The 72,089-nt window shown below is 36.7% G+C and overlaps 4 protein-coding genes, 2 long non-coding RNA genes and 1 other non-coding gene across 12 annotated transcripts in view; 5 read left to right on the top strand and 2 right to left on the bottom strand.

Moving 5' to 3' along the window:
* LOC18013738 (subtilisin-like protease SBT1.8) overlaps positions 1-2,233 on the bottom strand; it is a 2,770-nt gene extending 537 nt beyond the window's left edge. The window contains exons 1-2 of the mRNA XM_006396066.2: positions 546-2,233; positions 1-352 (exon numbers count right to left, since the gene is read on the bottom strand). The exon at positions 1-352 is cut by the window's left edge and continues 537 nt beyond it. Coding sequence (XP_006396129.1) covers positions 1-352; positions 546-2,169 — 1,976 coding nt within the window. The 5' untranslated portion in view covers positions 2,170-2,233. The remainder of the gene's footprint in view (positions 353-545) is intronic.
* An 11,868-nt stretch (positions 2,234-14,101) lies between these two features.
* On the top strand, positions 14,102-19,002 carry LOC112084582. The gene is made up of 3 exons (XR_002898253.1): positions 14,102-14,260; positions 14,363-14,535; positions 15,782-19,002. It is a non-coding gene; the product is annotated as an uncharacterized LOC112084582 (long non-coding RNA).
* A 1,305-nt stretch (positions 19,003-20,307) lies between these two features.
* LOC112084581 lies at positions 20,308-22,912 on the top strand. 6 transcript variants are annotated; one of them, XR_002898251.1, is made up of 10 exons: positions 20,308-20,463; positions 20,549-20,816; positions 20,898-21,000; positions 21,081-21,193; positions 21,293-21,377; positions 21,450-21,591; positions 21,668-21,867; positions 22,117-22,240; positions 22,325-22,492; positions 22,694-22,912. XR_002898251.1 is itself a non-coding variant. In XM_024153749.1 (10 exons), exons 1-10 carry the CDS (start codon positions 20,443-20,445, stop codon positions 22,415-22,417), a joined length of 1,065 nt encoding a protein of 354 aa, XP_024009517.1. In that variant the 5' UTR covers positions 20,308-20,442; the 3' UTR covers positions 22,418-22,701. The 6 variants fall into 6 exon arrangements, 3 of the variants coding, with proteins under 3 accessions (XP_024009517.1, XP_024009516.1, XP_024009518.1); XR_002898250.1 differs by having other exon boundaries at positions 22,610-22,912; XM_024153749.1 differs by having other exon boundaries at positions 20,549-20,660; positions 20,745-20,816; positions 22,325-22,701.
* A 2,981-nt stretch (positions 22,913-25,893) lies between these two features.
* LOC112084355 lies at positions 25,894-29,458 on the top strand (the record flags this gene model as incomplete). The annotated part of the gene is made up of 2 exons (XM_024153475.1): positions 25,894-26,271; positions 28,922-29,458. Coding segments are annotated over exons 1-2 (915 nt in total), but the record flags the coding sequence as incomplete, so codon positions are not given.
* Positions 29,459-43,252: 13,794 nt separating this feature from the next.
* Positions 43,253-44,365, top strand: LOC112084674. Its single transcript, XR_002898338.1, has 3 exons — positions 43,253-43,402; positions 43,698-43,888; positions 44,276-44,365. It is a non-coding gene; the product is annotated as an uncharacterized LOC112084674 (long non-coding RNA).
* Positions 44,366-49,342: 4,977 nt separating this feature from the next.
* Positions 49,343-50,397, top strand: LOC112084354. Its single transcript, XM_024153474.1, has 4 exons — positions 49,343-49,386; positions 49,454-49,516; positions 49,623-49,836; positions 50,218-50,397. Exons 1-4 carry the CDS (start codon positions 49,343-49,345, stop codon positions 50,395-50,397), a joined length of 501 nt encoding a protein of 166 aa, XP_024009242.1.
* Positions 50,398-68,113: 17,716 nt separating this feature from the next.
* Positions 68,114-68,219, bottom strand: LOC112084810. Its single transcript, XR_002898470.1, has one exon. It is a non-coding gene; the product is annotated as a small nucleolar RNA R71 (small nucleolar RNA).
* Positions 68,220-72,089: the final 3,870 nt, after the last annotated feature.

The following is a 72,089-nucleotide window of genomic DNA, read 5'->3' as shown; positions in this document are numbered from 1 at the left end:
TGGCCAGGATTAGAGAACTTCTTCAAGCAGTTAACGCTAGGTCGTTTCACGATCGCCACGATATGATCTACTGTGTAGTCTAGAGAGCACAAGAACTTGATGTATTCCTCGGTCGAGATGTCGTAGACAAGACCCGGCGTGAGAGCCTTAAGAGGATCTACATGGCCCGAGCCGTGAACATGTGGGTTAGAGAGACTGTTGTCTGCAGCATCACGAAGAGGAGAGTTTGTGTTGTCAAGTGTGTAAGCTGTGGTCATTAGCGCTGATTTGATAGCACTTGGGCTCCACTCAGGATGAGCTGCTTTCAAAAGACCGGCTAAACCACTGATGTGTGGGCATGACATTGACGTACCTAACAAGAACCAAAACCCATAAATAATCAATAACTGAATATGTAATCAAAATCATCAAATTTGTATGATCTCTTTTGCAATGGGAACTTAATAAATGAGAATCTCCCAAACTTCATGACCATAGATAATCAATCATTGAATATGCCAACAAAACAAAGTTCCAAAAATTGAATCTTTAAACCCGTGAAGTACCTGACATGATGTTGAATTGGGTCCTCCTCGAGTCCTTCTCAAGACCTGTGGGACCAATAGCATCGGACCAACCAGCCAAAATGTTAACTCCGGGACCAATGACGTCAGGTTTCAAGATCTCCGGTGTAACAGTGTTTGGACCTCTCGAGCTAAACGCAGCAACCACAGGAGAAGGGCGAACATCAAGAATCGTTCCTTTGAAAACAAGAACAGCCATTGGATTCGTCTCCGATTTGACGTATTCTCTAAGGAGATCACCTGTCTTCTTCCCAACAGCAATTGCCGGGAGCAAATGACTATCCGCCACAAGCTCCTCACCACTCGCCGCCGTGTTCGCCATTATCATCCCTAAACCTCCTGCGTCTCTCACCACAGCTCCTTTCTCCACACGAGCGTTCACGCCTCTGTCGCAAACCACGATCTTGCCTCGAACCGTCGTGGGATCGAGCGAGCCAGGGAGACAGAGATTGCTCGAGCTGCTGTTTCCTTTGTTGTAAACCAATTCGAGCGGTTTCGTCCCCATTCCTTCGCCGCTGTAAAGCGAGACTCCGACGAGACGTTTCCCGTTTCCGAGATTCGCGAAAGCCGGGAAATCTCGATCTAGGGTTCCGGCTCCAACTGTCATAACCCACGGCGCGACGTTCGCGACGGAGGATCTAGTCGGACCGCTGTTTCCGGCTGAGCAGGAGACGAAAACGCCTTTCTCCATAGCGGAAAACGCTCCGATCGCGATCGTATCACGGTAATACGGAGCTGATCCGCCGCCGAGAGAGAGAGAAAGCACATCCACGCCGTCTAGAATCGCTCGATCCATGGCGGCGAGAATATCAGATCCGAAACATCCGGTACTCCAACAGACCTTGTAAGTAGCGATACGAGCACGCGTCGCCATCCCTCTCGCCGTACCCGCGGCGTAACCGAGGAAACTCGCGTTTCTCACGGCGGATCCAGCGGCGGTGCTCGAGGTGTGGGTCCCATGTCCGTCGACGTCACGAGGTGAAACAGACTCACGCTTGCTCGAGAAACCACCGCCTGAAGCCATTTGAAACCCTTTAGAGAAGCTCCTCGCTCCGATCAGCTTCTTGTTACACAATTTCGAATCGAAATCAGTTCCAGATTCACACTCTCCTTTCCACTTAGACGGAATCTCCGGCATACCGGAATCGTCGAAACTCTTGGACTCAGGCCAAACACCAGTATCCAAAACTCCGATAATCACACTATTAGAGGCTTGGCCTAGATCCTGACCACTGTACCCAGCAGCGACACCGAATTCGGAGTTGAGACCGAGAAATTCGGGAGTACGAGTCGTGTGAAGAGTGTAAACAGGATCCTCGAAGACATCGAGGATTGAATCGGAGCGGAGGAGTGATTCGGCTTCGTTAGAGTCGAGGAAAGCGGAGAAACCATTGAAGGAGGTTGTGTAAGTGTAGAGAAGAGAAGATTCCGATTCCGATTGTTGTTGGGTTGAGAGAGATTGGAGCTGTGAAGTGTACCAATCGTGGTGAGTTGGGAACGAGTCCGGTTTATCGGAGTGTTTAACTCGGACGATGTAAGTTTTTTTTGCTTCTGTTGAGTAGAGGAGGAAGATGAGGAGGAAGGATATGGTAATGGAGGAAGCCATGACTCTTGTGGAAGCAGAGAAGAGAGTGAAGAAGAAGAAGAAGAAGAAGAAGAAGAAGAAGAGAGAATAAAGGAGTGTTTGGGGATTTTTAAAAGTTAGAAAAAAGCGGCCACGTTAGGGTCGTGTTACCGTTATTAATTAAATAACGGAAATGCCATCGTCGGTGCGTTTTTCGAAAGAAGTGTGTGTGGGGGAACAGCTGGAGACACGATACGTGTAAAAGGGGACTCAATGGCTCTGTTTTAGTTTGGGCCCATTCTTTCTTTTATTGGTTTTCTCAACGTTCTTTTGTTCTTTTTCCTAATTATATTTTTTCTTCTCGACGCTCTTTTGTTTCCTTGTTTTTTTCGTATAAAGAAAAAATTAACATAGTTTTAATAATATCATAGGTGATAAGCGGATTAAATTAAACGAGATTGACGGAGTTGATATGGCCATTTCTCCAAAGTCTTCCATGTCGTCATCCAACCCAAACATTGATTCGAACTCTGGTAGGAGTTGAAAAAATCTGGATTAATCTGAACCGAATTCAAAGGAACAAAATCAGATTCGTATAATCACAAATATCCAAATCGTTTTAGAAAAAAAAAATATTTTGGATATTTGAACTGAACCAGAAGCCAATTGATATCTGAATGAATATCAAAATATCAGAAATTCAATTATATAAGCAAAATATTAATATATATTTAGATTTATGCAATGTTAGCTATAAGATCATTTCTAAACTACTCTTTCTAAACTACTCTATCAAAGACCGAAATATCTATTACTAGGTTTGATCTTGGAAACCTAATTGACTTTTGTGGTTGGACGGTTGATTTCAGATAGTATTCTCATCGTTCAAGAGATGTTCCATGGATTGCGGACAAATTCATCATACAAAAATAAATACATAGCAATTAAAACGGATATGAGTAAAGCTTATGATAGAGTTGAATTGTCTTTCATTAAACACTTATTATGGAGATTTGGTTTTGCGGAGAAATGGATAACATGGATGATGCGGTGCATTACTTCTGTAAGATACAAAGTTCTTTTAAATGGACAACCTTGAGGGCACATAACTCTAGGGTAGGGACTCTGTCAAGGAGATCCGTTTTCGCCATATTTGTTTATCATATGTACGGAAGTTTTAATTGCCAACATAAGAAAAGCTGAGAATGAGAAGTTGTTAACGGGTCTTAAGATAGCAAGAGCAAGTCCATGAGTATCACATTTACTTTCTGCGGATTATAGTGTATTCTTTTGCAAAGCAAACAAGGAAGAATGCCAGAAGATACTAAGCATTCTCAGACAGTATGAGGGAGTTTTGGGCCAACAAATCAATTTTTAAAAATCATCAGTTCAAGTTGGACATATGGTTCCGGAGGAAATACAACAGGAATTGAAATAAATTCTTGGAATTACAAAAGATGGAAGCACATGGACATATCTTGGCATTCCAGAGAGTATGGGGGAGCCAAGACCAAGATTTTTACTTTTGCCGTAGACAGACAACAAGATATGATTAACAGTTGGACATCGAGGTTATTATCAAAAGGGGGAAAAGAAGTTCTAATCAAATCGGTAGCGTCTGCAATGCCCACCTTTGTTATGTCCTGCTTTCGGTTACCAAAGTCAACAACAACAAAACTTTCAAGTGCAGCAGCACGGTACTGGTTGTGCTCTGATGGACAACACCGAGGAATGTATTGGTTAGCATAGACAAAGATGTGCAGAGATAAGGCGGAGGGGGGAATGGGATTTCGTGATGTGGAAAACTTTAATACAGCTTTATTGACAAAACAATTATGGCATTTGATAGATAGACCTAATTTATTTTTTGCGCGAGTCAAGGGACGATACTTTCGGAAAACAAGTCCTTTATATCCGGTACATTCCTATTCACCGTCCTATGGATGGCGGAGCATAATATCAGCTAGATCTCTAGTTAATAAAGGGCTAATCAAAAGAGTCAGTTCGGGTTGCTCTATCTCTGTATGGAATGATCCGTGGATACCGTCTTCTCGCCCAAGATCAGCAACTTGTAAGGGTTTTAACTATTACCCGAATCTCATGGTTAATCATCTGATTGACCCACAAATATATGGAATATGAGATTGATAACAACCATTATTGATCCAATGGATATCGAGATTATTTGTGGAATTCCCATTAGTAGATCTTACAGGCCAGATTCATGGGGATGGCATTTCACAAAATCAGGGAAGTATACGGTTAAATCGGGGGTACAAAACTGAATATCAAATACCCGATGAATCCCTAGAGGTTGTATATGGACCAAATATAACAGCATTACAAGCTCATGCTTGGACTTTAAAATGCCCTCCAAAATTATGATACTTTATATGGCAATCAATATCCGGATGTCTCTCGGTAGCATCTAGGTTACAATCCTGCAGAATACAATGTGATACTCAATGTGCACAGTGTAGAACTAAAGACGAAACAATTAATCATGTTCTGTTTGAACTCCAGCTCTCCAAACTTGGGCTTTATCCCGGATCCCAACACCCTCTGGTGTTTTCTCTATAACATCGGCTTACAAAAATTTTGATCATCTCTTTTGGAGACTACCAAAGGATTTGGAAAATACCCAATTTTCATGGATTGCATGGTATATTTGGAAGGCACGGAATGAGAAGTTGTTTTCGAATATAGATGTAGACCCACAAACTACATTAATGATAGCGGAGACAGAAGCGGCTTTATGGGAAGAGGCTCAAAAATCAGAACAGGAATTTATCCTCAGCAATACTGCCAATCCATCGATCCACCCAATGGCACTCACATACGAAGGCTGGAGGTGTTATATTGATGGTTTTTGGAAAGAAATGGATACAACAGGATTAGGATGGTACTATTTCAACGAAGGTGCTACTGATAAAATTGTTGGTGCACAAAAAATACGGAGAAGTCTTACATCACTACATGCAGAGGTGGAAGCCCTTATTTGAGCCATGCATTGCATGATAGAGAATCAGAAGACCGAAGTAGCTTTTACAGCGGACTGTTCGGTTTTGGTGAAGGTGGTGTCTTTCTCCGACGAATGGCCAGCTTTTGCTCTACACCTGGAGGAAATTGGGAAGATGAAGGAGAAGTTCACTTCTTTTACTCTTTCGCATATCGCACGTGCAAAGAATTCGAAGGCAGATAAACTAGCTAGAAGTGCTCGTGTCTACCCTCACGACGTCATTTATGTAAACTCGGTACATCTGGTTTGGTTAGTTGAACCATTCTAGGTACTTAGGCTGTCGAAAAAAATAAATTAAATTATACAAAGGTTGCTTTACGACTTTGAGATTTAAATTTCTAAATCCTAGTGATCAACAGGTGCACAAAGAGTTTGGTAGCACAAAAGAATAATAATGAGACAAAAATCACATCGTCTAGAGTTCCTAAAGACATATATTTATAGTGCTTTATGTTTTTTATGGTCGGACTTAGGATTTCCTTGAAGATAAAATCAGACACAAATCAAATGGTTTTAAAGGTTTTTATGATGATTTTAGCTTGGCTGTGGGTCAGGCTTCTCTAAAACCACTTAGAGTAACTTTGGCTGCGCATCGGAGGTTCCTCAGGCTGCTTGACAAGACTTATTGAAGCTGATCTGAAAATCTAGTTTTTCTCCAATTTGTAATGCATTTATCTAAGTAATCTGAAAAAAGTATTGAAACTATAAATATACGAAATTATAATAAAACATTTAAAACTGAATAAAACACTTAAAAAAGCATAAAAAACCTTATGCCATCTCTAATAGGACTGCATAACACCAAATCAGTTTCAATGGAATTGCAAAATTAACATTATTTTACTGTTTTGGTGTTTTTTCTACAGTATCACACCAAATTTGATGTGGTACTGCAGCAACACCAAATTTTTTTTTTTTTTGTTTTTAGTAAAATATGTATTGATATAATATATTTAACTATACTAAATTAAGTATGTTCTGTACTATAACATGCAATGTGATTAAATTCTGTATTTATAAAAGAAAATATATCTTTTTTTTTGTATCAACAGTCTAAGCACCTAAAACGATTCGATAATCCAAACTAATGGTACTGAGTTTACATACATAACGTTTTGAGGGTAGATTCGAGCACTTCTTGCTAGATTATATGCCTTCGTGTTCTTCTCGCACTGGATATGTGATATTGAAAAATCTGAACTTTTTTTTAATCTTTACAAACTCCTCCAAGTGTAAAAGAAAAGTTGGTCATTTGTTGGGTGTAGACACTATTTTCAACAAATTCGAACAGTCTGTTGCAAAAGCTACTGGAATCTTCTGATTCTCTCATATCAAAGCATAGCCCAAATAAGGGCTTCCATCTCGGCATGTAGAGGCGTTAGACTCCTTATATTTGGTGCTCCCGTAATTTTATCCATAACATATTCCTGAAAATAATACCAGCATAGCCCGGATGTCAAATCCGTATCTTTCTAAAAACCATCAATATAACACCATCATCCTTTGTATGTGTATATTGAAAATTCCGAAGAATTGATATTTTTAGGTGGAGTTGATTCTTGTTTAGACCTTTATGCCTTCTCTCATATTGTTGCTTCTGTTTCCATTATCTTTAGGATAACGGATAACTTGGGGATACACTTTTTTTTTATTCCTTGTCTTCCAAATATACTATGTTATTCATGAAAATTGTGTATTTTAGTCTCCTTAGAAAGTCTCCAAAAAAATGATCAAAGTCATTGGAGGTATTGGTATATGAGAGAAAGCCCAAGTTTGCAGAGCAAATGCACCTTAAAAAAGATATGATTAATAATTTCTTCATCTGCTCTACACCGTGTACATTGTATATCACATTGTATTACACGGATTCGTAGTCTAGCCGACGCTGATAAACACCCAGATATTGATTGCCAAATAATTTGTTTTAACTTTGGTGGACATTTTAGTTGCCAAATATATCTGAATTATTCTGTGTCTTTAAATCTTTTAGTTTCTATTAATATGAAATGTTCGTTTATAAAAAATATTACACAAAGTTGATTAAAATACGTGATAAAAAATTTAATTAAAATATTGGAAAAATAAAACTGAAAAATTAAAACCAAACATATAAAAAGAATATTATTTATCCAAAAAAAAATTTAAAAAATTTAATTTAATAATACTAGGTCTCGAGCCTCTGCAAAATCGCGGAGGAAATAAAATATATTAAACTCTTAATTATTTTAAATATTTATATGTATACAAAAAGTGATGATATTTAGACGTACATATCCAATATTTTGAAAAATAACTACTGTTGTAAAAATTATATAGACATGACTTTCAAAAATATAAAAATATAAAGATGAATGAAGTCATATAAAGCAATTTATACACAGTTTTATATTTACGTTTATAGTTTATAATTAATGTAACAATGAAGAACTCAACATATACATCCATATAAAAGACAACTATACAACTGACATAATAAACATGATCAATTTTATTGATATAACTCAATTGTTGATATATATATATATATATATCTTTACATTGAGAAGTTTTTAAAAACATTATTATGATATAAAATGTTAAAATCTTTAAACAAAGACAATAATTTTTAGTGCAAAATTATGTAGGAAAAAAATTCAAATTTGTCATGATGTGTAAAAAATTTGGATTTCAAACTATTAGAAATATTTTTGATACATTTGGACATATTATATTAGCTTAATAAATTCTTAATTGTGTGACATTAATAGTATATTTTAGAGACTTTAAATCTGTGCCAAATATAATTAATATTCATGAAGAAATAATGTATAAATATAAATGAAAATACATATGAGTTTAAAAATACAACTTTTAATAAAATGAGCGATTGTAAGTATAAATATACATATTTAATAACAAAAAAGCACAATCTTATTAACAATTATAAACTGATAGGTACCATCGAATGAGTTATGATGCAAAGAGATAATCATAAGATGACATATGGGTTAAGAAATACAACTTTTAATAAAATGAACGATTATAAGTATAAATTTACATATTTAATAACAGAATAGCACAATAGTATCAAAAATTATAAACTGAAAGGTACAATCAAATAAGTTATGATGCAAAAAGACAATCATAAGATTCTTTATTGAGTTACTCCAATACCCACAGATTTTGGTATGTATGAATGATCATCATAAAAAAAGATTAACATGATTTTATACCTTCACATATTCGTTCTAACGACTAAATAGGTTTGTAACTTCATAGGGATCTAATCAAATTATAAATAAATTACACAACTGATTTAGTGTAGCCTAAATGAATTCTTCTTTCATTATCTTATACAGTTCTTTATCTCCTTCTAATAATAAAATGCTACAAATGCATTTTCAGGAAAACAATAAAATGCATCTTTAATGTTTAATTAATTAACTTTTTTTCTTTTACTATTTTAACATCCAAATTTATTATTTTTTAATCTTTTTTATAAAAACATTTATAAGCCTATAATAGTTTGGTACAACATGTTATCTATGGCAAAAAATATATAATTGATTAAATATAACCAAAAGTAATATGTTTTCTTAATTTCTACACGTGCATCTTTATGATAAAATTAATTTAAAATTAATTGTAATAATATAACTAAATAACTCATAAATCATAAGACAAAAAAAGTATGTTGGCTTTTTAAGAGTAATGATATATTTACCAAAGAATTACCAGTTTTTTTATCCTGACCAAATTATAAGGTTTTTGTTCCAAACATATTTACTAGGAAACTAACTCAGGTTCCATCTTTCGCTTCAGGTTCTTCTTTATTAATAGTTAACCATCTAGTAAAAATATTTCCTATAACACTATCTTATATATTAAATGAGAATGTAGTTAAATAAAAAATTTGATTTGTTTTAATTTGATTGGTTTAAAACAAGGATAGAGAAAATCCTTGCCCACATCAATGATAATGTTTATTCCACGTCAAATGTGACATGGTAAAGACGCTTTTATGATTAGTTTTTGTTTAATGAGAGATTCCACATCAAATGTGACATGTCAATCTCAATAATTTTTGGGGTCAAAAATAAATCTGATAATCTATATTCTTATTAGGCCAAAATGATTAATTATTTTTTGGGCCAAAATGAATTTTTGGGCGAAAATGAATATTTGAGCCAAAACATATTTAAAATCATATGAATTATTAATAACAAAAGAAAGTTTTTAATTAATTATTTTGTTTAGATATTATTTTAATTCGTAATTTTAAAAATTCAGATTTTTATTTTGTATTTTTCTGGAATTTATTAATTCAAAATATAATTTTTCTCTTTCGTAATGTTTATATATTTTCCTATATAAATTGATTTAATAATAAATTATTAAGCAACATATATTTACACATTTTGAAAGCATATTATGTAAAATATTTTGACATAATTATGCAAAATATAAATCTAACTTCGGAATTTATAACTTAAAATTTCATAAATAACAAATAAAATTTTAATAAAATAAATCTTAATATTAAATCTAAACAATAAATGCAGTTTTTCGTGATTGCATCAATGATCAATAATTTAGGATCACATAATTTTAGGATATTGCCTTAAATTCTAAAGTTTTTTTAAAAAATTTCCTTTAATTTTGCTGCCTATAATTTAAAGAAATATGATCATGCATGTAGACAACATTTTTTTTACTGATACATATTTCATATGTTTCTGTTTTCAAATTTGAATTAGTAAATATCATTGAATGCATCTTTTATTATTTACTTGTTGAAATACTCTGATATATTTTTATTTCCTTAAATTCGAAATTGTGATATTATTTTCATCAATTTGAAACTTGCAAAGCACAATTTATATATTGTTTAAATATTATAAATTAAATATTTTCTAGGTAGTTGTAAAGATTGCAAGCTTCCTAACATATGTTTAGCAAATATTTTTAATATATGCTTCACGAATGTACCAAATAATTAGCCCAATTAAAAATAAAGATTTGGAAAGAATTATTCTTCTTTACTCTAACAAATCCTCCCATATTTTCACCTTATATAAATAGAGAGTCCAGTTGCCTGATCTGATGTTCAATAATGATTTGAACTGATGTTCTTTCTTCTTTCTTTTTTTTTTCTTTGCAGGATTTCAATGGTATGAAGCTCATATGTAAGTCAAAGATTCGTTCTACTTTTCAATATTTTTGGTTAGTATTAAACCTGACAATACTATCAGCATATTATGTTATATATTTTTGCATTAAAACGTGTTTTTCCATGATATTCAGGCTGATCTCTCAAAGAGGGACTGAAAAATGACACCATGGCTCATTGTTATCTTCTATGTACCATGGTATAATAGTAATGCAGATTCATAACATGAATTATTTTAAAGTTTCTGATGCCATATATTTTTTTGTTATCAGTTTGCCATATAGAGTCTTGAAACTACAAACATACAAAAACCATAATAAAAACACTTAAAACCAAATAAAACATTTGAAAAAGAAAAAAAACTTAATCAAAATGGGCAAAAACACCGTGTTATCATTCACCTATAACACTTGTGATGAAACTCAATCTTTTACATGAGAACATATTCATTGGAACTTTCTTGAGATGCACCCACATATGGATCATTTTAACTATGGGAATATCCTATTTGGTGGATGGTGACCACTGTGAAACTACCATAGGATTTTCTGAAATATTCCATATTCCCCGTCTGAGAATTCTTGCTCGAACTTGAGGATTCTGGATTTTGAACTTCATTGTTGTGGGGTTAACTATGTGAACATATTTTTTCGATTTATCTCCCTGCGACCAAATCATGTTAACAATCACATGAACTTTTGTGACGTGAAGAGCTGCTGAAAGAAACCTACCAACCATGAAATCCTCCCATAGAGGCGAGGTATTAATTCTCAAAATTTTCATGAACTTCGATATATCGATAAATCTCTGAATTTGAGACTTCAAACTCATACTTTTTCGTTAACTTTTTTTATTTTGAAACACCGAAGTAAACACTGCCATCAATTTAATAGGTGACTGAGTAATAGGAGGATCTCCAAGAACCTCTAGTGTCACCATTGCGGCTGAAGCAGGACCAACGAGTTAGTTTGATTGAAACAAAACTCCATAAAACCTAATCGCCTCCAAAATCGTCTCAAAAGGAAAACCCACTGCTTCTCTTGTTTATTTTGACGTATAATTATTTTGGTAACTCGTTTGTTGGAGAACTGCCATAAAAGATTTCCGGCTGAATTCAAAAAGCATTGCCATTATCAGTTATGATATATGTCGTTAGAAACCTGTCAAAAATGGTCGTAAAAAAATCAGTTAAAAGTTTCTGACATATTTCCGACAAATTTCCGACAAATTCAGCTATCTGATGATCTAAAACACAAAGTCTGAAATTCATTGGAAATTAGCATTTCTTTTTTTCTTGTAATTGGGTAACATATTTGGTCATAAGTCAGATCATGTCACTAAATGTCGAGGATACGGAAAAGATACCACGTTGTTTATAGATTTAAACAGTGGATCTATTAAAATTCTAAGTGTGTTCCCATGTTGCCAAATTCTCATATAGCGTGTTTGTCAACCCGTCGTTTAACGCATTAACAATACCAAGTGACTGATTGGAAAAGATAGGAAAGGAAAAGAAATAAAATGAGTTAAGTTCTTAATCGGATTAAAAATCAGTATGTGGGTCAGCTAAAAATTTTCTGAGAGTATGAGCGTGAAAATTTGTATAAAACGAAGGATTTGATTTTGTTTTTTTTTTTTTGAGCTGGACCGAAGACAAGTGTTTAAACTAAAAAAAAGCAATAGAAATATTTTAAAACTATATCCAAGTTTAGGTTTTGAAGATTATGGACTTTCTAACTGTCTAAAGTCTTATGAAACTGTATATTTTAAAACTTGCTTGAATATATATATATATATATATATATATATATATTATAAATTTCTAAAGACACTTAAAAAATATTTGTCCCATGTATTATTTAGATGACTGCCATGCTGAGGTTTTAATTTTAGAGAGTTTCTCAGAAATTTTTTTAAAGTATGCTCAACTTACTAAATTAATAATATTGTGTCATTTACATACTCTTATCTTATTTGTATTAATTAATTCAGATGTTTAGAATAAATATTTACTATGTTACATACTGGACTTTAATAAATGAAAGCTCATAATATCACAGCTGCGAAATATATACCAGAAATAGTATAACCGGAATATGTTATTTGATTCATGATTTTTTTGTTGATAAAAATAATCCTGATTTTAGAGTCAACCATTATTATATCACAAGAAATATTGTTATTATTTTTTTTTCATTTAATCTTATTGTGGTATGTCTACTTTATCACTAAAATAATATAACGACTTATAGTAAAATTACCGATTATGGTTTTTTGATGATATTGTGTATTGTTTTTTACAATGAACCGAGTTTATATCACTGTTAATTAATTTAAATGACATATGAATATATAATATGACTATATGATTTGATAATTTATGGAGAAGGAAAAAGTGGAATAAATATATGTCACACAATGATTTAATAAATTGTTATCACAACTATATTTCTTACAACTATTATATAATTTACACTAAAACCAAATTAATATATTTTTAAAAATTTTATAATTTAAAAAAATATATCTCTCAAAAAAATTTAGATAAATCTCACCTTGCGCAAAAAACAGATTAGGTAATAACCTAATGTTTGTAAAGATCGAGTGTTGATTACTTATATGCACTAATTAGACATATTATCTTACCAAATCGTATCTTATAATGGTGTTAAGTCTAGTCTGGACGAAGTAACCAATGATTATGAATACCAACTAAGGATTAGCCTACGTTGTAGCGCGGGAGACATTTTTTTTGTCTTCAATTAAGTTAAATAATTTTATAAACAGTTATTTTGTAAAAATAGTTATTTTTATAAAGTTTATGATAATATAATGCATATTTTTGTGAATTTAAAAAATGAATTGATCTGTATATAGAGTAATTTCTTTTTTGGTTTAAATTATTAAAAATGAGGTTATCTTATAAGGGGGTAAAGGAAAATAAACTGTTTATTTAACTCATTGGCATTAGACTATATTATTCAGACTAATACACAAATATTATAATATTGTAATCACCAACTCTAATTTACATCACTTAATAACTGTTTTTTATAATCTGTCCACAAATTATAAAAAATTAATTTTATTTTCTTTAACTATAAATGAAAATAGTAATATACTTTATTAAATGAGAAGCAAAGAATTTCTATATGTTTTACAATAGATTTGAAAGACAACTATATCTTTTTTTATTTTAATTATTCTTTATTATTTTTAATGACATATTATGTAATATTTTTTAAAATAAAGGTTTATTTTTTAAAATGTCTGCTTAAATAATAATATAGAAATAAATATAAACATTGAGGCAACCTTTATCAAATGGATCTTACGAATCTGTACATGTCTAGATGACTCAATTTTTAATCAAATCTCAAAACAAAATAAAACTCTTCTAAATAGGTTCTATAAGGAAATCTAAAACCTTAAAAACCGATAAAATTAATTAGGCTAAACGTTATTAAATTATAATAATATGAGCATAAAAAAAATTATTAGAAATCTATGCTGCATATGGTATCGGGACTAATGGAAATGTATGGAGCGAAGCTCGGATATGTAAATGGCCCCAACAAAAAAAAATTCTACTCATTTTACACTAGTGTAAGTGTAACATCCCTATCCCGAGATATCAAAAATCGGTTTGTTTTAATTCCGGTTCTCTCTAAAATATGAGTCTATTTGTTGTTTTAGTCCAAAAGCTCAACCCGAAAGCCTGCTAAGCTAATAGAAAATCGTAACCCTATAGTTGTTTCACCTATATAAATAGAAGGAGGACGTGGCAGAGAAGAGACAGAGTGTTCCTTGCGGCAAAGCCTGTCGAATTCACCTTTGTGAGCAGCCACCATTGAATCACCTTGAAGGAGAAGACATTGTAACCAAGAGAAGAAAGATCAGACCCGTTCTGGTAGAATGAAGGAACGATCGGGCAAAACAAATCCAATCGATCTGAAACTTAGTGAGTATGTTCTTAACTATTTAATCTAACTAACGCCGAAAATGGATTGTTATTCGGAGTTGTGAGATGAAAGTTATGGATGTTTTCTCATGCTTGATTTGTACAGTACGGATCTGCGACCAGTGTGAGGAGTTGGATTATTTGGATAGGCAAATCAATCTGGATCGACCTGAAACTTTGCAGAGATCTTAAGGATACGTGTATCTAGCTCTCAGTTAAAGGAGAACTGATTTGAGTCTCAGAATCATTTGGAATCGCGTTGTCAATCTAGTGGAAAAGGTGAGGATTAGATCTTAGCTTTTCTCTATGTTCTCTTATGTTCTTCTAGTGTGTTGAGTCTAGGTATACGCAAGTATGCCGCATGATAGTAACGTATTTCCAATCCTAGCAGGAAAAGGAGGGAAACGGATACTGCATAATGTTAGATCTACATCTTATGAACGAATATAGATTAGGAATAATTAGATGAAGAACCAGCATCCTTGTTTTATAACCCTGTTGTGTGATATACTGTGTAAAGCAGTTAGTAGTATGAAAACACTATTAGGTGTCCGTCACAAAGATTGACAGACCATTGTGGTCCGGAATTGTGTGTTTGGGGCTGGACTTGGAGTGCAAGTCAGTTCTCACTGCCGGGAGGGTTTAGGCGAGCCCTTGTGAAGTGTCTTTGGGACATAGATCACCTTCAGGTGTTGAATAAGTGTTTTGGGACATAGATTACCTTCGGGTATAGATTAATGAAATGTCTTCGGGACATAGATTACCTTCAGGTATGGAATGAGAAGTGTCTTCGGGACATAGATTACCTTCGGGTATGGTTGAGTTGTGGTTGGTGTGGTTGTGGATCGGTCTCTCTTGTTTGTGTAGTTGTGTGAGCGCTTCTAGAGCGTGATGTGTGATTACTTGTTTATATCTATACTTGGCATGTTGGTGGAATATGAGCGGGTGTGGTGAAGAGTTCTAGGTTTAGTTCTCACTGAGGAATCCCAATTGCTCACCTTCTCTCTCTCTCTCTCTCTCTCTCTCTCTCTCTCTGAGGTGAATTTAAGGAACTGGAATAGTGATCCTGGTGTTGTGCGCGGATTTGGAACAAGGATGTTTTTATTTAGATTTTTGTTATTTCTTTTAAAGATAATTATTTTGTAATTTGCTTCGTATTTATTTTAAAATTTAAGAGTCGGATTTAGATTAGTCACACTTTGAGAATTTTAATGGAATAAAGAAGTTTTAATCAGGAAATATGGTTAGTTTTATTAGTAGACACAACCGTTTGACTGTTTCATTTTGGAAGGCCGGATTGGGGTATTACAAAGTGGTATCAGAGCCGAGGTTCGAGGTGAGGGTGAATCTAGGTTAGTTGGTTAAGGTAATCGGATTTAAAAGTTCTCAAATGGGGATTTTTCAAATATTATAAAACCACCACCTAGGTGAGCCACTCTAGTCAATAGTTGTACTATTTGCAGGAAGATCAGTTTTTACGGGACTAGACTGACTTACTTACCTCTACTTTATTCTGAATTTGTAGATGGCTCCGCAAACCAGAAAGCCTGAGCCAGAGTTGTCTGTCACCCTGAGGTTCATGGAGAGAATGACCCCACCATTGGGAGTGTGAATGGGAATGGAATCCATATTGAGCAGCCACATGTGAGTGTGAATGGGAATGGAAACCAGAATGGAAATAACCCTGCTCCAATGCCACATGTTGACTATGCTGCCAGGATGGAAGGGTTGAGGCAGTATCAGGAGAGGTATGGATACCTCCAGAACGGACTGAACTCTCGTGTTAATGGACACAACCAACACCATCAGGTGCCACCCCCAGTGAACCCCCAATATCAGTATCCCCAGTGCCACCGCAGGTGAATCCCCAACACCAGCAGTTTGTGCCGCCACCTGTGTATGTTCAACCGCCAGTGCCACCTCCAGCCCCCACCACCGCTTGCGCTAGTCTGTGCTCCAGGATTGAGTTACTATGAGGCCATGAGGCATTTGAAGGACATGGGAATAGAATCATTTGGAGATCTTGTCTTTGCTGATAACTGGAGGAAGAGGTTGGAGAGGAACTTTGAAGCCATGAGGTGCCCAGAAGATTATCGGAAAGATTTAGCTGTACAGTACCTTAAGGACGAGGCTTTGATATGGTGGGAAGGTGTGGTAGAAGGAACTCAAGCACGTTATGAGTTCCAATGGGATGATTTTAAGACCGAGTTTGCTAATAAGTTCTTTCCACCGGAAGCTTTTTTATCAGATGGAGAGTGCTTTTGAGGATCTTCGCCAAGGAAGCCTTACTGTGAGAGAATACAATGAAGAGTTCAACAGGTTGAGGAGGTTTTCCAGGAGACATCTCACCCAAGCTGATTTGGTTCACCAGTTTATGAAAGGTTTGAAGATGGAACTAAAAATCCGGTTTTCTATCCGGAAGTATCCCAGTTTGGTGGAGCTAGTGGAGACAGCTGCCATCCAGAAAGCTTTAATTCAGGAGCATATGAGGACCAAAAATGCTCTAGCTCATCATGCATCACATGCTCAAAGGGTATTAAAACGGATTTGGGATGACATGACAGCGGTTAAGACTACCAAAAATGCTCCAATGTGCAGCCGCTGCAGAAAGAAACATAATGGACCATGTGGGTGGGCCAAGTGTTATGGATGTGGGAAAACAGGTCATCTCAAACGAGACTGCCCTTTGCAAGGGAAGTTTCCAAGATGTCTCCATTGTGGGCAAATGGGTCACTTTGCAAGGGAATGTAGAGCAGCACTTTCAATGCCACAACAAGGAAGCATGGTGCAAGGAGGATTGCCTAAGCCACCGCCAGCCAAGAGACCTTGATGAAGGAGCATTGATCGAGTAAGTAAATCTCCTTAGGACGTCCATCCATGTTCTTTGTGAAATTTGTGTGTGATAATGGAAGTTGCCTACTTAACCATTAGTATAAATCGTGAAAATTCGGTTTCAATAGGGTCAGATAGCTTTCACTTTGTTCCTTAGAAGCAGAATGAATGCAACTTGGATAGTTGCAGAGTGGATTGAGTTCCAAAAAATAGCATATATGTATCAAAGAGCGGAATAACCCATATAGTCAAGTGTAACTTTAAAATAAGTCTTAGATAATGGTTGTGCTGATCGCAAGCTGGAAATTAAAGGCAAGGATAAATTCTCACTGTCAAATGTACGATGGAATTAGAGCACCACCCACCCTTCCCCGATTGAGATGAGAGGCAAGAACATATGGGCATCATCTAGGAGAAGGACACTCAAAATTTTGGTTTAAAAACTACCTAGAACTCTTTAAGGACAAGGGTGAAACCGGAAGAGTAGATTCGGAGACAAATTCTTTGGAAATAGGGGAGAGTTGTAACATCCCTACCCCAGAATACCAAAAATCGGTTTGTTTTAATTCTGGGTCTCTCTAAAATATGGGTCTAAAAGTCCAACCCAAAAACCTGCTAAACTAATAGAAAAACCTAACCCTAGAGTTGTCTCACCTATATAAATAGAGGGAGGACGTGGCAGAGAAGAGGCATAGTGTTCCTCGCGATGAAGCCCTGTCGAATTCATCTTTGAGCAGCCACCATTGAATCACCTTGAAGGAGAAGCCATTGAAACCAAGAGAAGACAGATCAGACCCGTTCTGGTAGAAAGAAAGAATGATTAGGCAAAACGGATCCAATCGATCAAAAACTTGGTGAATATGTTCTTAACTTTTAAATCTAACCAATGCCGAAAATTGTTATTCGGAGTTCTGAGATGAAAGTTATGGATGTTTTCCTATGCTTAATTTGTACAGTATGGATCTGCGACCAGTGTGAGGAGTTAGATTATTTGGATAGACAAATCAATCTGGACTGACTTGAAACTTTGCAGAGATCTTAAGGACACGTGGATCTAGCTCTCATTTGAAGGAGAACTGATTTGAGTTTGAGAATCATTTGGAATCGCGTTGTCAATCCAGTGGCAAAGGTGAGGATTAGATCTTAGCTTTTTTCTATGTTCTCTTATCTTCTTCTAGTGTGTTGAGTCTAGGTATACGCAAGTATGCCGCGTGACGGTATGCTTCTATGTTGGATAATGTTAGAACTACATCTTATGAACGAATATGGATTAGGAAACCATTAGATGAAGAACCAGCATCCTTGTTTTATAACCATGTTGTGTGATATAATGCGTGTAAAGTAGTTAGTAGTGTGAAAGCACTGTCTGTCACAAAGATTGAGAGACCATTGTGGTACATAATTGTGTGTTTGGGGCTGGACTTGGAGTGCAAGTCAATTCTCACCGCCGGGAGGGTTTTAGCGAGCCCTTGTGAAGTGTCTTTGGAACATAGATCACTTTCAGGTGTGGAATAAGTGTCTTTGGGACATAGATTACCTTCAGGTATGGATTAATGAAGTGTCTTTGGAACATAGATTACTTTCGGATATGGAATCAGAAGTGTCTTCGGGACATAGATTACCTTAAGGTATGGTTGAGTTGTGGTTGGTGTGGTTGTGGATCGGTCTCTCTTGTTTGTGTAGTTGTGTGGACGCTTCTAGAACATGATGTAGAATTACTTGTTTATTTCTATACTTGGCATGTTGGTGGAATATGAGCGGGTATGGTGAGGAGTTTTAGGTTTAGTTCTCACTGAACAATCCCAATTGCTCTCTCTCTCTCTCTCTCTCTCTCTCTCTCTCTGATGAGTTTAAGGAACTGGAATAGTAATTCTGGTGTCGTGCACGGATTCAGGACAAGGATGTTTTTATTTGGGTTTTTGTAATTTTTTTTAAAGAAAATTATTTGTTATTTGCTTTGTATTTATTTTAAACTTTAAGAATTGAATTTAGATTTGTCAAACTTTGAGAATTTTAATGGAATAAAGAAATTTTAATTGAGAATTATGTTAGTTTTATTAGTTGACATAAGCTATTCGACTGTTTCATTTTCGGAGGCCGGATTGGGATGTTACAGAAAGATTCAAGAAATGGGATATGAGAGATACGAGTAATTCAAATCTGAATTGAGATTATTTTAGATTTTTTAAAAAATATAGATTAGAATATCTACCAAAAATCAAAAAGTCAGTTATTATCCTAATATATCTAATAAATCAAATATTGATTTAGATTTGATTTAAATATTTTAATTTAAATAATATCTACAATATTCAAATTTTATCAAAAATAACAATAATTAAAAAAAAAATTAATTCACATATGAAAAATAGTTATGATAATGTAAATGATATGATATAAATGATATGATATTTATGTTGATTATATAAAATATTTACGTTTATGCTTTAATTGCAAATTAATAATAAAAATAGATAAGAGTCAGATATATAATTTTTAATATTAAAAATATATTACTAAGGCGATATAGAACTGAAAATATATATTAAAAACTGGTTTAGAAATATTTTGGTAGCTAAAATCACTAATTTTGAATCATACAGGTATAGCAAAGTCGCTAGCTCTGCGCAATTTTATTGGATGATGATGCTGATGTGTAATTTCTGTCCAAATTTTTCTTATTTAAAAAAAACAAAAAATAGAAAATCATAAACGGATAAACACGCAGATCTTTATACCCGACCCACCCCAATTATCTGTATTTTAAAAACACTCTTCTGCCCTATATGTCATAGAAGCCTATTTATAAATTTATTGAAATTATGGATTTTAAAACCTTTTCCGCGTAAGAAAATAGAAATTATTCCCAAAATAGAAGATTACATTAACTATTAGCAGGATTTACCGGAGTTAATGTAACAAAATATACAGAAATATTTATTTATTTTTTAAAAAAACAGGAATTTATGTTACAGTTTAATCCTAGACATCAATTTTGGCAATTAAATCAATTTGAATATATTGATGCTCAAATATTCCCGCAACGATACCTACTTCTACGCACATTCCGAATATCCATATTCTTCATTTCATTCTCTTTCTCAAAATAATTGAAATCCCGCCTAACATCATTTTTAAAATGTTTTCATTAACTTTCTCTCCCTATATATACCACCTATCGTAAACCCTAAAACTCTACCATTCTCATTCACTAAAATGGCTTTAGTCCGCAGACGTTCAGCTGCTATTGTTCCATTTGCCAAATTAGATCAATCAAGTGAAATTCAAAAAGTTAGAGCTACTATATTTTCACTTTGGAAAGTCAAGAATAGGCAGTCTGGCTTTGTTATAGAAATGGTATTGGTTGACGAAGAGGTTTGTATGCGATGTTATGTATTCTTATTGTTATTTTAAGTAATCTATAGATTATATAGTAATACTATTTACGTGTGATTCACAGGGCACTAGGATTCACGCTACTGTTGATGAAGAATTGATCGCAAAACGTAAAGGGATCCTTATAGAAGGAAAACCACTTTCTATTAATTGCTTCATAATTAAAGAATACTATGGTGATTTTAGGACGACTCTATTACCATACAAGATCGCTTTGTGTAAGACAACCCGTGCTAAGGAGATTAATGATTTTCCATCAGATTTGCCAGAGAAATATTTGTCTGATTTCAAGTCAATCAAAGAAGACAAACTCGACAAAAACGTCCTCATCGGTATGTCATCATCTTGATTATGAAATTTATATTATAATAATGTACATATTTATCATTGTATACAAATATTTTTTCTTGAAGATGTCATTGGACAAATTGTCACCATTGGGAGTATGGAAGTTATAAAAACTAAAGGAAAAAGTGGGATCAGCGAGAAATTGATGATAACATTCCGGGATACCAAGTAAGTAGTTATGATATCATACCAAAATAAACATAATAATATTTTTTAAAAATTTAACGCTAATATGTTTACTGATGAAGCGATGTCCAACTGAAATGTACACTATGGGGACAATATGCTAAATCAATTGTTGAGTACACTATTGCTATTGTTGTGTGTGTAATGCGATTTGTCTGTATAAAAGAGTACAAAGGTTAGATCACTATATCCCCTATTCATATATATACAGTTTGTAGAAATTGGGTTTGGATCAGTTTGTTAATTATTCTTATTTTATGTTTTCTGAGTATAGGTGACATTTCAATATCAAACGCTTTCAACTCCACCAAAATTTTGTTTGATCCTGACATCAAGATCGTGAAAGACTTCAGAGAAAAGTATGTTATGTGACAATTTAATATCATTTTAAAATTGTAGAGTTTATATAATTATTGTTTACGTTGTTGTAGGTTGCCAAAAAACAATCAAATGATTGTGCATGCTGAACAGAGTTATTCGACTTCTTGGGGTGGTGCTATTGACTACCGTGAAGAATTTTTAGGTGTGAAAAATAGGAGGCGGACAATAGCTGGAATTCGTGATACAAAAGTGGTATAAGCTATATATTTTGAAAATGGTATAAATATATTTATATTTAACTATATACATATTAATGGTTTTGTTATAGCCTGGCAAGATTGTAACATGCGTTACGGTCAAAGACGTTGATACTTCAAAGCTGTGGTATTATTGGGCATGCAAACCTTGCAACATCAAAGTTTTAAAGCATGGAATTATGTCTGATGATGAAGATTACGATAAGAGGATTCCTCTTTTCAGTTGCAAAAATTGTGGTGATATTTATTCATATGATATCATCGTCGCAAGGTAATAAAATGATTTGTCCCATAAAGTCAAGAAAACATTATTTATTTCATTAAGTATTTCTTAGGTAATATATCTAGCACATATAGCAGAATTATTTCATGTAGACTTTCTCTGATTGACTGGCTAAATGTTCGCCTTATTTTATTACATTGATTCGTCTCATCATACATTTATTCTGGCACTACATTACATGTTTATGATTGTAACGTTTAAATAACTCATTCTTCTATTATCTTTCAAACAATGTAGGTACTACATTGTATTATTTGTAACTGATGATTCAGATGTTGATGTCCGCTTCCTGATGTTTGATGACACAGCTCAAAGATTGTTAGGTCATTTAGCTGAGTCTATAATAGAACAATATGATGAGGTTATTTGTGTAATAATTGTATACATTATGCAATATTTACATTTTCTGAAATAATATTAACCCATTATATATAATGATGCGCAGGATTTACCAAGAGGGCTCCCTGATGGCTTGAAAAATCTCCTAACTATGAGGATGCTTTTCAAAATAACAATTTCAGAAGAACATACAAAATGAAGCCAGTCTCCGTATGTAGTAGAACTATAGTCTCAAGATGTCGACATTATGACTGAGTGGAATTCTCGATCAGAGGTAATATATGATAAATTTTTACAGACTTCTAAAGCTTGCTTATCTGATCGTTTAGTTAAATTAAGACATCAACAATGTACCTATGTCTTCATCAACCGTTGATGCTTACGAGTTCAGACGAACTTGAGAATCCATCGTCTGGATCTTCACTCACTCCTTCTTCTAAGAAGGTAATTAAGAGTCCCGACTATTTGGATGAAGGTGAAAGATCTGTTAAGAAAAAGCGACCGAAGCAAGAGATCCCAATGAAGTTATGAAGAAGCAAGAAATCGTAATGAACTTATTGCAGAAATGCATTGCTGGTGATTGATTATTGCTTTTGATATTTGTAACCAATTTGTCCAATGGGTGGATAACGTTTAAACTCTATTCGTTATTTTGTTTGCGGTATTTGTGGAACTTCGTGGAACATTAATGTTGCCCTAGATTGTTTTTCCCTAATTATATTTTTTTTTGAAACTTTAATTTGTGATTTTCTTTTTCCAACCAACTTTCATAAATTTACACAAGAGTTTCAATTAAGACGACATTAAAACAGTAACCGTTTTACTCCATCACATAGAAAACTATTCATTTCCTTATTCTCTTTCATCTTCAATCTTCACAAAAATATTAAAACAAAGAATGTCTCCTTGTGAAAGACTTACCGATCTTCAGATTTCAAACGGCGAATATCGTATTTGTGTACAGACACTAAGAGATTATTATGATTATACTCTCTTCGATCGACCTAATCGTATGTTAGTTCTTGCGGATGAATTTGTAAGTTTTTCAAGTTTGAAAAGATTTACCGTATATTTCCTAAATTATTTATTTTATAAACCGTGTAGGGCAATCGCATCCTGTATACTATTCAATATGATATTATGGACAAATTCGAGTATGAATTGGTTGAAGGAGATTGGGTTTTTCTTGGTAATTTTGAAGTTACTGACAGAGTGATTCGTCCAAGTATATCATCAAACAACTATCATATACATTTCCTCGAGGATACCATTGTTGAGAAAACCGATCCGAAGTCTTCAAGAGGAATATACTCTTTTTGTGCATTCATGAATATTTTATATAGATTTATTCATACAGATAGATATCTTGGTATGTTTCTTACAGCTTTTTTTTTTTTAAATCGTTTATCTAAGGAACTCCAACATGTATTTAAAGGCAGTCCTTTATTGTTGCAGTTGATCTTCTCGGCGTTGTCACATTTGTTCAGAAACTTCAGTTAGGAGTTCCTATGTCTGATACATCAGACATACCCACGGAACGTCCACTTATTCGTTTTAAAATTCAAGATTTCAGGTCTGTACAACTTATTTCTCAGAACATCTGTTATTTGTATATTTTTTATAAAGTTTAAAATATAATAATAATGTTCTAAATGATTTAAATATACAGTGGAGAAACTTTGAAATGTATTGCTTGGAATAACTTGGCAAGGAAATTTGAAGATCTTTGGACGAATCGTGAAAGGTCTTCTAGGCATATTATTGTATTGCGATTTTTCTCTTTCACTAGATGGAGAGGTAACTATCTACCTCATTATTTGATATTTTTAATTAATTACAAGTTTTACATATATATTTTTTTTTCCAAATAGTGAGTATGTCTATGTATTTAGATGAATGGATAGTTGAATCGGAAAGATTCATATCTGATATTCTCGAGGATCCTCCTACCCCAGAAGTGGAAAGTGCAAGGTTGAGGTATGTTTATTCCATCGTTGATATTGTATCCTATATTATAATCTTTCTAAATATATGATAGTTATATTTCTTATTTTGACATAACGCTGATAATGATAAAAAAATTCTAATATTATTTCAAGCTTGCATTTTCAAATGATTTTCCTCCAGTCCACGATGAATATGAAGACCAGCCTCAGTAAAAGAAGTTGGTGTTTCTTATTTCTTATTTTTATAGTGTTAAACCATACTTCTAAATTATTCTGATCGTGACCAGCTCAGAGGAGGAGGAACCAGAGGTAGCTGGCAGGATTACTCGTTCCAGAGCTAGAGAGATGGCTAAGGAGGCTCACGCACTCATAGCTGCAGAGGACATCGATCAACTGGAGGCTGGAGCTCACATCTTCAATATCTCTATCTTGAAGAATGAAGAACCCAGTAACAATGACTAGGTAACTTAGGTGATGATTCTGTATTCTTTTCCTTGGTGAGGATTTTGGAAGGCAAGGAGGTTCTTCTCCAAGGTTTTTAACGAGGCAGAAATCATTGCTACGTCGAGTTACTTAGAAGTTGTTACTAATGGGTAATAATGTGAAAAGTCACAATGACTTGTGCACTAGTTGTTTTAGGCGCACCACTTAGGATTTAGAAGGGACGCCTCGCTGTTTTATTTTTTTAATCAAACTTCGTGTTGTTTTTATTTCAGACTTCATGTAGTTTTGTATTAGGGCTGCGATTTCTCTCTAACTCTATTTAAGAGAGAAAATCGCCTAAGTATTATTCAGTGAAGAATTTTGATCAAACTTTTAACGTGTTCTTCTCTCTTTGATTTCTGAGAACTAAAAACTCTGAAATTCGAATCTCTTAAAAACTAACTTGTTTACAAGAGATTCTTCTATCCCTCCATTTCATCGATATCATCTCATCATCAACCACAACCGATCATCACACCACGTCCACCCTCTCATCGCACTTGATCCGCTGAACCACCATCACCATCTTCGACTCGATTCTCAAGCCATCGCCACCATCGAATTGATCATCACCACCCATCACCTCATCGCTATAGTCTGTCCACAAATCGCAGCATCTGTTGCCTTTTCTTCAGAGTTGATCACCTAGGATCGTATCACGTGGTATCAGAGCCAACTCTGAACTAAAGGCTGAGCGAAACTCTAACCCTAATCTCTGTACTTTGAATTTTCGTTTCTGTGTTATTAGGGTTAGCGAATTCGATAGTTTGTGTGCATCGATCTGTTTCCTTTAATCGCTGTATCATTCGTTTTTTTGTTTTTGTTATTTGTTAGATCGTGTTTGTTTTAGTTTGTTTCGCTGCATCACTTCTATATCGTCGTTAGGTTGCATCGATCTGGTCTTTGCTGCTTATTCATTGTGTCGTGTGGTGTCCGAAATTTTGTTAGTTTTAGTTTCATTGCTTCGTATCGTGTCTAGGGTTTTGATAGTCTTCGTGTTTCGCAGTCGTTAGGAGTCTTCGAGTTGTCGTTTGCGTTTAGACCTTTAAGAATCTTGTATTTTCGTTCCTTACGTTAAAAAAAAAAAAAAAAATTTCGTTAAATTTCATTAGTTTCGTTAAGTTTGTTTTTAGATTTCGTGGGGATCTTTTAATTTTTTTTTATGATGCGTTTAGTTTTGCTGTTTTTGTGATTTCTTCTAGAACAAGTTACTGCGAGTTTTTTTTTAAATTTTTTTTCAGGTACCATGGAGCTTTCGGCTGAGGCAATGGAAGCTCTGAACCGAGCAATGTCTCAGCAAATCAAAGAAGCGAATCAAGCCATAGCAACTCAGCTCACCCAACAAATCGAACAACTCAACGACAAGTTCGAGACCAAGATGAGTGATCTGCTCAAAGATCTCAGTGCAAGTGGAGAAGAGTCGTCTCAAACTCCAACTCCGTCAGAAGCAATGCGCTTAGCTAAGGGTAAAGGGCATATAGGATCTTCCCGGAAACTTCCACGCCACCCAACACCTTCCGAAGCCAGGACTAAAGCTAAGTCCAGTCGAAGCCAGATTGGGGGCAGAGAGACTACGTTTAATCCGAGGAGGAATCCTACTGGTGCAGAACGAGATGGCCCAAGGGTAGATCGTCAGCACCGCCGAGAGGAATATATTGCTGGGCATCGAGTTACCCTGGAATCAGACCCAGAATACTATGAGGAGGACGAAGCTTCTGATCATAGCCGAGAAACTGTGAGACGAGATCGAGGCCGAGGACATGGTCGAGATTATGATCCTCTACGTCAGCAGCTGCGTCACATCAAAATCCAGTATCCTCCTTTCCATGGAACTAATGATCCCTAAGCTTATCTAGATTGGGAAAGGAAGATGGAGTCTAATTTTCTGGTCCAAGGAACTTACGAGCTCAACAAGGTGAAGATTGCAGTTTCGGAATTTCATGGGTATGCGCTTCTATGGTGGGAGCAGTTGGGAGTCACCAGAAACCGCCTTAGAGAACTTCCGATTACTACTTGGGATCAGCTTGTTATCCAGATGAGGAGGAGATTCGTTCCAGCCCATCATCAGCGCGAAATACTCAACAAGCTCAGGCCTCGTCCAAGGTACGAAGTTTGTTCGAGATTATTATCAAGAATTAGAAACTTTGCTCATTCGTGCAGATTTACGAGAAGGCGAAGATATGGTAATGTCGAGATTTCTTGGAGGACTTAACCGAGAAATTCAAGACAAGGTGGAACTTCAGGATTTCGCAGATATACAAGGGATGGTGCATAAGGCTGAATTGGTGGAATCTCAAGTCAAGAGGCGAATCATCAAGTCCACATTCACGCCTAGTGTACCTAAGCCTAAGGAGATCAGCAAGCCAGCTTACTCCAGAGACATCAAACCGCCCTCTAGTGGAGTTAGAGAAGAAGCTAAAGCTGAGTTCAAGCCTCGAGGTGGCACTTCTATCAGCAATGTGAGGTGTTTCAAATGTCAAGGAATGGGACATTACTCTCGAGATTGCCCAAACAAGAAGGTTTTCTTGTTACATGAGGGAGGAGAGATAGTTCCTCAAGAGGATTCAGAGGCCGAATATGAATTAGAGGAAGAGGAAGAAGCTGCTGCTGTGGGCGAGATGCTGGTTGCCAGAAGGACTTTGAGTGTTCAGAGTCAACCTGAAGAGACTTGTCAGCGAGAGAACCTGTTCCATACGAGATGCTTCATTCAAGGAAAAGTTTGTAGCCTGATCATAGATGGAGGAAGTTGTACTAATGCTGCAAGCGAAGAGATGGTTAAGAAGCTCCAGCTCAAGACTATTCCTCATCCAAGGCCGTATAAGCTTCAGTGGTTGAATGACAGTGGAGCCTTGACCGTATCTCAGCAAGTGATGGTTTCTCTATCCATTGGGAAGTATGAAGATGAGATTCTATGTGACGTCATTCCCATGGGTTCGAGTCATGTGTTGCTAGGCAGACCGTGGCAATCAGATCGTAGGGTGATACACGACAGTTACACCAACAAGCACTCATTCGAGTTCAAAGGTCGCAAAATTACCCTCCTACCTCTCACGCCTACCGAGATTTATCAAGATCAAATTCAAATGACGCTCAAGGAGAAGGAGAAAGTCGCCAACAGCCTCTACATAAACCACAATGAATTTTCTAAACTCTTTGATCCTGAAATGACTACTTTTATGTTTGTGTACAAGGAATCCCTTGTTAGTACTAACCCTTCACAGGAGCTTCCTAGTGCTATGTTTGAGATTTTTCAGGAATACAAGGACGTTTTTCCAGTCGAAATTCCACCAGGGCTACCTCCAATTCGCGGGATAGAGCATCAGATTGACTTGGTACCAGGATCAGCCTTACCTAACAGGCCAGCATACCGAACCAATCCTGTAGAGACTAAGGAGCTGCAGAAGCAAGTGGAAGAGCTGATGAGCAAGGGACATATTCGAGAAAGTTTGAGTCCATGTGCGGTTCCAGTCCTGTTGGTGCCAAAGAAAGATGGTTCCTGGAGGATGTGTGTAGACTGCCGAGCTATCAACAACATCACTGTGAAGTATCGGCATCCGATTCCAAGACTAGATGATATGCTGGATGAGCTCTGTGGATCGACATTCTTTTCGAAGATAGATTTGAAGAGTGGGTATCATCAGATCAGAATGAAGGAAGGGGACGAATGGAAGAAGGCGTTCAAGACAAAGCAAGGACTCTACGAGTGGCTAGTTATGCCGTTTGGTCTCACCAATGCTCCCAGCACCTTCATGAGATTAATGAACCATGCCCTGAGACCATTCATTGGCGTGTTCGTAGTGGTTTATTTCGACGATATCCTCATCTACAGTAAAGGTTTGGAAGAACATCTAGATCACATCAGATTGGTTCTTGATGTTCTTCGCTCTCAATCTCTCTTTGCTAATTTATTTAAATGTTCATTCTGCACTAATGAAATTGTTTTCTTAGGCTTTGTAGTAAGTGCAGGAGGAGTTAAAGTAGATGAAGAGAAGATAAAAGCTATCAAGGAGTGGCCAACCCCCAAGAATATTGGAGAAGTCCGAAGTTTCCATGGCTTAGCAGGATTCTACAGGCGTTTTGTTCGTGATTTCAGCACCATAGCCGCGCCCTTAACAGAAGTGATCAAGAAAGACGTGGGGTTCAAGTGGGGAGAAGCGCAAGAACAGGCTTTTACAGCCCTTAAAGAGAAGCTTATCAATTCGCCCTTACTAGTACTTCCTGATTTTACTAAGACTTTTGAGATTGAATGCGATGCTTCTGGTGTAGGTATTGGAGCAGTTCTTATGCAGGACAAGAAGCCCGTCGCTTACTTCAGCGAAAAGTTAGGAGGATCAACGCTGAATTATCCCACGTATGACAAAGAGTTATACGCATTGGTTCGAGCTCTCCAGACGTGGCAGCATTACCTATGGCCTAAGGAATTCGTCATTCATACCGATCACGAGTCTCTAAAGCACCTCAAGGGTCAGCAGAAGCTTAACAAAAGACATGGGCGATGGATGGAGTTCATTGAGACATTCCCCTACATTGTTAAGTACAAAAAAGGTAAAGATAATGTGGTCGCAGACGCATTATCCCGGAGGTACACTCTTATTTCGACTTTAACATCAAAGTTGATTGGATTTGAACACATTATAGATCTTTATGAATCTGATACTGACTTTTCTGAGAGCTATGCCAAATGTCATAAGTTTGCCTGTGAGAAATTTTATAGACAGGACGGATACTTGTTCTTCAGTAACCGATTGTGCATACCACGAGGATCTATTCGAGAGTTACTGGTACGAGAAGCTCATGGAGGTGGATTAGCTGGACATTTCGGTGTCACAAAGACACTTCTTGGGCTACAAGAGCACTTCTACTGGCCGAACATGAAGAAGGACGTTGAGAAAATCTGCTCTAGATGTGTCATATGTAAGATGGCTAAGAGTAAAGTTCAACCTCACGGTTTGTATACTCCTTTGCCTATTCCTTCTCAACCTTGGACTAATATCTCTATGGATTTTGTAGTTGGCTTACCTCGCACCAGAAATGGTAGAGATTCTATTTTTGTAGTTGTTGACAGGTTTAGCAAGATGGCTCACTTCATCGCTAGCCACAAGACAGATGATGCTGTGAATGTAGCTAACTTGTTTTTCAGGGAAGTAGTACGACTGCATGGAATGCCACAGGTTATCGTTTCAGATCGAAACACGAAGTTCTTAGGACACTTTTGGCGAACGCTTTGGGCTAAGCTGGGAACAAAGCTCTCATTCTCAACTACGTGTCATCCTCAGACCGATGGACAGACCGAGGTGGTGAATAGAACATTGTCCACACTTCTAAGGACATTGGTGAAAAGTAACCTCAAGACATGGGAAGAGTGCCTGCCTCATGTCAAGTTTGCTTACAATCACGCTAAGCATTCTGCTACTCTCTTTTCTCCTTTTGAAATTGTATATGGGTTTAATCCACAATCACCTCTAGACTTGATCCCTTTTCCTTTAAGTGGAAAATGCAGCTTGAATGGCAAGGAGAAAGCTGAACAGGTCCGAAGAATACATGCTAAGGCTAAGGAGAACATCGAGAAGAAGACAAAGCAGTATGAGAAGCATGCCAACAAAGGACGAAAGGAGCTGATTTTCGAAGAAGGAGATCTGGTGTGGATCCATCTGAGGAAGGAGCGATTTCCAGCTGAGCGAAAGAACAAGCTAATGCCCAGAGTTGATGGACCATTCGCAGTCATCAAAAGAATCAACAACAACGCCTATCAGATTGATCTTCAAGGTAAGTATGATGTTTCTGATGCTTTCAATGTTTCTGACTTGCTTCCTTATGTTGCAGATTCAGATTTGAGGACAAATCCTTTTCAAGAGGGAGAGGATGATATGATCGTGACCAGCTCAGAGGAGGAGGAACCAGAGGTAGCTGGCAGGATTACTCGTTCCAGAGCTAGAGAGATGGCTAAGGAGGCTCACGCACTCATAGCTGCAGAGGACATCGATCAACTGGAGGCTGGAGCTCACATCTTCAATATCTCTATCTTGAAGAATGAAGAACCCAGTAACAATGACTAGGTAACTTAGGTGATGATTCTGTACTCTTTTCCTTGGTGAGGATTTTGGAAGGCAAGGAGGTTCTTCTCCAAGGTTTTTAACGAGGCAGAAATCATTGCTACGTCGAGTTACTTAGAAGTTGTTACTAATGGGTAATAATGTGCAAAGTCACAATGACTTGTGCACTAGTTGTTTTAGGCGCACCACTTAGGATTTAGAAGGGACGCCTCACTGTTTTATTTTTTTAATCAAACTTCGTGTTGTTTTTATTTCAGACTTCATGTAGTTTTGTATTAGGGCTGCGATTTCTCTCTAACTCTATTTAAGAGAGAAAATCGCCTAAGTATTATTCAGTGAAGAATTTTGATCAAACTTTTAACGTGTTCTTCTCTCTTTGATTTCTGAGAACTAAAAACTCTGAAATTCGAATCTCTTAAAAACTAACTTGTTTACAAGAGATTCTTCTATCCCTCCATTTCATCGATATCATCTCATCATCAACCACAACCGATCATCACACCACGTCCACCCTCTCATCGCACTTGATCCGCTGAACCACCATCACCATCTTCGACTCGATTCTCAAGCCATCGCCACCATCGAATTGATCATCACCACCCATCACCTCATCGCTATAGTCTGTCCACAAATCGCAGCATCTGTTGCCTTTTCTTCAGAGTTGATCACCTAGGATCGTATCAAAACTGGGATGTATTTGAACATACTTTCGTATATTTGTAATAAAATATTTAGTATTTATTTATGGTAATCTTTAATTGCCATTTTACTTATGTCCTTTAATATTATTGTATTTATCGTTTATATATTTTACATGTATATAGTTATAGTTTTGGATATAACATATACCATCTATATATAGAATTCATTTGAATTTAGAAATGTTACTTCCTTTATAGACATTTTCTTCCATCCAATATTTTACATTGCCATAATAATAAGATATTGCCAAATTATACAACTACAATATTTTAACGGCCATTTTTCATATTATCCCAAATTTAGTACCATACCAATTTATTACGGTAGATTTGGAAATTATATTTATTACGAGCCTTTATGAGTTTCCTTATTTATAATTATGCCACATGATGCAACTATAACGTTTCTTACGCAATTGACAACGTTTTCTCAATATTGATCTTTTTTTTGGGTCCAATGCTCACTATTGATCTATTAACAACTTTACGTGTAAGAGTAATTTTAAATTAATTCCGATTGACGTTTTCATTTTAGTGCTGACAACTACTGTTAAGCTTTTCTCATTACCTTTGGAGTTGAATGTAAAATATTATATAAATTATCGATGTTTTAATGTTTGTGGATTATAATCAATGTAGCAGATGAGCTTATAATCTTACGAATCAATACACATATATGAGAAAGTGAATTAGGAGAATAATTATTTTTTATTTTATTCAAGATAATTAAGGTACAAAAAAAACAAAAAAAAAACAGAGATAATTTTAGCTAAACTTCGAAGTTTCTCCTTCCACATTTATTCTTATGTGCCTATAATATTCAAAAATATATTATGTAGTTAACTTCAAATATATTAGTTAAACAAATCAATGTATTAATGGAATATTAACAGCTTACCCACGGAGATGTATCTAGGTAGCGGGTTTATGTCTTAATGAAGCCGCATTCTATACATTTCAAACCTATCTCCAGATCGAGATGGAGATCGTGTTTTCCGTTCTTGAAACGTTCCTTTGGATCATCAGTCAATTTTTCTTCATCAAGCTGCAGATATTACATATTGATATGAACATCCAATAATACAGAAATCGTCAATAAAACGGGATAATTTAAAGTTTAAATTACCTCAGAAGGAACCTCGATGGCCTTCGCAGTTGATTTGCTCAGAAAGTCATTCATCTCTTCCCACATATTATTTTGCTCCATCTCTGATTCAGAAATTGGAGGAGGTGATGGTGTTTCTTCCACACCAAATCTCATGTTCAATAGTGGTTGATTAATTTTTAGTAATCTGTTTTCATCATAACGTTTTTCTTGGTGATTCTCCATTTTTTTCTAATCTCTTATCAGGCGTTTAGGATTGCAGAGTAAATTTTATAAGTATTTTTATAATAGAAGCTACCTCATATTTTATATAGGATATGGTAGTTAAAAAATATTCAATGTCAACAAATTTCTATGTTTTCTTGGGAATACTGTTTCAACCAACCAGTTTGACTTTTTCACTTTCGCTTTTGATAAATGGACATAATATTTACACAAGTTTTCTTCGTCCAGTTCACATAACTTGTCTCATACAAAAATGTTTAAAATTTTGAATTTTCCTTTTTACAGTTTGATTTAAACCGCAATATATGATAACATAATATTGTGCTCCGATAATTTCGAACTAATATTCTTATGAAGCAATTATGTATATTGAATTTTCTAACCATATATTATGGATTTTTAAAAATATAATATGAAGGATATTGATATATTGTTGTTACTTTCTATAACGAGATGCATATTGCAATCTTTAACTTATTCGTATATTCGTGTATGCCCTATTTAATCCATCTATATATTCACATCATACTTTTGTGAACTGCAACTTCATTTGTTATCTTGAAAAAAAATCTCAATATTCTCTATTTCTACTGCTATGAACAGGATAGGTAAGCCTTCTGCGTCCAACTTTATTCTATTAAGAATCCTTGGTATAGAACTATATATAGAGACTTACCCTTTATAACTTCTTATCATACATTATTTGTTTCCTTTTAACTGTTTTAACAAGTTCTTATAATTGTTTTCAGAAATTATTCAATTTCATCTACCAAGAACAAATTCTCCCAAGCAAAACAAGATGGACAAACTAATGAAAAATACAAAATTTATTGCTTGGATGAAGTGTAACAAGATATACCCAACTGCCAGATTCCTGCTCTACACTGAATTATCACATCAATTTTTCTTGAATGCCACATTGCATGAGTGGAGGCCACGGGTGAAGGGTTCAGGAAATCCAACTATTCTTCAACAATATTCAATTTATGATGGGAAAATTTTTTATTTGGGTTGTCTGTTGAATATCATTAGAGGTCCTCGCAGGTATGAAGATATCCGAACAGTTAATAGTGTTGTATACGACACCTTCAGAGAAGCTTGCTATGCAATGGGGTTATTCCCGGTCAATTAAATTTATATGTCTTTCTTAAGATTAATTTTAAAGTTGCATGCTGAATCTTTATTTTACTTTCATTTTGCTGTTTTTCATCGTCTTAATTTTTTAAATTACTTTTTTATACTGAATATATGAAATAGTAAGGTAAATCATCTACTAAATACTACATTTGCAATCGTTACATATTACATAATTAATACAACAGTCAACCAATTAACATTTCATTAAATATACCGTAACTTATAATTTATAATTTAGTTAATAAACTGTTATCATTGTAAGTTTAAAGTATTGTTGATACGGATTAATCGTAACTTAGTTGTTAATAAGATAAAATATATCTCGAATTTTGGAAATCTCTAATAAAATTGATCAACTTTTTAAATTTCAAATTTAAATGAAATACATAATATAGAAAAATGCGATTTGTTGTTATTTTATATAATTGCTGCGATGAGAAATAATAAATCTAACATTTCTACAAATTTGGAAAATCGTAATATTTCAAATTAAAAAATACCAATTAAAAGGTTTGTATGTCTTACACAATATTGGATACCATTCGATGTAAATAACAATTTTTTACATAAGCACGGACAGTTTTTTTTTTAAATTCCAGTGAATAATAAAAATATCAACAATAGCAAAAACTTATGGAAAACGGTATACATTTCTCATTACCTACTGATCAAAATAACTTGTATCTCTACTCTATCCAGAATTTGGTATAAAGTACTAACAATATACTTCCTGTCGAAAGTGAGATTTCAGAAGTAATATAATTACAATAACTCTATGGCGACACAATGAATAAAATTACTTATTCTGATGTGTTTCTCCACAGATGCACAAGAAATATTATGTAGGAAAACGTGTTTTTTCTTTCATATAAACATATTTTTTGTACGTCTGTGTGAGGATCACATGAGAAGAATAATTGTAGTATGGGTTGTGTCTGAGTGAGTAATTGTTTGCTTAGTTAGTTGATCAAAATTCTCTTATGGTGTGTATTTATAGAATTCATACAGAGTAACTCCTCATTTTTTTTCGCTGTGTTTCATATTTCCCAAAAGTCCTTTATAATTAAAACATATTAAATAACATTTGACTGATTTATCACAATTTCCAAATGAAGATACAATTCGAAATAAATGAATACATCTTCACATATAATCTATAAAATATGTTCATATATGTCACATTTCGATGAATAACTTACGAATATTAAATTAATGTATGTATTCCTAATTACATGTATTCTTCATCTGCACTTTCTTCATTATACATACCTAATTATAATTACTTAGAATTTATAACTGCAAACATGAGCCAATTGTAAGACACAATCCAATTCTTCTACTAATAACATACCATTCGGCCCAAAATTAGTAACATTCTACCCACACACACTGTCAAATATCAATATTATAAAATTCGACCTAAAAAACTTAACAATATACCCAATAAAAGTAAAATTTTAAATAACATTCAAGCCTGAACATGTGTGCGGGCCAGTATCCTAGTATTTATATTATATGATAATAAAACGAACGAGTTAGAATTATGATTTTATAATCATAATTTATTTTGGATTAATATAAACAAGCGGATTCAAATTATATTTATATAATCATGATCTTCTTTAGTATTATAAAAAATTAAATCCACAAAAAATTATATCTAAACATAAAAGTAAATATTATTCACTTATTAGAAACATATATCTATAAAAGTATTTATATCTAAACTCAAAAACCACAATTATATTACAAAATTCAATAAACAAGAAAAAGAATTTTCATGTGGGCACATGGGATAAAATCTAGTTAACAATTGTTTTTGAATTGAAAATCTATAAACATTAACATAGTATCAAAAATCCAAACATACAACTGCCGAACAGAAAAAAAATCATCCAACCAAAAATTTATCCACAATATAATTGATCTAAAGTGAATTGTGTCGATTCGAGATGGAAATTGTAACATCCCACACCCAGCCCAATTAGAGGAGGCCCAGCAAATCTAGGCCCACTCCAGAAACCCTAATATAAATAGGGAATTAGGAGTTAATGAGCCTCATTCTACCTCTAATTACCCTAGCCCCCAAAGAAAAGAAAGTGAGAGAGAGAAGGAGAAGCTGCACGCCGCGGCCGCCGAGGAGGGAAGCCCGCCGCCGGAGAAGGGTGCCGCCTCCGCCGCTTGCCGAGAGAAGAAGGAGCACTCGCCTGCCTCCACCTTCTCAGAAGTTGCTTGATTCTTTTGCCTCTTCTAGTTCTCCTTAATCTCAGATCTGCTTTTAGGCCAAGGTGAGGATTAGATCTAGGTCTTTCTTCTTATCCCTTTATTTTCTTCTGGTGTGTTGAGTCTAGATCTGGTGGGACAGGTCTGTCTTCTTGTGCATCTAGGCAGATCCATATATATATATATATATAACTAATAAGATCTAGGATCTCATTAGAGGAAGAACCAGCATGATTGATTGACAACCCTGTTGATTGGTTAGTGATTGGTAGAAGTCCTAAAGGTCATAGTCTGTTTCTGGTATAGTGATGTGCCGAATGCAGACATGTTTGCTGGGTTATGTGCCGTCTGTGTGACCGTGGCAATAATCCATTCATCCGGTGGAGTGATGACCCACGGGGCTGTCCATGTGGCATGCCGGGATTGGACTGTCTGTGTGACAGGGTCTCTGTCTGTGTGACAGGGCGTCTGTCTGTGTGACAGGGTGAGATGTCGACCTGTGTCCGAGTGACAAGGTGGTTTGGCCTATTGAGAGGCGGGATCGGAGACATCACTGCTTGTTAGTTGCTTGTGCACTTGTAGAGTGCTTGTTTGGTTTCATTAGATTTATTCTTAATATGTTGGTGGAAATAAATGAATAAGGCGGGAGCCTGGTTTGGTTCTCACTGAGTAATTCTCCCAAATTACTCACCCTCTCTCTCTCTAAATTCCGATGTGCAGGTGATTGTGATTGTGATTGTGATTGTGATTCTGATTGTGATGATGTCTGGGAAGAACTAGACGAGTAATTCTAGTGTGGTGTGCCTTCAGAAATGGAGGAAGTTTTATTGTTTTTAAGAACTATTTCACCTATCTTTTTAAGACAATGTTTCTCTTTTATTTTGGATTAATAAGTTATTTCATTTCTATTGTAAGACTTGGATTTGGGTTTGGATTTGAATAAAAAACAATAAGTTATTTGGAATTGGTTTGGTTTAGGTTAGTTAATATCCTGGTTTATTCTGGTTTCCTCCGGAACCAGAAATCGGGGTGTTACAGAAATGATCTTATAATATGATTATGTTGATACAAATGGATAGAAAACTCATTATTTCAAAAAGAGTTTCCACAAAAATATATATACAAAACATGGATCAGCTTACTTATTTATTTTATCTTACTTTTCGTGGGAGTTGTTTTAGATATTTATTTTAAAAGCATACCAAATTCTCCACAAAGAGATAAAACCAAGGCACAAAAAGAAAATTCTATTTATAAAATTTATGCTACCACTAAGCCACAACACCTTTTGAGTCCTTTTACTTATTGCCGGTTAATATTAAATTTTAAGGTTATAAACCCTATAACATTTTCATTCTTGGAAATCTAACTGTCTAAGGAAAGTAGCTGTGCACATGTATATAGTATAATAGTGAGTATGTCACGTTGCACCAATCTATAAAATCCCTTAATTTCCTCATATTCATATCCATGAAACAGTACATTTTGAGTGGCATCATAATACTAAATAGAATAAGAAAAGAAGGAATTATGGATCGACATGTTAATTGGAAGACAGACTGGAGAATGTCAATTTCATTTATCTTCCAACCATCACTACTCCCTGTCTCACACCATAGCTTTTTATACAATAATATATCCACTTAATTTAATATTATGAATATTTTTTTTTATGAAATTTGGTTGGTTTGTAATTTTTATTTTTAAAATTAAGATAGGGAAAAATACCATTTAAATCCCCAACTTTCAAATTTCAGCCAAATTAAGCATTAATTATCGACTGAACACTTTAAAACATGAAGTTATGTTGACTTTCGTTTTAAATCTCAAACTTTGTTTGATTCGGCCAAATTAAGCATGCTGTGAACTCGATTAACAGACTTTTTAACGGGGTTATCTAAACATCTGTTAAACTAAAAAAGACACCGCTTCCACACACAAAAAAAACTCCAAATCGATTCAAGTCTCAAATCGATTTCAAACCCTAATTCCCAAAATCGATTTCTCTCTATTTCTCTTGATTCTTCATTGAAATCCCACTCCCACTTGGCTTGTTCTTGTTTGATTTTTATATGGCTCTATCTCACCATGACAAGACGGAAACGTAAGAAGAATACAACATCTCGAGATAATGACAGGTTTAATTTGGAAGAGAATCGAAGAGGGCAAGTGGGATCTCGATGAGAATGGAGAGAAATAGAGAGATGAATTTCGATTTTGAGAGAAATCTAATTTGGGAATTAGGGTTTGCAATCAATTTGAGGGTTTTTGTTTAAGAAACTGTGTCGTTTTATAATTTAACAGATGTTTAGAAGAGGATTTAACCCCGTTAAAAAAGTCTGTTAATCGAGTTCACGGCATGCCTAATTTGGCCGAGTCAAACAAAGTTTGAGATTTAAAACGAAAGTCAACATAATTTCATGCTTTAAAGTGTTCAGTCGATAGTTAGTGCTTAATTTGGCTGAAATTTAAAAGTTGGGGATTTAAATGGCATTTTTCCCAATTAAGATATCAACTGCAAAATAAATATATTAAAGAAGCATAGAGAGAGTTGTGTGTTTCTCTATTGATATCAGTTTTAAGAGGAAGGATAAATCATGAACTAGAAAAATAAACTACAATACGTTTATTGAATACCTTTGGCGAAGAGATGTGATTCATGGGCACATCAGTTTGGGCTGACCACGGCTCCTTCCATGCACACCAAGCCTTAAAGTACGAGATATAAAGGTTTACATAATGATCTTCTAGGAGGTGTTTCGTTTAACCTCTTGGTGCGAGCCAGGACGCATGCTATTCCATAAAATTTGTTTCATCATTGTGAGACCCTGTTCTTGTCTTCCCTTCCGAGAACCAGACGGATCGGGTATAACCTACAGTGAAACCCTGATCCCGTTTTCATTTAGATTGGCTATCAACTCTTAATGCCCCAACCGCCCCTTTCAGTGAGCTCAACGCTCTCTCTAGGCACGTGGCCATAACGTCTTCTCTTTAGGTCCGTTGGTCCAACGTCCTCTTTTCTAGGTCCGTTGGTCCACTACTGTCTGACGGTCGGTGTGTTAGTTTAGGAGGCTCGTAAGACTTGTATATCACCCATCCTAAAATTTTTCTCACCTTAAGCACGCTTAACTCTGGAGTTCTCTTAAGACCAGTGCCTGAAAAGATAAGTGCACTTTTGATGACATAGATATCCAAATCAATTCTTATAAGCCTCCACATATACCAAAAATCGGGATGTTACAATTCTCCCCAAATTCCAAGGAATTTGTCCTCGAATTCTCTCTAACTCAACTAGTCCCAAGACGCCACCCGGGTCAGAGCCGGTTGGCTAACCTTGGCTCTTATATTAATTGTGAGTCCCTGTTCCCGTCTTTCCTTCTGTGAACTAGACGGACCGGCTATTACCTACACTGAGACCCCGATCATGTCTTTCATCTGGATTGGATATCAACTCTTAACGCCCCAAGCGCCCCTCCCAGTGAGTCCAACAACCTCTCTCTAGGTCCGTGGGCCCAACATCCTCTCTTTAGCTGTTGGCCCAACATCCTCTTTTTTCCTGTTGGCCCACCACTGTCCGACGATCAGTGAGTTAGTACGGAAGGCTCGTAAGACTTGTCTACTGTCCCTGCAATCACCACATGATCTTTTTCCGTGCTTTTGTCCTCACTCATATGGTACCGTGGACCAAACTTAAGCACGCTTAACTCTGGAGTTCTCTTAAGACCATTTCCCGAATATGATAATGACAGAAGTAACCAAATCAATTCTTATAAGCCTCTCCACATATACCAAAAATTGGGATGTTACAATCATATTGCTGATAATTGTAATACTTGATTATGTTGTGAAAGTCATGGCTCTCTTGTAAAATTTGGAAAGGAACTTGATTTATTACATAAGGAAGCAGTGATTAGCTCAGATCACTATTGTTCATGTGTTTGCTTGTGAAACTCTTCCTCTTCATGCATCTACTGACTCTTCCCAAAAGAAGGATGCTACTCTTGACCTTGCCATCTTATCTTCTCCCGCGGCTTATTCCTCAGTCTCTATTTTTCAATGAATCTAAAAAAATTTGGTTTTCAGAATATTTTTAGAATCAACAAATCACAAACCTAGTCCTATAAGATTCCGCTACGTCACATGTGGATGTGGTGCTACATATCCCTAAGAATTTGACCATCTCTTCTTGAACTAAAGGCAACAGTTTTTGACAATTGCTCAATTATATGGACCATTAATATTCTCGTCAATATTTAAACATTACAGAACTTTGGTTTTGAGCCCGGATCGAGTATTTGGTATTATGACGTCAAACCCATTAGACTACGAGGCCGGCCAATTACTTTGTTACTTATACCGAAGACTCATATATAAGTTCTTTCGTAAGTATTTTTGGTAATATAAATTGTGTTTTGGCACCCAAATTTAACATGTACTACGACAAATGTTATTGAAATACGATCCAATCATGTATGTTTTGTTTCCAATTTTAACTAGAATCCAATAAGTTCTAATAACTTGGAACTTATCATTAGAACTATGATTGAACCTATGTTATAGCGGGAGATAATTTCGTAAAATTTATTTTGATACTTTTAAAAATTTTCAAATATATGAACTAATTATTATAAATAAAATTATCAAAGTAAACTAACCTGTTTACTTAACATATTTTGTAATAGACTAAAAGATAAACTTAAACTTAATCCGTTTTAACTTTTAATTTGAGATATATTCAAATAAAATATTACAAATTATAGTAAAAAATATTCTAAGATTTTTAATAGATGTTTTTCTTTCAATATATATATATTAATTATTATTTAATAATAATAAATGTTATAATATTGTAATAATTAAAAATAATTGACATCTTATTTAAAGAAAACTTTTTGTATTTTTCAATATTTTGAAGAGAATATATCATTTTTTATTTTAAATATATTTTGTTATTTGTATAGCATTTCATATAATAACTTAAAAAATAAAATTAATTTTTTCGAATGACTTCTTTAATAATAGTATAGAGTCATAGAGATCTAGAAAAAAAAATTATAAGAAAATACATATCTCCATATAATCATAATTAATGAACTGTTCAAAGATATAAAATAATTCATAGCAAATTTCAGATGGATTAAATCGGAATCGCAGTAATAAAAAAAGTCTCTCTCTTTCCTCCTTTTTTCTCTCTTGCGATCTCTAGAGTTTTCCCACCGTTTCACCGCTTCTGATCAGATCGATGATTTTCACTTTGCTGAACGCGGTTTTCACTTCCAGTACACCAGATTCCTCTGTTCTTTATCAATTTGGATAAAAATCTGTGGTTGGATCTCCAAAAACTCAGTCTGGATTCGGACAGAGCTCCCTTGAAGCTGGCTGTGGAAGCAAAAAACAAGAGAAAAGCAGATCATCGACTAAGCTTAATTGTCAAAGCTCTCAATCCAAAACACCAAAATCCAGCAGGAATCAGAGTTATGATGCCAAAAGCCTGGAAGCTCGATGGAAGAATCACCAGCAGAACCAATGAAGATAACATGGTTCAGTTCTTCTTCAGGCATGAGCATCAACTCAATCAACCCTGGAACTATAGAGACTGGATGCTTGTGGTAGATTGATGGACCAGAAGATTTTATCCAGACTTCTCCAAATAATTAAATTGGATAAATCCTCAACATACCAGATGACTCCAGGGAAGATCGAGCAATTAGAGAAATTGGAGGCGTTTTTGAGCATATCAGAGAGGTATTCATTATCCAACCAACCTTTGATCAAGAAGGAGAGGTTTAGGTAAGAGTTCTCATGGATGCTTATGGTCATTTGATTTTTACTCGCTTTATTCATTTTGATGACCAATGGGAACCAATCCTTATTCGGTTCCGATTTGAGAAATTTCGTAAATTCTGTTCTACCTGTGGAGCACTTACTCATGAGAAAACAGGCTGTAACTTCCGACTTCAACCTCGGAACCCTATACAAGCAATTCCTCAACTGCCTCCAATCCAACAAGAGCAGTAAGTGAATCAGAAACAAAACGATAATCCTATGGAACCACAACATGATTCTCCAGAACAAACAGCAGATGATACCATGGGTGAAAACGTTGAATCAAACCTATGAATAGATATGTCTGGAGCTCTAATGCTTACATGTTCAATGGATGACTTGATGAATTTTCTCAACCCCAATGATATCCAGATGAACTCAAAACAGTCTAACACTATCAGAGAAATCGGCTCAACATCAGCAGCAGTTCCTGTTAGAGGAAATCAGAAGACGCTGCAGATGAAAATTCTACAAACAGGAAGAAGACCAAAGGAAGCTTCACAGAAAAGGAAAAAAGGGAGGTGGTAACCCCAAAACCACCACTTCCAGAATGAGGCTTCTGCACTGGAATTGTCAAGGTTTGAGGAACCCCTTGACAATTCCTTATCTCGAGGATATCAACCGTAAATAGAAATCTGATATCTTGTTCCTCGTAGAAACGAAGAATAAAGATAGTTATGTAAATCATATTGGCGATGAACTTCACTTCAATCATTAAATTTTGGTCTCACCTGATGTTTTAAGTAGAGACTTAGCTATCTTTTGGCAGAATACAATAGAGTGAAATTTCCTCTCTCCACCAGTACTCTATTACACGGATATGGTTGTAACAGAAGGTTCAGTTATGTTTTACCTCATGTATGTTTATGGACATCCTGAAAGAAAGCCGTGACAACAACTATGGAACAAGATGATTGAATGGGTACAAAGAGGATTCTATTGAAGCAAACCAAAAATAGTATTGGGAGACTTTAATGAGATAAAAGACAACTCAGAGAAACAAGGAGGGTCTAGTAAACCTGAATGGCAGTTTGCTACCTTTAGAAGAATTCTAAATGTCTTGGATCTTCATGAAATTAAAACGTATGGAGGAAAATACACATGTATTGGAAATCACCAAAAAGGTTCTATCAAAACAAAACTAGATCAAGTGGTTGCAACTTCAGAATGGAAAGACTCGTTTTCAAAATCTTAAGCACAGCTCCTGAATTGGCAAGGATCAGACCACCAACCCCTCCTTTTGCATACCGAAAATACCAAATGGAAAAGAGGCAAACAATTCAGGTATGATAACAGATTGAGAACAAATAACGATTTTTATAATGTTGTGCAAAATATTTGGAAGGAGAGATGTATACATTTACCACCATACAAGTTCTCTGAGGCTTTAAAGCGTTGTAAGAATGCTATATCTTGCTGGCAATCTACTCAAGACTACTACTCTCACAAGAAGATTGTGCAGTTTCAAGAAGCCCTTCAAAAAGAGTATGATTCTATCTCTATTTGATTACAATAGTTTAGTTTCCATTAAATTAGAACTGAAGAAAGAATACAAGTTTAAAGAAGAACACTGGCGCACAAAAAGCAGAATACACGGGTTACAGTCGAGTGATAAAAACACTTCTTTCTTTCATGCCAAAACAAAGCAAAGAACGAGCTACAATCGCATAACTTCTTTAAAAAATGCTGAAGGCAATCTCACAAATGATGAGAAAGACATCCAAGCTATAATCCAATCTTACTTTACTGATCTGTATTCTTCTTCTTCTTCTCCCTGTAGAAACCAAATGGAAGCAATTATTCAGAACATACAACCAAAAGTCTCATCTGAAATGAACCAAAGACTCACAAAACCATTCACTGAAGAAGATATCTGTCAAGCGCTTTCACAGATAAATGAGAACAAAGCGCCAGGCCCTGATGGTTTCAGTGCAGGCTTCTACAAATTTCATTGGAAAACAATAAAATCAGGTGTGTTCAAATATATTAAACTCTTCTTCGACACTGGTTACTTGGATGAGGATATGAATCATACTTATATTTTTCTAGTGCCTAAGATAGAATCCCCTACTCAGGTTAAAGATTTTAGACTCATTAGTTTGTGAAATTTATCGTACAAATTCATCTCTAAAATCTTGGCAGAAAGACTTACATTGTCTAATATCTGAATATCAATCTGCATTTATTCCTGAAAGCTTAATTACAGACAATGTACTAATTACTCATGAGCTCCTCCGCTCCTTAAGGATTAAGAAGATCGTTAATCCTTATATGGCATTAAAGTTAGACATAGCCAAAGCTTCTGATAAGTTGAATGGGGCTATATCGAAGCAGTTTTGAACAGATTTGGTTTTGCAGATAAATGGTGCCTTTGGGTAAAGCAATGCATTGAATCGGTAACATATTCGGTTCTCATTAACGGATCTCCCACGGAAACGATATATCCACAGAGAGGACTTAGGCAAGATGACCCTCTTTCACCTTATCTTTACTTGATTTATACAGAGGGCTTATCAGCTTTACTTACTAAAGCTTTAAGCAAAAAAGAAATACATAGATTCAAAGCTAGTCGAAATGGTCAAGAGATATCTCATATGCTCTTTGCTGATGATTCTCTTTTATTTTGTAAAGCTGAAGAAAAAGAATGCGAGCATTTGTTATCCCTTCTTCAAATTTATGCCCAAGCCTCAGGATAGCATATCAATTTCCAGAAGTCATCGATTATGTTTGGTAAGAATGTTCAATCTCAAGTTCAACAAAAAATTATCGAAAAAGCACAGTAAGGTGGATAATTTTGGCAAATATCTTGGCCTACCAGAAGCAATTGGAAGAAATAAATCTAATGCCTTTTCATTCATAACCCAAAGAGTTCAAAGCAAGATTGAAAGCTGGTATTCAAAGCTATTGTCACCAGCTAGAAAATAAATCTTAATTAAAACTGTGGCAACTGCTTTACCTACTTATAGTATATCCTGTTTTCTTCTTCTTAAAAAGCTCATCTCAAAAATTACAGGGCTTATAAGACATTTCTGGTGATCTACTTCAAAGGAAAAACATCACATTCACTGGTTAGCATGGGAAAAGCTAACCCAACTAAAAAAATATGGAGGTTTGGGTTTCAGAAATTTGCAGAAGTTCAACATTAAACTACTAGCCAAACAAGGATGGAGAATATTAAAAGAGTCTTCATCATTGCTGGCTCAAGTTTACAAAGCTAAATATTTTAACAAGAAAACATTCATGGAAGCTACGTTAGGGCATAGACCAAGTCACGCATGGAGAAGCATTTATCAAGGTATGGATCTGTTAAAGCAAGGCTTGAAATGGAAAGTGGGAGATGGGAAAACAATTAGATTATGGAAAGATACATGGATTGATAATCCTCTGAGACCTCCCAGAGCTATCCATAACTTAATTAATGACCAATTTACAGTTTCAGATCTCATGGAATCAAATATTCAAACATGGAATGAGCAGAAGCTCAGAAGCCTAATACAACCTGATGATATACTTCTTATAAGGAAGATAAGGCCTAGACTCTCAGCAACTCCGGATATTCAAACCTGGATACATACAAAGGAAGGTCAGTACTCAGTGAGATCTGGATGATATCAACTTACTTAGCCTACTTTGCTTGTTAATGATATTATTGCTAAGAAAAATTAGCATTAGCAATGCCATTTGGAAAGTAAATGCTCCACTAAAAGTTAAACATTTATGGTGGAAAGCTTTACATGATGCTTTACCCTGTTGCAACAGAATTCACTAGAAGGCACTTCAGGACATCCCCAAAGTGTCTTTTATGTGGAGAAGGGGACGAAACTATTACCTATATACTCTTTCACTGTCGTATTACTAAAGAAGTATGGGAACTCTCCCCACTCAATATGCCAAAAGGTCAGTTTATTTTTACTCACTCCTCCATTGACTTCATTCAAGCTCTGCTCGATATCAAGTCTACCTCTAATAGAAAGGAACATTTATTTTCTTTCATTGGCTGGCATATATGGAAAGCTCGGAATGATCTAATTTTCAATAATAAAAGCTGGGCTATTCCTGATGTTATACACCAAGCTGTAGTAGATTATCGTTTATGGAATGATGCTTGTTCTAGTAAAAATCCGGGAGTGCAAAGACAGAAATTCCAAAAAAGAATACACCAACAAATTCCAAGAAGTCATATCACACGCATCTATTAGCCAAATATGTAAAGCATATATATAGGCGTGATTGTAATTAGTTCTTTCCTTCTCATCTCTGTATACATTCTTGTACTATTCCACTAATGAAAATCAATACATCAAACCTTTTATATGGTATTAGAGCATACACTCCAAATGACGTAATTTTTGTGTGTGTTCATCTAAACACCTAACCGCCGTCAATGGCTCAAAACACAAACACCACTGAAACCCTTAACCTCAACTCCGACACTATCCTAAACGTCAATATGTCCCATGTCACTAAACTGACCAGTACAAACTACCTAATGTGGAGCCTTCAAATACGCTCTTTCCTTGATGGTTATAGCCTTGCTGGTCATATCAACGGATCCACTGAAGTCCCTGCTGCCACTTTCACTACTGTCGGTACCACCAGCACCAATCCTGCATACACCAAATGGTATCATCAGGATAAACTCATATATAGTGCTCTCATTGGTGCTATAACAATGCCACTTCAACCAATTATCTCACGAACGACAATCTCCTTTCAGATCTGGGAGAAACTTTCCTCAACATATGCTAAGCCCAACCGTAATCATGTCAACACACTGCGGCTACAACTCCAAGCCTCTGCCAAATGAACAAAGACAATCGATGAATACATCCAAGGCATCACCTCATGTCTTGATCAACTTGCTCTCCTCGGAAAACCGTATAACCATGCTGATGCTATTGACCCTATTCTCCAAGTTTTGCCTGAAGAGTACAAACCAGTTGTTGACCAGATTGAAGCCAAAGACGCATCACCGACAATAACTGAGGTGCACGAACATTTCTTGAATCACGAAGCAAAACTTCCCTGCCAATCTCATGACGCGACCAACAACTCTGTTTTTTCGGTCACTGCCAATAATGTTCAACAACGCAACAACAACAAATCCTACACCAAACCAATTTTCAAATCCCTTCTCAAACTCTTCCATTATTTCCACCTGTCCCCTTGAGTACATCTTCACCGATGTATAGACCTCACCAATACTGTCCATTGATAACTTCAAATACTATCTCATTCTTGTTTACCATTTTACGATATACACCTGGTTCTATCCCTTAAAACGAAAATCTGATGTCAAAAGCACTTTCATTGACTTTGAAGCACTGGTTGAAAATCGGTTTCAGCGTCGAACTGGAACCCTCTTCTCGGACAATGGTGGTGAGTTCATTGCTCTCTGTGACTTCCTTGCTTCCACTGCTATATAGCATCTCACCTACCCACCACACACACCAGAACACAATGGTATGTCTAAGCGTAAACACAGACACATTGTCGAAACTCGGCTCACTCTGTTATCAACGGCATCGGTACCAAAGACGTATTGGACATATGATTTTGCTACATCGGTATATCTCCTTAACCGAATGACAATACTGGTTCTGTCAATGATTTCTCCATACTATAAACTCTTTGCCCAGTCTCCAAACTATGAAAAGCTGCGAATTTTTGGCTGTTTTAATTTTTCTTGGTTGAGACCATACATCAATCACAAACTTGATGACATATTGGAATGTATTTTTCTTGGATATTCCAGTACGCAGAGTGCATATTACTGTCTTCACAGAGCCACACGACGCATCTATACATCCAGACATGTGCAGTTTGATGTATCGCTATTTCCTTTTCGTCATAATTCAGCGTTACCGACTACAGATACAGATGAGGATCAAAGCACTCACTTACCTTCGATAGTGACTCCAATACTAATCCGACGAGCAAATCCGGCCACTCCACAAGGAACCCCTGCACTCAGACCTTCACGCTGCTCTGTCCTCGTCTGACTTATCCGCCACCATCGTCCCAACACAGGTATCGACTTCTTTCTCTCTAACTCCGACTTCTTCTTCTTCCCCAATTTCTGAGCCCACTGCTCCAATACATAATGGACCGACACCCACAACCCAGTCAAGCCCAACAATACTTGAGCCCACTGCTCCCACACAAAATCAGTTGTAACCGACAACTGAGCCTGAACCAGTCATAAATAGCCCAACTCCTCACCAAACCAGTCTTCCAAACCAAAGCCAAAACCGCCAGACCCAAATAACCAACAACCCAAATCAACAACTCAACCAAATTATATCCATAAAATGTAAACCCGAGCCAAAAGCAATATCCACAAAAACCAAAACAGAAATTTACTCTCACGGTTGCAGGTCCATCAACATTTGCTCCTAAACCATCAACGATTGCTCAAGCACTAAAGGATGAGAAATGAAAACGAGCATGTTCCACATAGTTTGATGCTCACAACACCAACCACACATGGGATCTCGTGCCACCGATTCCTCATCAGAACCTTGTTGGGTGTCGCTGGATTTTTACAACAAAAATATCTCCCGAATGGTGATCTTGACAGATACAAAGTTCGTCTCGTTGCCAGAGGATACACTCAGCAGTATGTCCTTGATTATGCAGAGACTTTCAGCCCAATTATCAAAACGACAACAACCTGATTGGTGGTCAGTGTTGGTACTACTAAGTCATGGTCCATGAAACAGCTCGACGTCAATTCCTGCAAGGAGAACTTACTGAAGAGATTTACATGTTCCAACCTCCGGGGTTTGTTGATCGTGACCGTCCTTCCTGTGTCTGTCGCCTCTGCAAACCGATTTATGGCCTTAAACAGGCTCCTCGTGCATGGTACATCTCCCTCAAAGAACATTTAGTTTAGACCGGATTCACACCATCACTTGCAGATACCTCTCTTTTCATTAACCACAATCACATATGTTTTTGTCTACGTAGATGATATTATTGTCACCTGTGATAATAATCGCCGAATTGCAGAGGTGCTATAAAACATTGGTGATCGTTTCTACATAAAAGATCCCACCAATCTACATTAATTTCTAAGAGTGAAAGTTACTCGCTCTGCCACTGGCCTCCATCTTATGCAAAGAAAATATATCGCAGACCTTCTGGCTAAGTACAACTTGGGAGATTCCAAACATGTCTCCACACCTCTACCGACTACACCTAAACTCTCCATCAGAGATGGTCCAGCACTACAAGACCCTACTTAATATCGGTCACTGGTTGGTAGTCTTCAATACTTTTCGTTTACTCGACCCGTCATCGCTTATGCCGTCAATCGCCTCTCTCAATTGATGCACAAACCGACAACAGATCGGGTACTTAGATATCTTGCGGGAACTCAAACACATGGTATCACACTACGCAAAGACTCACCACTAGTCCTACATGGATTATCCGATGCTAATTGGGCAGGTGATACTGATGATTTTGTATCACAAAATGGGTACATTCTCTGTATTGGAAGAAACCTCATCACTTGGTCATAAAAAAAAACAGAATGGTGTTGCTCGCTCCTCAACAGAGGCTGAGTACAGATCAGTTGCAAACACAGCAGCGGAGGTAAGGTGGGTGTGTTCTCTTCTCACGGAGTAAGGAGTTCATCTACCCAAAGCTCCGGTCATCTATTGTGATAATGTAGGTGCGAAATATTTGTGTGCAAATCCAGTCTTCCACTCAAGAATAAAACATATTGCCTAGATTATCACTTTGTGAGGAACCAAATACAAGCTGGAATGCTGCAAGTCTCTCATGTATCGACCCATGACCAGCTTGCTGATATGCTGGCAAAACCACTTCTAAGATCACGGTTGAACTCTGCATGTTCCAAGATTGGAGTCTTCAAGAACCCTCCATCTTCAGAGGGCATATTAGCCAAATATGTAAAGCATATATTTAGGTGTGATTGTAATTAGTTCTCTCCTCAATTACCTTTCTAATTTCTGTATAAATCCCTGTAATATTCCACTAATAAAAATCAATACATCAAACCTTAAATAGCATCATCTCCTTTTTGTTGTGTAGATGCCTTATGGATCAACAATAAAGACAAGACTGGTATTGGATGGTCCTTATTTGACTCGAAAAGAAAGAAGATAATCAAAGGAGCTTCTTCAATCGAACCGACAGAAACACCTATCGAATATGACACTATAGCACTTAAAGAAGCTATTCTACAACTGAAGTGAATAACATGTGAGGATATAATATTGTGTGGAGACTCTGAGACAATTTATAAATACCTTGAGCTTGACTCAAAAAAGAGACCACAAGCATCTACTCTACCAGCTTCAAAACAAGGCCATCTGGAGGATATTCAAAGCATAGCTAAAGGATCTTACCGCTTTAAAGCTATCAATCGAACAGCAAATGGAATAGCGGATAATTTAGCAAAGGAAGCAAGAATCAAATTGCTCCCATATGTTGTTTCATGGCTTTTCTGAATCATTGTTTATAAACTTACATGTTTTCCTATATTTAATAAGATAAAGGGTTGACAAAAAAAATATAATAATTCAGTGTTAATATATATATATATATCCACTACTTACTCGCAATACAAGAAGTGTACATTACTATTCTTCTTTTCTATATTTTTCTGGTTGTATTTCTTAGAGACAATTACATAACTGAATAAGTTAGATAAAGCAAAATGAAGACGCTTTCGGGATTGGACCTATGAAGGTATTCTAGGAAAAGAAAAGAAGATGAAGGTTAAGTAACTCTATAAACCACAATGCAACCGAAACATGAAAGCTTGGGGTGTCTTTCCAAGCTAACAAAGCATCACAGATCCTTCTATCTATCATTTTGATGAGCACCACCGGGGTGACTAATTTGTTGTTAAAAATGTGGTCGTTAGGGTTGCCTCCACATCGAATAAATGATAACTTTAGCCATGAGCAGCCTCAAATTTTTTTTTTGCGGCATTTGAATAAACTATTTTTAACCATCTCAGAAAAGAGTCGTAGTACGGAGCATTGAGTCGCTGAAACTCCATTCTCTACAAATCATAACTATAAGAACATCAAAGTAGCAAATGATCTCCAGTTTCATGAAAGATCTCACACAACACACAAGTACTACTATCAATCACACCCCATGATGCAAGCCTAGATTTTGTGGACAATCTATCAAGAGAAGCAAGTCACAGAATGAAAGCATGTTTAAGGGACATTTCTCGAGAACCAAACTTTTTTATGCTATGGAAATTCCGAGAAAGTGGCATTGGATTAGCGCCTTGCTAGAACAATGAAGGTTTCCTTCCATTTGAAGCTATCATTTAGTCATGCAGGATATTAAAACTGTTGTCAAGTGGCAGGGAAGGGATTCTGCATTTTGATAGAGAGCACCCCAGAAATTCCACCTTTCATTTGTTGCCACAAAGGAGACTTTTGAGTCAATGGGAATGCTGTCAATTCGTGGACCATCTAGCCCAATAAAGGTTATCCAAAAGGATTCGAATTATGATACCAAAAGTAGCATTCATACCCATTTCCAGTTTTGCACGAGGTGAAGTTTATAGTTGTATATAGTCTTTAGCTTACGAAGTTGATACTAATACAATGATCTCCGACTTCCCTTAGACAGGATCCATAATGATTTCCTCCTCAGTATCTGCTTTTTACGCCACCCTAAGAGACCCTGATAAGAGAAATTTAAACAAATCAACTTAGACCAAAGACATAGTTCCAAGAGATAAGATCCACTAAACTAAGCAACTAGCAGCTTTTTATGAGTAAAATTGAGTCCATTTGACATTTTTTGTTGTTCCTGGATCCCCATACCATAAAAATCTTCTACACATTTTTTTATCTCCTTGATGCAGCTCTTTGGAAGCAATAATGTTGTAGACCACTAGGCTATGAACTCTGAATGACATAAGGGATGAGTTGGTTTTTTTGCACAAAGGATATGTGCCACGAAGTCCTAGAGTAAACTAGATTTAACCTTTTCAATACAAGGATCACTAGCCTGACCTAGAAAATCCCCTAGAAAGAAGAGCCAAACCTAGATACCTCATTGGTAAAGTATCTAATAAGAAGGTTTTCTTCTATTCTTTGTGAGAACGGATACAGTAGAGAATTATCCCAAGAGATTCACCATAGCTTGCAAGGAGTGAAGGATCCCATCAGAGAAAACCATCATGTCATTGAAGCCTTGGGTGAGTTCATATTAGACTAGAACTGAATGAAACGTGTAAAACCAAAGAAAAAAAATCATTCCCATAAAAAAAAGGTGGAGACAGAGGTTACCTTGTCATATATCTTTAGTACACTTGAAATATCCACAACAGAACTCGCCATTGACTGCCACATAGAATCACGTAGTGGAAATACACTGCTAGATCCATCAAATGTAGATAGGTAGAAATTTTGTAGCCTTAACTAGGGATGTATAACCTCCAATCTACATATTTAAAAGCCTTCTTAAGGTTACCATTGAGCATGAAATGTTACGTTGTATCCCTCAACAATTTCTAAGGCCAACACAACATTTTCAACAATATGCATACCATTAACTAATATTATTTGTTTCTTAATGATCATCAACAGGAGAAAATTCTGAAGATTTTTAGCCAATAGCTAAGCAACTATTTTTTTTTTTTCATTCATACATGATATATGCCTGAAATCAAGAACACTTTCCGCATTCCACATACATGATTTATAGCCAATAAAAGCTCTGCTGTCAAAAAAAAAATAATAGAATTTTATAACTACCGCAGCCACTTCAGCACCAATTATATCCCAGCAGTATTTGAAGAACACTTATGTATACCCATCACAACAAAGTGTTTTTCCTGAAGGAAGAGAGAAATACCACAATCAGAATTCTTGTAGTGTTAATTGGCTCTCCAAGCCTTGCCTACACCTTTATTTGTCTTTTCCCATACTAAAAAGATGTGGAGACCGAGAGTCACCTTGCCTTATACCTCTAGTATACTTGAAATATTCATATAGGTCACCATTGAATGCCATATAGAATCTCGTAATGGAAATACACTGCTGGATCCACCAAATGTAGATACGTAAGTGATATGATCATGGGCAGCACTGGAACCATGGAGCTAGAACCTGAGGAAGGAGAGCTTGTAGCTGAGGATCAGGCACCAGCACCAGATCAAGAGGAGACCTTAGCTATTCCAAGTGGACCAATGACAAGATCACGAGCTAAGAAGTTTAGAGAAGCTGTTGGAGGAATCCTAAGACAAGCACAACACTCGGCTCAAGAGGAAAAAGAGTTCAACACAAACATTGTGGTTGTGATCCAAGTCCAAGAAGCTTAGTGGACTTATGATCCAATTTGTACTCTTTTTCCCCATCACTAGTTTTGTCCCAATGGGTTTTCTAGTGATTGATTTTTAGTGAGGCAGAGTTGGATCACTTATGCATCTAAAGTCCACTAAGCCCAGCTCCAAAGAATCGGCCATGAAGAGGAGCGTATGGAGACATTTGAATTCAAACTTTGACATCTTGCATTCGAGACATGTTTATTGTTGGCCGAGACTCTCTTCTTTTCCTTTATATTCTCTTGTAATCTCATTTGAGAAACCATCTTTCTTTTATCTAAAAACCTTTCTAAGTAAGATCATTTGTTCCTTTGAACATCTTAGTTTGTGAGTGTGTCATATCACTCAAACACCCGATTCTTAGGTGTGTAATATCCTCAGAATCAAACCGGTAAATCAAAGGTTTTCCGCAGCCTTTGTGCGACCTATCGATCCCCTTCCTTGTTCTTTGAGCTGTTCATGTTTCAGAGTTCAAGCTTGTCCAATCCAGTCTCTAGAGTGCCGATTCAGGGAAGATCATATTAGTAAGGAAGGTAATAAGCCTGAGAAAGCTTTGGCTGGTGCATACTGAGTATTTTAACTGTTTCAAAAATACGCTTCAGGGACTTTAAGATTTTGGCTAACTTGATGCATTGAAGTTTCCAACATTGAGAACCCTCTCCAAGCAGATTCCACAATAGTTTAAACTCAGTGTTGTAACGTAAGAGCATGGATGGGATATATCTTTACTAATAAGAGCTCTGTGATATTCATTATTATAAATTTTCTTGACCGACAATGTTGAAGAGTAAATTTTTATTCGAAACTTGCTAGTAGGTTGTTTAATTTGCGAACTACAAATAGATTTACGAGTTTGAAGATTAATCGAGCTACGAGTATAAAGAGTAGATCGAATATCTTAAAGTTGCGAGCTTAATGTATTTAGTTAAGATTACCAAGCCCATCTTAAATGAGGGACAAGACTATTTATAGTAAAACGATTAGGTTAATTTTGGGCAGATTAGGTCGTACGATCGGTCAGTTAGATCAGACCGACGCCCTTCTTAATATCGTAGTGGCGACTTATCCATGTTGCACGTGTAGGATGCTGAAGCAAGAGTTGGTTAAACTTGAAAGGCATTCTTACTTTATTGCCATGGTCAGGACGTCTAATACAACAGACATCACGATTCGAGAACAGAAGTTCTTCAAAACTGATTTTTCCTCCGAAAATAAAAAAGGCAATGTGTAAATGTATATTGAAGTGATGTTTATTATAATACACAATGTGCGAACATATACAGAGAAACAGCTAGGGTATTACAATTGAATTCATATAGATATATTCATTAACATAATTAGATCTATGATTATCCCAATCAGTGATCTGATTGATCTCCTATATGCCCCCACAAGATGGAGGAGCTCTTGAAACTCCAATCTTGCCCAAAAATCTGGTGAATATTGTCCGTGGGAGTCCCTTGGTGAAAGCATCTGCTAATTGATCCTTTGTATATACATGGACAACTTTTAATGCTCCTAACTGAACTTGATTTCGAATAAAATGATAATCTAAAGCAACATGTCTCATTCGGGAATGGAAGATCGGATTTGTAGAAAAATACGTAGCTACCAAGTTGTCACCATATATTACCGGAGCTTACGGGAATCGAATCTCCAAATGACCTCCGAAGACGTGTTTGCAACTGATATGTATTCTGCTTCAGTGGATGACCTTGCCACACTCTTTTGCTTCTTTGAAGACCAAAAGACATGATGTTTACTGATGTGTTTTCTGGTGAGGGTGTCAAGTTTTACCCTAAATGAAATCAATAGCCGCAAGTGAACAACTGATCGATTGTAGTACTTAGGGATCGAATCCACAAGGAATGAGGATCTTTCCTGCAAAAGCCTTCGAAAGATATATAAAGTAAGGAAGTCTAAAACCAGACGATTTTTGTAGGGGTTTTGGTGGTATCTTTAAAACGTAAAAACTAATCTTAACGAGAAAATACGGGAATCAAAGTGACCTAATAACTAAACTTAATGAAATCGACTAAAAACGAGAAAAACGGCTAAACCTAATTGCTTAAATAAAAATCGATTGAAAGAATAAATTATTAGACTAAAGCTTGAATGAAAATCGGTGTTAATCTATAGAAAAGAAGGCGCTGGGTTTTAAGAAAATTTTCTCAGGGGTATGAACGATTCAAAACATTGCTAGAGAGTAAATTTGATAAGATCTTAGCTTAAACTTTTCGAACTAGAGTCACAGACTTATGAATACGCCACTGTCGTGATCATAGACAAATATCTCTCTCAGCTCTGACAAGTAGGTTTCCACTCTGCCCCTAGAAGAGAAAAGATGCATTATGTTTAAGACTCGTCAGCATTCACAAATCGCCCATAGGTAGGTTTCCACTCCTATGTTTGTTTTGCTCTCCCAAACTAGATCTGACACCGGATGAACACTTTCGTGTCACCAAGCATCTCGATTAAATTGTAGTTCATGACGCTACTCTCATGCAGTAAAAGTAAATTCAGAAGAAAAAGTTCTAAGATTCAGCTTCAATAGCTCATGGAATCCTCATTGAACATATGTATCCCCATCGAAAATCCCTTAGACCTAACAATAAAACTACTAAGACATGATAAACAAAATCAAAAACATAGTATTAAAAAGTAGAGAGATAGTCGGAATTAGAAAAGAAATAACAAGGGTCCAAAAGATAGATCTCTCTCTCCCTAAACCTAAAAACAAAAGCTTAAAGTCAAATTTCATGTAAAGTATTTCGTCTCTCCTAAAAACGACCTAAATGATAAGTATTTATAGTCTCCAAATTTGAGTTGGATTCCGGAATTGAGGCTGCGAAAATGATTTGGGCTTCAGAAATGGGCCTTCGAGTTCGGAGTTGGCTGGCCGCGGTCGGGATGTGCGTGACCGCGGGGAATGGATGGTTGGCCGCGGTCGGGAAGCCTCTGACCGTGGTGAATTGGCTGTTGGCCGCGGATGGAAATGCTTGTCGGCTAGTTTATGGGACATCTTCGCGTATCTTTTGATTGAACAGTTGGATTGTCAAGTTGTAGAGTGTGCTGGAAAGCTGATACTTCCATCTTTGAGATCTCCAAATTTGAGCTGGATCAGACGGTGAGAAGGCCTTCAATCGGGGGTGAACTTCTGACGGTTTGACTTTGAGCTGAAAATTTGGTCTTCTATCCATTTTGTTAAGTTTTTCCCTAAGTTTCCTGAAAAGAGTGTTGGAACTATAAATACTAGAAAAACATAATAAAAGTACTTGAGAGTAATGAAAAACATAGAAAAAGTATTTCAAAACGATCCATAAAAGTGGTCAAAATACGGTGTTATCAACTCCTCTAGACTTAAACCTTTGTTTGTCCTCAAACAAATCAAAATTTTAAACTAGTTAAGTGAAAACAAAAATAGGGAATGCACAACTCTCAGAGACATGAACTCCTAAAGTAGGACCAAAGATTGTGCATCAATCCACAACTTAGTCTAGAAAATTCTCACCAGGACACAAAAGATACTAGTCCACTTTTTCCGTCATGCAAAACTTAAACAATCTAAATCTCATTGATGACACAACTAGCTCTCTACATTCATTAAGTTCAATAGTGAATTCTCATTAAAGACATCATCCAGGGTATATGGCGTTTGACATTAAAAGACTGTTTAAGTGGTGGAGTTAAAGTGTTTCGGGTTACCTGATGAATCTGGAGGATGCAAGATAATATGCAAAACCGTAAGAAAGATAAAGACCTGTTGATGACCGCAATTTTCAGTCACTTCTTCTTGCCCAATGTTATTGTATAATCCTTCCTCTTTTGTTGTGAACAGCTATTCCCCCAGACTTAGATTCTTTCCGGGAATCAGAAAATGATCTCCAAAGCTCCATAAAATCGAACTCCAGTTGCCTTGGGACTTAAAATTCGACATCTCTAGACTCTCTAAGGCTTTTATCTCCTTTCTTTTCCTATTTTCGGATTTTTTTATTTATTTTTTTTGGAAAGGGGATGCATTTTAAAGAGAGAGAGACTAGAGGACAAGATTGTACCAAAATTTGAGGTTCTTCTAATGCAAACTGAGCTTTCTCATGTGTTGAATCCTTCCGGGAAGTTTTCCGGCAAAATCGCAGATTTCTGTCTTTGGTGACTGAAAACAACGTCGTTCCTCTTTCTCTCCAACGTTTTTACACATATCTGCATATAAGACAATAGAAAACAAGAGTGCATGTGGTTTGAAAAAGGATGGGTTAAGGTGGGGAACTAGCTAAAGATGAACTAGCCATTCAGGATCAACAAAAAGTGATAAAAGGGTAAAGGAGTCATGAATGTATGATTTGTTTCCCTGGTCTAATGCTTCAATGAGGGAATTAAGTCAAAGTTAAGTCCAAATAAAACAGAGCTAGTGTATTCCTTCATCTAAATCGAAGTCATTCAAATTCCTCTGGGGTACTTCGTTGCAAATGTGCTTAGCTATCGCCTAGTCTAGTCCTAAATCATGAATGAGCATGTCACTAGAAACAGTATAAAATCACACAGTCAACTATCATTGATTCATGTTCACCATTCCCTTTAAAACGTATTTTGTTTTGAAAATCGATTTTGAAAAACTTTAAGGAAAATGCAAAAAGTGTAGATAATGCACGACTCATGAAATAAAAGTGGTTAAAAAGGGATGAAATCCTCCCCCAGACTTAAATCACACTGTCCTCAGTGTGAAACAAGTCGAGATTGGATGAGAAAATTGCATAGATAATCGAATTTGGTACGGCCAAAGAGAACTTACCTGGATCCGGGATGCTGATGGAGATGGACCGGATTCATTCGAAGAGGTTTTGGAAGGTGATAGGTGGTGATGGAAGGTGGTGGGAAGTGATTAATGAGGTGGAGTGGGGCTTGGTGAGGTGGAATGAAGTGAAGTGGGTGATTTGGGGTCGGGTATTATCTCAACGACCATCTGCCCCGGTCAGGAGTTACGCGACCACGGCAAACTGGTGCTCGGCCACGGCCAGAAAGACGCAGCCGCGGTCGAAGTGATGTTTCCCGCGGTCAGAACGCCTGTGACCGCGGGGGCTTAAATGTGGCCTGTTTTCTGCTTCTCTTTGGTTCCTGCTGGGTCGAGTAGTCAGAGACCATCCTTTTTTTTTGGTTTTTTGGTTTTTTTAATTTTTTTGGTTTTTTTTGTTTTATAAGAAACACCTGGAACTAAGAAAAAGAAAAAGATCAATAGAAAAAGAAAGAAAAATCCTAAAGAAAATAATACCTAAATGGGTTGCCTCCCATTAAGCGCTTCTGTTTTAAGTCGTTTAGCTCGACTTTGGTGTAGGACGTAGCTTAGTCCTTAAGAGGCAATGTCTTGGGACAAGTCCTCTTTGCTCATCTTTGTCTTTCCTTTGCATATCCCTTATAACTCCATTCCCAATTGGAAAATTTGTCCTTAGGTTCGAGAGGGTGGTCTCCTCTAGGATCAAAAATCAGTCTTGGAACTTCTTTGAGGTATGAATCTTCAACACCAGTTGTGATAGGAGAACATCTTAGATGCTTTTATGTTGAGGTGAATAAGATCTCTCTCCCTTCATGACATTGAACCATGTTGCAAGATACAAGGACAGATTATTCTTTATAATCTGAAGTGGTGGAGATGGTTAAGCATCCAGGGTGAGAACAATTTGCTTGGAGAGGTGTCGCCATGGCTTGAACTGTTGGAGAATTGGTAAAAAGAGCATTGGCCGCAGGTGGAAATGTTGCGACCGCGGTGAAAGGTGGTTTGGCCGCAGGTGCAAGTGTCGCGACCGCGAAGAAACATGGGTTGGTCGCTGGTAGCGCACTCGCGACCGCGGTGCCGAATGTCCGTGGAGAGATGTCCAGATCTTCTTGCTTCTTGTCTCCAATTCTTTTTCCTTGTGGAGAGTCTTCGAAAAAGAGTCTTGGGAGCCATTTAAGCTTCACTTTTGCTGCAATTAAGTCTCCATCACCTCTCATATGAGCATTAGTTAAAGGTGTACATAAGGAAGTACCTTTGTTCGTCAAGCTTGTAAATCCGGCGTTTTGTTTGGGTGCTCTTCTTTCTAGAATGTATCCAACATCTTTTGTAGTTTCTCCAGGGTCAAATATTGGATCATCTACACTGCCTATTGTCAGACAATGAGAGTTCCTTGTACGAATCGCCGGATGTGAGGTCTTCTTGTCGATCTTTGTGAAACTCATACATTGATTTTGGTAGTCGATGAGTGTTTCAACAGATGCCATGAACCAAGTATCAAATATCAAGGGTTTTGTTCCATCCTTTCTCATCTCCATAACATGGAAATCAGTAGAAACAAGACAAATTTCCCCTTGAAAAGGCAATTCGGGTTTGAAACCGAGTGGAGCTGCACCAGAAAAACCTTCATAGTGAATGTAAATCTTAAAAAGATGAAATGAAAAATCGAAATACCTATATTCTCTGCAATGGTCTTTGGTATGAGATTCACAGCAGGTCCAGTATCACAAAAAGAATCACGAAATTTCACTTCCTTGATTGAGAATTGGGCATCAAACTTCTCGGGATCCTTTATCTTAGAAAGCGCCTCCAAAGGTGGTTATGATGTCACCATTAGTGTCTCATCTTTCATGTGGTCTGTCTCACAGTCAAGATGGTAAGGAGCTGAAGGAGAAAAAGGCTTTGGTTCATCAAGAGGAAGTGACTTATGATCTTGTATGTCATCTCCAAAACACTTGAATGAATCGTTAGATACGAGATCGTCACTAGGGGTAGAAACAGGTTCTCCTTTTTTTTGATGGTTGGCTTGCACGACGTGATGATCCAAAGGAATTTCATTTGATGGCCTCTTTCTAACAAACTTGATGGAGGATTCTCCATCTACTTCACAAGCTACCAAATACCGTCATCCATAGATTCATTGAGCTCTTGAAGCATATCATCAATCTCAGTTTGGGAGACAGACGACATATCTTCATCAAAGAGAGGATCATGGATATCTCCGTGGGCATTGTAAGTTGAATAAGGGTCGTGGTCCTTGTAGAACCCTTGTTCCTCTAAAACTTCGCGAATTGATTTGTTGTGGCTGCGAAGTCCTCTTGTGTGGTGGTTTGGAATTGAATTCTGATCCATTGAGGAGAGATCACGAATGTATTGTGCCTCTCGGCGTCAAGTGGCTTGAGGAGTGTTGTAAAAACCTCCCTCATAGTAGTAATTTCGTTTCATATGGTTCATTGCTTCATAACCTGAAATAAAAAGAACCGAAAAATGGAAATATGCAGAAAAAGGGTTCTAGAATCGATTTACCAACCTTTTTTAGGGTTTTGCGGAAAAGAAAACGCGTGCTTTCCCCGGCAACGGCGCCAAAAACTTGATGTGTTTTCTGGTGAGGGTGTCAAGTTTTACCCTAAATGAAATCAATAGCCGCAAGTGAACAACTGATCGATTGTAGTACTTAGGGATCGAATCCACAAGGAATGAGGATCTTTCCTGCAAAAGCCTTCGAAAGATATATAAAGTAAGGAAGTCTAAAACCAGACGATTTTTGTAGGGGTTTTGGTGGTATCTTTAAAACGTAAAAACTAATCTTAACGAGAAAATACGGGAATCAAAATGACCTAATAACTAAACTTAATGAAATCGACTAAAAACGAGAAAAACGGCTAAACCTAATTGCTTAAATGAAAATCGATTGAAAGAATAAATTATTAGACTAAAGCTTGAATGAAAATCGGTGTTAATCTATAGAAAAGAAGGCGCTGGGTTTTAAGAAAATTTTCTCAGGGGTATGAACGATTCAAAACATTGCTAGAGAGTAAATTTGATAAGATCTTAGCTTAAACTTTTCGAACTAGAGTCACAGACTTATGAATACGCCACTGTCGTGATCATAGACAAATATCTCTCTCAGCTCTGACAAGTAGGTTTCCACTCTGCCCCTAGAAGAGAAAAGATGCATTATGTTTAAGACTCGTCAGCATTCACAAATCGCCCATAGGTAGGTTTCCACTCCTATGTTTGTTTTGCTCTCCCAAACTAGATCTGACACCGGATGAACACTTTCGTGTCACCAAGCATCTCGATTAAATTGTAGTTCATGACGCTACTCTCATGTAGTAAAAGTAAATTCAGAAGAAAAAGTTCTAAGATTCAGCTTCAATAGCTCATGGAATCCTCATTGAACATATGTATCCCCATCGAAAATCCCTTAGACCCAACAATAAAACTACTAAGACATGATAAACAAAATCAAAAACATATTATTAAAAAGTAGAGCAATAGTTGAAATTAAAAAAGAAAGAACAAAGGTTCAAAAGATAGATCTCTCTCTCCCTAAACCTAAAAACAAAAGCTTAAAGTAAAATTTCATGTAAAGTATTTTGTCTCTCCTAAAAACGACCTAAATGATAAGTATTTATATTCTCCAATGCTCTATGGTGTCTAGGGTTCCGGAATTGAGGCTGCGAAAATGATTTGGGCTTCAGAAATGGGCCTTCGAGTTCGGAGTTGGCTGGCCGCGGTCGGGATGTGCGTGACCGCGGGGAATGGATGGTTGGCCGCGGTCGGGAAGCCTTTGACCGTGGTGAATTGGCTGTTGGCCGTGGATGGAAATGCTTGTCGGCTAGTTTACAGGACATCTTGCTCTTCGCGTATCTTTTGATTGAACAGTTGGATTGTCAAGCTGTAGAGTGTGCTGGAAAGCTGATACTTCCATCTTTGAGAACTCCAAATTTGAGCTGGATCAGACGGTGAGAAGGCCTTCAATCGGGGGTGAACTTCTGACGGTTTGACTTTGAGCTGAAAATTTGGTCTTCTATCCATTTTGTTAAGTTTTTCCCTAAATTTCCTGAAAAGAGTCTTGGAACTACAAATACTAGAAAAATATAATAAAAGTACTTGAAAGTAATCAAAATCATAGAAAAATTATTTCAAAACGATCCATAAAAGTGGTCAAAATACGGTGTTATCAACTCCTCCAGACTTAAACCTTTGTTTGTCCTCAAACAAATCAAAATTCTACATTCATTAAGTTCAATAGTGAATTCTCATTAAAGACATCATCGAGGGTAGACGGCGTTTGGCATTAAAGGACTGTTTAAGTGGTGGAGTTAAAGTGTTTCGGGTTACCTAATGAATCTGGAGGATGCAAGATAATATGCAAAACCGCAAGAAAGATAAGGACCTGTTGATGACCGTAATTTTCAGTCACTTCTTCTTGCCCAATGTTGTTGCATAATCCTTCCTCTTTTGTTGTGAACAGCTATTCCCCCAGACTTAGATTCTTTCCGGGAATCAGAAAATGATCTCCAAAGCTCCATAAAATCGAACTCCAGTTGCCTTGGGACTTAAAATTCGACATCTCTAGACTCTCTAAGGCTTTTATCTCCTTTCTTTTCCTATTTTCTGATTTTTTATTTATTTTTTTGGAAAGGGGATGCCTTTTAAAGAGAGAGAGACTAGAGGACGAGATTGTACCAAAATTTGATGTTTTTCTAATGCAAACTGAGCTTTCTCAGGTGTTGAATCCTTCCGGGAAGTTTTCCGGCAAAATCGCAGATCTCTGTCTTTGGTGACTGAAAACAACGTCGTTCCTCTTTCTCTCCAACGTTTTTACACATATCTGCATATAAGACAATAGAAAACAAGAGTGCATGTGGTTTGAAAGAGGATGGGTTAAGGTGGGGAACTAGCTAAGATGAACTAGCCATTCAGGATCAACAAAGAGTGGTAAAAGGGTAAAGGAGTCCTGAATGTATGATTTGTTTCCCTGGTCTAATGCTTCAATGAGAGAATTAAGTCAAAGTTAAGTCCAAATAAAACAGAGCTAGTGTATTCCTTCATCTAAATCGAAGTCATTCAAATTCCTCTGGGGTACTTCGTTTCAAATGTGCTTAGCTATCGCCTAGTCTAGTCCTAAATCATGAATGAGCATGTCACTAGAAACAGTATAAAATCACACAGTCAACTATCATTGATTCATGTTCACCATTCCCTTTAAAACGTATTTTGTTTTGAAAATCGATTTTGAAAAACTTTAAGGAAAATGTAAAAAGTGTAGATAATGCACGACTCATGAAAGAAAAATGGTAAGAAAGGGATGAAATCCTCCCCCCAGACTTAAATCACACTGTCCTTAGTGTGAAACAAGTCGAGATTGGATGAGAAAATTGCATAGATAATCGAATTTGGTAAGGCCAAAGAGAACTTACCGGGATCCGGGATGCTGATGGAGATGGACCGGATTCATTTGAAGAGGTTTTGGAAGGTGATAGGTGGTGATGAAAGGTGGTGGGAAGTGATGAATGAGGTGGAATGGGGCTTGGTGAGGTGGAATGAGGTGAAGTGGGTGGTTTGGGGTCGGATATCATCTCAACGACCATCTGCCCCGGTCAGGAGTCACGCGACCACGGCAAACTGGTGCTCGGCCACGGTCAGAAAGACGCAGCCGCGTCGAAGTGATGTTTCCCGCAGTCAGAACGCCTGTGACCGCGGGGGCTTAAATGTGGCCTGTTTTCTGCTTCTCTTTGGTTCCTGCTGGGCCGAGCAGTCAGAGACCATCCTTTTTTTTGGTTTTTTGGTTTTTTTTAATTTTTTTGGTTTTTTTTTTTTATAAGAAACACCTGGAACTAAGAAAAAGAAAAAGATCAATAGAAAAAGAAAGAAAAATCCTAAAGAAAACAATATCTAAATGGGTTGCCTCCCATTAAGCACTTCTGTTTTAAGTCGTTTAGCTCGACTTTGGTGTAGGACGTAGCTTAGTCCTTAAGAGGCAATGTCTTGGGACAAGTCCTCTTTGCTCATCTTTGTCTTTCCTTTGCATATCCTTTATAACTTCATTCCCAATTGGAAATTTTGTCCTTAGGTTCGAGAGGGTGGTCTCCTCTAGGATCAAAAATCAGTCTTGGAACTTCTTTGAGGTATAAATCTTCAACACCAGTTGTGATAGGAGAACGTCTTAGATGCTTTTATGATGAGGTGAATCAGGTCTCTCTCCCTTCATGACATTGAACCATGTTGCAAGATACAAGGACAGATGATTCTTTATAATCTGAAGTGGTGGAGATGGTTAAGCATCCAAGGTGAGAACAGTTTGCTTGGAGAGGTGTCGCCATGGCTTGAACTGTTGGAGAATTGGTAAAAAGAGCATTGGCCGCAGGTGGAAATGTCGCGACCACGGTGAAAGGTGGTTTGGCCGCAGGTGCAAGTGTCGCGACCGCAAAGAAACATGGGTTGGCCGCTGGTAGCGCACTCGCGACCGCGGCGCCGAATGTCCGTGGAGAGATGTCCAGATCTATTTGCTTCTTGTCTCCAATTCTTTTTCCTTGTGGAGAGTCTTCGAAAAAGAGTCTTGAGAGCCATTTAAGCTTCACTCTTGCTTCAATTAAGTCTCCATCACCTCTCATATGAGCATTAGTTGAAGGTGTCAAGGAAGTACCTTTGTTCGTCAAGCTTGTAAATCCGGCGTTTTCTTTGGGTGCTCTTCTTTCTAGAACGTATCCAACATCTTTTGTAGTTCCTCCAGGGTCAAATATTGGATCATCTACGCTGCCTATTGTCAGACAATGAGAGTTCCTTGTACGAATCGCCGGATGTGAGGTCTTCTTGTCGATCTTTGTGAAACTCATACGTTGATTATGGTAGTCCATGAGTGTTTCAACAGATGCCATGAACGAAGTATCAAATATCAAGGGTTTTGTTCCATCCTTTCTCATCTCCATAACATGGAAATCAGTAGAAACAAGACAAATTTCCCCTTGAAAAGGCAATTCGGGTTTGAAATCGAGTGGAGCTGCATCAGAAAAACCTTCATAGTGAATGTAAATCTTAAAAAGATGAAAAATCGAAATACCTATATTCTCTGCAATGGTCTTTGGTATGAGATTCACAGCAGGTCTGATATACTCATATTTTGTCATGTTTAGGATTGCATTTTTGTCCAAATATTGAGTCTCATGCACACATTTAGGTAGTTTTACATATATTTTTCTTTGCTTTTGTCTTTAGTTAGAAATTGCATTAGGTCCTAGAGGTTCCTGCATTTTTGGAGTGTTCTCAGGTCATTTGGAGACTTTTGGGAGCAACTTGGAGCTGAGATCATGGAGAAACCCTCACCTGTGTACAGCAACTCGGACAGATGGTTTGGTGCAGACAAAACCCTCACTTTGATCGCGTGGGACGAAGGACTTGCAATGCGACTCAACTTCCGGTGTCTTCATTACGAATCAAGAATAAGGAGTCTAGTTTCCGGAACACTCGGAATCAGACAATTTGGAGCCGTGAACTGGGAGATATCGCCATCGGAAGGAACACATGTCTCGCGGCCCGATCAGATCTTACGCGATGCGCCTAAAAGAACTGGTGGAACGGAGCCCTTGCCGACGTCATATGAACCCGAACTCTTCATGAAAGTTGGAGATGATAGAGTCACGGTCCCAGAACAGGTCGAATCATTAGATTTGGAGTTGTGAGCTGTGAGTTACGGAAGGCGAGAGACAGACATATCAGCCAGACGTCTAAGAGTGGATAAGGTGCTAAGTGTCATGATTCGACACGGTGATAACGCCACGACCTGAGCTTTCCCGTGGCATAATATGAAAACTCTCGGGATTTGACACGGTTACCATGCCACGGCCATGCACTTAGCCGTGGCAACCTCCAAGGTTTGCTAAAAGAGACAAAAGAGCATGACACTGCCTTGAACTTAACCGTGGCAATCACCGAATCATCAACACCTTGCCACGCCCAACATGACACGGTCCCGATCAAGAACGTGGCAATCCAAGAAGTTCATCACCCGAACCCATAAAAGAAGAGACACGGCCACTAGACATGGTGTAAATCAAGCCATGGCAACCTTGATCATGAAGAATCTGTCCAAGAACTTTGACACAATCAGTTTGCCACGGTCTGGCCAAGCATCATCTGCCGTGGCAAACCATACCACTATCCAACTGAGCCGGGTCAATACCCAGTTTGCCCTGGGCTGACCCGGTCCATTAGCACTTAGTATATATAGTTTTTTGGAGAAAACCCTAATCATCTCATCTTCTACTTAGTTTTCTCTCTAGTTTTCTTTCCTTTTTAGTGTAAAAACGTTTTTGATTAAGAGATATCTGAAGGATTACATCATTCTAAGCTGTTTCTTATCAATTACTCATCTCATCTAAACTCCTAATCATGATTAACACCACCTCTTGCAAAGGAAATAGTGTTATAATCATGATTAGTGATTAGTCATCTTTTAAGCTTTTAGGTGTGTAGATTAGGGTGCTTAGATGATCAGTTTATGATTTTTAGGTTCTAGATTCTCATTTCCTTTCCTTAGTTAGCTGTTCTTAATGCTATATCTTTGCACATCACTCTGATCTAGACCTTAGTCATTTCTCCACCCAGAAGGTGTTTGATGAAATGTATGAATGAGCTAAGCTAAGGGTTTATGCCTTTTTCATCATGGGAATGATTTGTTAAATGCATGAATGACATATTAGAACTGTTTCTTAATTCTCACTGATTCATATTTCACAAATGATGATTTGGTTTGAAAGTGGATTAGTGTAGAGATTAATGCCTTCATGAGAGGATTAGTCTAGATTTGAGTTCTAAGTTAATTGGTTTTGAGATCATGTGATTTCTTGTTGCTGCTTTCTGTGTAAGATTCGGTCTCTTTGGAATAGAAACCGTTTGGTCATTATTAGACTTGATACTTTATGCTTGTTGATTGCTTGATCTTGCTTAAGGTGAATTAATCTTGATTAAGTGATTTACAAAGAGATTATTGTCATGAGAGTGAATTAATCTGCTTTTGAAGTCTAGACTAAAGAGTAACTTGCATTGCATTATTGTTCTTAGCATCATGAATTGTTATCTACAGCACCCTAACCAATGATCACATCTAGAGTTTTAGTTTTCTCTTTATTTTGAATTTGAGTCTTGTTTTGTTGTCTTGTTGCTTGTTCTTAAATAACTGCTTGTTTTTGTTTGTTTTATGTTTTAGATCACCTTGTTACCAACTCATCAGCTATTTAGACTTGAATTAAGATAGCTCCTCATAGTTCTAGTGTCTAAAATCTCTCCATTTGGATTGATACCTCAAGTGCTACAATAACATGAGTAGTTGAGGAATTGATCAAGGATTGAAAAATTCCTACTATCAATTTGGCGCCGTTGCCAATTGGAGAGTTCATTCTAGCATTAGGACTTTGGATCTTCTTGAGATCAAGTCATTGTTTTCTTTTGTTTTACTAAGCTTTTATTTTCACCATGTTAATGTATATCACTAAGAGCATGCATCTCTTTGAGATGATGAATTTTCTCTTTTTCATTGTTACTAACTTGTCTTCCTTGATTTTCTTGAGCTTTGAAAGGCACCAAATTCACAAGAAGAGAAATGGAAAGACATGTTCTATTGAGCTGTTGGAGATGGACATCCACAAGAGCATTATTCCAGTCCCAAAACCTCAACAACAGCCACACCTTCAAGCACTGCTTCCAGCACTGACCCAAGCTCCAAAGAAAACGCCAACAGTTGGAAGCTGTGACACTCCTTGTAGTCATGGAAAGAGGTATGGAATCTACCCTCCTCCAATTGAAGCTGCGGCCTATGAGATCAAAGCAAGCTTGGTTAGGTTGATTCAAGAAACTAAGTTCTTGGGGTCTGGCATGGAGAATCCATATGATCATTTGGACTGCTTTGAGAGGTTGTGTGACACATTTAGGACTGGAGGAGTGCCCCAAGACAGTATCAAGCTCATCTTGTTTCCATTTTCACTTGGAGAAAAGGCAAGCAAATGGGAGAGAGCATTACCATCCCACTTGGTAAATTCTTGGGATGATTGCAAGATGATCTTCCTCCAAAGGTTTTATCCCATACAAAGGACTATCCAAGCTAGGAAAGACATCTTGGGCTTCAAACAAAGAATCCATGAGACCTTTGATGAAGCATGGGAGAGACTTAAAGGCTACACTAGAGATTGTCCCCATCATGGGTTCCAACAAGAAGCTATCCTTAGTATCTTCTATTGGGGAGTTGATAGAGAGCATAAATGGACATTGGATACAGCTAGCAATGGGCGTTTTGCAACTCTTACCATAGAACAAGGAGAGCTACTTATTGAGAATTTGGCCAAGAGCAATGAAAGATACAAAGAGCTTGATACTGAAGATTGTCAAGATGGTAAAACTGAGGTGGAGCTTTGATTTCAGCAAGAGTCTGTTCCACAAGGGCAAGCTGCTTCAAAGCCTCAAGAACAGCATGTTCCAACAACTTCTGAAGGGACAAGATGAGCAAACAACAAGAGTAAAGCGTTCATACAATGACCTCCACAACAAAATAGAGAGTTTAACCTCTCAAGTGAATCACATGGAGAGCAAAGATCATGAAGCTGCTATAAAGGAGATAGAACGTCTACTCTATAGTCCACAAGAAGACATTGCTCCTAGAGGTCTTTCTTCACAAGACAATGAGGACATTGAGCAACTCAGTGGAGAGGTGACCCTTGGAACTGAAGTTTTAGCTATAAAAGGAGTCCATGGAGCTTCTAGAGACAAAGTTCAGATTGCTGCTGAAGAAAAGGCCGAACAACAGCTTCAGAAAGAAGAAAAAGCTATTGAACCGCCAGCTTATGTGTCTCTAAGTCTCTGTGATGAGTTTCAAAACTTTGAGATGAAGTATGTGGGGACTTGTGGAATGAAAGAGAAGGATCAGCCTTTTGCTGCTTGTGAGAAAAAGAAATAACACCAAAGAGAGCTTGATCTTGAGTTCATTGATGGTGAGAAGTTCTTTAGTGATGATGAGGATTGCTTGGAATCTCCACCTCCTACACCAGGTGAGAAAGAGATCAGCAACAATAAAGGCAATGGTTCAGAGTACAAAGACAAGAGCCCAAAAAGCATTAAACCATTCACTCTTGGGTCTTCTTCTCAAGTCTTAACTCTCACTCCATGGAAGTTTGATGGTGGAGCTGTGGAATACAAAGTTAAAGGCAATGGAAGATCAAGACCATTTGCCAAAGTCAGAGCTATCCTCACACAAGAACTCATAGACAAGGGATCTGATGGTGTCCAAGAGCTGATGAACAAGAACCTCATGCTTGAACTCATGGACATGACAAGGAGCATCAAAGCTCCTCCTCTCCCTCACTAAGAAAAGAGTATGAAAAGTCAAACTTAGTGACTTAAAACAAAGTGCTCTTGGGAGACACCCCAAGCTTATCATTTGTACATATTATTTTTAATGCTTTCTTTTGCTGTTTTTAGGATATTTTGATGTGTCTTGTGGAGTGTGTTCTGGTTACAGATGACCTGGTGTTCTTTGGCCTCAAGCAATGGTGGACAAGATGCAAGGAAATGCAAAATTTGGCTAAGTTCACAGTTTGCCACGACCATGAATCACTGCTTGAACAAGGCGTGGCATGAGGCTTTTTCTTGGATGCCAACCTTCGGTGATTGCCATGGGGAGATTGCCACGCCCATAATTGAACCGTGGCAAGTTGAATTTTGAATAGACCACCATTCGGCTTTTGCCACGAGAGGAATGCCACGGGTAGATTCAAGGCGTGGCAACATGTTTTAAGGCAGCAAAACCTTCGGCTTTTGCCATGGTCTCTTTGCCACGGTCACATCCAAGCCGTGGCAATGTGTTAGAGGAAGAACAAAAGAATGCCACGGGCTGTCCAGAGGAGCTTCCAGACCGTGGCAACAGGGGGTGGCAAGAGGAACAATGCACAAAAACGAGCTCCAGCCCTCACTACAAGCACGATCAGATCAGTGCAAGGAGCAGCATCAAAACTAGGACACCTCCAGTGATGTTTAGCCCCCTGAGATTCACAATTCCACTACTCCCTTCCATCAAAAACAAATCTGGTAACACTCCAAACTCCTTGTACATATGCATCTAGTTCTTTATTTCTCATTTTGCATCTTTCTTGCTTTTGCCTTTCACTCCTCTCTTATGCTTTTATAACACAAGGGACTGTGTTATTTAAGTGTGGGGGAGGGATTTCGTGTTTACTAATCATGTTTATTCTGCTCTAATTTTCCTTTTCACTTTGAGTCTCATTTTGCATTCATCTAAGTGCATATAAAAACCAAAAAAATGGAAAAATCTGAAAAAATTTTACAAAAAAAATGCTCATGTAGTTGCATTCACATTTTAGGTTGAGTCTAGTTTGCATTTTTATATAGGTTGCATCATATGCAAATGGGAGTAATGATAGATTTTTTCTTGAAGAGAGCATCATTTTAAGAGCTTGGTCCCTTAAGGCATTGCAAAACTGGTATGAAATCAAGTGTGAACCATGCTTTGAACTGGTGTCTCAATACTTCTGTGCTAGCTGAATCAAGTTGTGAATAGCCTCAACCTTGCTTAATTGAGAACCCTTGAATTTGACATCTAATTACCATGTTTGTGCATATCAATGTGAATTCATGGGTACCACATACATATTTGAGCTTTCTTATCCCTATTTATCACTCTTTCTAGCTCAATAGCTGATCTCTCATCTTGAGACAGTTCTCTGCCTTTAGCCAAACCTTTCTTTGAAGCCTAAACATTCTTGTGTGCATGATTTGTGAGGCCTTGTTTCTAGTAGACTTGGTAAAAAGTGTTGGGTTTAGAGCGACAAAGATAGTGCTGCATGTAGATACTAGTCCAACATCAAGGGCTAGTCTAGGTTTAGGTGAAAGTGAGAGCATTGATTTTGAGTGTGTGAGCTGAAAAGAAAAAAATCTGAGTGATGAAAGTGGAAAGAACCGGATTGGTTAGGGGAATGAATGCTTAAATGAAAGAAAGTGAGTGTGTGCTGAAATGTAAAGCTCATGTGTTGAAATGAAAAGAGTCTCATAAAAAGAAAAAAAAAGAGAGAAAAGATTCAAAAAGAGGCTGAATTAAAGAAGAGCTTGTGTGTTAAAGAAAAGAAACTCACTAAATGGTTGTTAAAGAAAGCATTCCCCTAAGAGATGAAATGAAGAGAGTGATGAGAGCTGATTGAGTGTCAAGGATAAAATGCCATTTGGGGTGAGTAGACTAGAGAAAGAATTTTGAGAGGTTTAAAGTTGAGTTTGAAAAGTTTGGGTGTGGGGTAGATGCAGTTCTATCTTTGTATGCATCCATTGCTTTTTACCCTTAGCATTTTACTAAAGTCTACTAATTTTTGAGTGATCCTCTTGCATGGGATACCAGTTCACTCCAAGAAAGATCGGCTTTTACGTCGGCAGATATCGACGTAAAATCGACGTAAAAGAGCATTTACGTCGAATTAACGACGAATTAAAAATCGTCGTAAAACGATCGTCGTAAAACCGAAATCGTCGTAAAATCGTCGTAAAATTACCAACTCCGGAAAATCATCGTAAAATCGTCGGGAAATATTCGTCGTAAATGCGTCGTAAAATTTCCAACGGATGTACAACGAAAGAACTCCATCATAAAAACGACGTAAAATCGATGTAAAATTACATCGATTTAACAACGATTAGGAGACGAATAATTTCAATTAAGGGAAACTAAATTTTTAATTGTCGATGTTAAATCGTCGTAAAGCTTCGACGTAAAGCCGACGTAAACTTATTCGTCGTAAATTCGTCGTTAAATATTCGACGTTAAATCGACGTAAATTTACGACGAATTTACGTCGATTTATAAATTAATTATTTAATTCGATTTTAATTTAATTAATGAATTTTTAAAATAATCAAAAAATTAAAAATAGAAAAAAATTGAATTTAAATTGAAATTTAAATTCAAAAATAATTTATAAATAAAAAAAAAATTAATACAAATTGTTTTTTACAAAAAAACCTAATCTATACAATGATGTCGTAATCGTCGAGGTTGAGATCGACGTCACGAGGAGGCTCTC

This window comes from Eutrema salsugineum, unplaced genomic scaffold (assembly GCF_000478725.1).
Source record: "Eutrema salsugineum unplaced genomic scaffold, Eutsalg1_0 scaffold_4, whole genome shotgun sequence".
NCBI classification, from domain to species: domain Eukaryota; kingdom Viridiplantae; phylum Streptophyta; class Magnoliopsida; order Brassicales; family Brassicaceae; genus Eutrema; species Eutrema salsugineum.
The sequence above is the reverse complement of the archived record's forward strand: the minus strand, read 5'-3'. Positions and strand labels throughout refer to the sequence as shown.

Excerpts from the sequence above, each read along its gene's own strand:
- LOC112084581 (XM_024153748.1), top strand. The coding sequence starts at position 20,443 with ATGGTATTGGTTGACGAAGAG. Across the intron at positions 20,817-20,897 it reads CGACAAAAACGTCCTCATCG|ATGTCATTGGACAAATTGTC; the intron begins GTATGTCATCAT and ends TTTTTCTTGAAG. Across the intron at positions 21,868-22,116 it reads TATGATATCATCGTCGCAAG|GTACTACATTGTATTATTTG; the intron begins GTAATAAAATGA and ends CAAACAATGTAG.
- LOC112084354 (XM_024153474.1), top strand. The coding sequence starts at position 49,343 with ATGGATTATCCGATGCTAATTGGGCAGGTGATACTGATGATTTT. Across the intron at positions 49,517-49,622 it reads TTGCAAACACAGCAGCGGAG|TCTTCCACTCAAGAATAAAA; the intron begins GTAAGGTGGGTG and ends GTGCAAATCCAG. Across the intron at positions 49,837-50,217 it reads AGGGCATATTAGCCAAATAT|AGACCACAAGCATCTACTCT; the intron begins GTAAAGCATATA and ends GACTCAAAAAAG.